Genomic DNA, 72,089 nt, shown 5'->3' on the forward strand with positions numbered 1-72,089 from the left:
TATATAATAAACCTACAATGAAGGCCAAGGGTGTTATGTATCAAATACCTTATGCAGGTCTCAAATCTCTTAAAACTATTGACAGTCTTTTAACTAAAAAGCAGCGCAAGAAAAAAAATTCTTGTATTGCAAAGGGGCATGGTATGAAATTATTACTTAGTACCCCCCAATTAAAAAAATTACAGCAATCAAGAAAAAAATCACATGTGGGGGGATTTATATTTACCATCCCTGCCATCTTAGCTGCTCTCGGGGCTGTTGGGAGCTTGGCTGGGGGTTCAGCTGCCATAGCAAAAACAGTAATAGATGCCAAGAAAAATAGGGCAGAATTAGATGAGCAGAAGCGCCATAACCTGGCAATGGAGAAACAGGGCAAAGGTGTTAAAAAAGCCATGAATAAGTTTAAAAAAAACAAGAGCCGCTTACAAACCAAGATATTGAAGCTTTAATCAAGCCACTGGGCATCAAACATTTTAGAGGTGTGTACATGTCTGATTCTTTACCAGAACAACCACTCAACAAGGAGTGTGGCATTGTTAATTTGGATAAGTACAAAAATCTGGGCACTCACTGGATCTGCTATCTTAAATATTTAAAAGATGAGGCATTTGTATTTGATTCATTTGGAGGTGTTCCACCTGAAAATTTAATAAAATATCTAAAATCAGCTAATCTTTATTACAATAATGCCCGTGTTCAAAATTTCAAAGATGTTAATTGCGGACATTTGTGTTTATCTGTTCTTAGATATATGTCTCAAATAAATAAACCATCAATTGAAGATTTTCAAAAAGCCTTGTGGTATCTGAAACATCATGGGGGTATTTCATCTCACCAGCCAAAATTCAATATTGAAACTCAAATTGCATGATGATATTGTATATCCCAAAACAATAGCTCTCAGGGCATTTTATGGCATGTACCTAATCCCCAATATTACACACCACAACAATACAATTGCAGTAGGGGATGAAAAAATTGTCATCACTCCAGGGCAGTATAATCTGTCCACTCTAAATGCTCAATTACCCAGAGGTATAGTGTTAAGTCAAAATTCTGTCACTCACAGAGTAGAGATTGTATCTGCTACAGAAACAGTGGATCTGGGTACTATAGGAGAGCTGTTAGGCTTTGAGAACAACACAAAACTTGAAGCAGGCATTAAACACACTGCTATGAATATACCTAAATTCTTAGCCATAGAGACTCTGAATATTCACTGTAATGTGGCTGAGGGTATGATCACCAAATCAAATGGCATAGGAACTCACAAACAAACAGGCATCATTGCAACATTCAAACCTAATTCTGAATTCATGGAGCCTATTATCTACAATCCATCCCCAACATTATATTTTCCTGTGTGCCATAATAGAATAGATTATATTGAATTGATGGTCACTAATGAAAAAGAAGAATTAGTTGATTTTGCTGGAGCCACAACAACTGCAATCATAGAGATTAACATTTAAATAAAAATACAAACAAGAAAAAAAAAAAGGAAAATATTGAGAGTTATGAGCTACAATCATTCCCCCCAAACAGGAGGACATTTGCAAATTTAAATCAACCCAACACAGAGATTGAGGTTGATCTTGATGTAGGGGATGGCTTTATACACCCCCACAGAGCAGATTTATACATCAAATTTGATGTTGTAAAGCTCGATGGTACAGATTACCCGGCAAATTCTAATATAAGATTGGTAGATAATTTTGTGCCGCATCTATTCTCTGAAATTGAGGTCAGAAAGCATGGCGTTGTTATAAACAGAGTGGATTATCCCGGCATTACCTCCACAGCTTTGGCCACATTAAAATTATCCAAAACCGAGGCTTCATACTACAAAATCGGTGGATTTGAGGCTGGTGAAAAAATTATATCCAAGAGCCACACAGTGCTGTTCCCTATGCGCCTGTTGCCAGGATTCTTTTCAGATTACAAAGATATTATGTGGAAGGGTGGGTTAAGAATCACATTTAGAAGAGCTGCAAATGATAACAATGCTTTGATGAGGTACAGTGCAATAAACCCCACAGGAGAAGCTCTGCCTGATACCCTACCTGATGAGGGCAAATGCATTATTCAGACTATGGAGTTAAGAATCCCTGTTGTTGAGTATGAGGCCAGTTATGCTCTTAAATACAAAGCTGATATAATAAAAAATCCACAGATTCCTCTACAATTTTATACATATCAATGTGTACAGAAGCCCGCATCTGGTTCTAATTATGAATTTGATGCCACAAATTCATTCTCCAGTATTCAATATGACATGCCTGATTTTGTGGTAGTATTGTTTCAGACTGGGAGACACAACAATCAGGAAAAAAATTCAAGTAAATTTGATAGCTGCAACATCAAGAACATATATCTTAAAAATGGCAGAAATGAGGTATTTCCTAGAGAAAATTACAATTTAGACATGTCCAAGGATGATTTCCTCAAATTATATGAGGCATTTACATCCTTCAAAAGAGTCACTACAGGCAATACTGACATGTATTACACACCAGATGAATTTAAAACACAGAGACCTATGTTTGTAATCAATGCTTCAAAAAGAAAACAGGTTGTGGAGAATGACAGAACAAATATTAAAATTATCTGTGAATTCCATGAGGCATTACCTGATGACACCATATGTAGTGTTATTCTCATAGGAGAAAAATCATATGTTTATGATGTAAGAAATGAGAGAGTCACGGAGCAATTCTAGAGGAGCTCTGCATATTGCATTGTTTTAATATTAGATTGAACCTGGGGTCCAATTGAACTTAAATTGGAAGTAAATATGTGTGTATATGGGTGTGTATGTGTGTGTGTATATGGCTTTTTGGCTTAATTTCTGGTGTGGCCAAAAAAATATCAATTTTTGACAAGTTTATGGACAAAAATTTGGCTGATGCAATTTTTGTAAGTATGAGCAAATCAATCTGAGGGGGCTCTTCCTTTCCGAGAAATTCCCGAGGGCATTTTTACAAAAATCTTGGATTAGAGGGGGTGCCACACTAGAGCAAAAAGCTCATATGGGCATGTTGAGCTTGTTTTAAGTATAGCCAAACCTGCTTGGGGGGGGCTCTTCCTTTCTACACTTGTAAGTGGTGCTCATCCTATCATCAATCCCACTACTTATATCATATGCTTCTCCCAGAGTCTGGCCCTCACAAAGCAAAAGCTCAAACTCCGCCCATGCTACCAAAAGTTTATCATCTTTAATTGTCTTCCTTGGACACTAGCATAAACATGTAATATCTCGTGTGAAAGAGCCCTTCAAGAACTTTCAAACACCACCTGAATCACTTCTACAGATACTCTGTTTGATGAGGTATTGCAATTTAAAGTTCACAAAAATTTGAAAAAACAATGGTCAAAATCGCACATTTTGCATCCCTGTAATTTCGGAAATACAAAAGACATGGATCTACAACTTGGCATATTTTCTTACCTCGGATTGCCCTCTCAGTATGCAAATTTCAAATTAATCAAAATATGTAAGGTTGAAAAGTGCCTTCTCATTAGTAGATTTCACATGGAATTGCCCTGTATTCATTGAAAAAATTAAAAACAAAGCAGAACTCATCAAGAGCAAAATGATAAACCAAGTCATGAAAACCAAGGTTTGGAAGATTTTTAACTCTTTCCCTGGCGACAAGATTACAAACTTGCTGTCTCTATCAAGGTGGGAAATTTAAACAAAATTAACCTAAAAGACATATTTATTCTTTTTGTTTGGCAACAGCAACAAAGATTAAATATTTTGTTATACAAAGTATAAATATCAGTAGAGTATCAATGAAAGCATATATTTATAATGAAATAGTTTTAGCATTTTAGCAATTTTAGTAGTTAGTAATTTTGCTTTGTGTGATAATCACAGAAACAAAATTTTACAAAGTGCTACACAACAACTTGAACACATAACACTTGTTTCTTCTTCTAATGCCGTGTTTCGAGCACACTCTACATTTTCTCATAGCTGCACCCTTTTTCTTCTCACTCTGTGGAACATGGACTATGTACTTGTCACTTACTGCACTCACTCGCTTGTCACTCCTCTATCTAATCTAAATGTGCCACGAACATATGTGTCTCTCTCCAACAGCTTTTCACAAAGTTCAATGCTATTGTAATAATTATCTTGATATAAATGGTGGGGCTCCTAAGAGATGTATAACAAGTTCTTTTATTGGTCGTGATTTTCCAAAATATATTTCCACATTCCAAATGTAACCACTTCCAGACTCGCACAAAATATATGACTTTATTCCATATTTGTCTGGTTTTGTCAGGAATGACAACTTTGAAAATTATACGCCCTTTCCACACAATCATGCCCTCATCTATTCAAATTTCCTTTGAGGTTATGTAGGTCTTACTAAATTTGTTTACAACCGCATCTAAAACTGGTCTCACTTTGTAAAGTCTATCTTGATAATCAGATGGCCTTGCAGAATTGTCCACAAAATGGATGAACTTTGATATTTGCTGGAAACGAAGGAGAGACATCTTTTGACTGTACCAAGGAGTATGAAAAAAAGGCTTAGTGGACCAATAATCTTTGATTTCGGGGCATTTGTCAATTCCTGTCATGAACAGAATTCCTAAAATAAGTCCACATTTCATTTGTTGTGACATTTTTGAAGTTGTGATCTCTTAAATTTGGAGATAATGTGTGTGTGTTCAAATATTGATGTGCATACAAATTTGTCTCAGTAGTTATGACACCAAATTTTCATGCAAAAATATTTGCAAAAAATCAAATGTTTATTTTACACTTGTCAAATTAATTTTGATTCCAGAATTTCCTGCAAAGGGGCAATTGTAGGCACAATGTCACTATTTGTTCATGCAATGTGTGTATTATGCACTGGGGGTAAGATCACAGTATCTTCACTATCACTTTCGTCTGATTCTTGGAAGATATTAAATCTTGAATTTCATCAAGTTTGGGAATATAGATTTCATTTTCATTTTCTTCATCAGCACAAATTTCATTCACTACTCTTTCAAAATCCAGCAACTTGACCATCTGATTTCCCTTTTGAGATGCCATTCTTCTTTCCTTTGACACAAACACACGGAGCTCTGGAACACAATAACAACAATGGGGATAAAAATAGACTTGCACCTCACAAAAAAATGACTCAAACGTTTCCAAGGCCAAGAGCGATCTTACCTCAATACTTGTGAAAGATTTCGCAATCACGTGTTTTGCTGCTAGGCAGCAGGATAGCTCAGTTGAAGCACATGTGTTTGGGCGTGAAAACATGCCCACGCCAGAGAAAGGTTGGATTCTCTTTGGTGTGAAAACATGCCCACGCCAGGCAAAGTGTTAACATGGTTTAATTTCTGGCTTCACACTGCAGCCTTGCCAATTACAAAATGCAACTGTAAAGATTTTCTCCATATTTCCAGGGAAGCTACTAGAGCTGAGCAGATACCACCATTTGCCGATATCAATACCGATACCGAAACTTGTATAATTCCTGTAGAAAATAACAAAGGCTAGTTAACAAGTCATACTAACTCTTCACATCACTAGGCACGTATTTAGAAATATATAATTTAGGGAGCCAGTCCGAACCTAGTGTCTCAGAAATATAATAATGAAAGTGTTTCTATTTAATATGTTAATACAATTATTGGTCGATTCGTAATAATATGTAAATTAATTAATTAGTACTTAATTCCTCCAATGCGAATGCAGTGTTGTTGTGCGTAACCTCAGACTAAGAAACGGAGGAAAGACACTGTTAATATCTATTTGTTCTTTCTATCTTGACTAAAAAATATTGTTATTACATAAATAGTAAAAAGATGCTATAAAATCAGAGAAAAAACAGCAAATATTCATCATCTAGCTTATGTGTAGTTAAGACCACTAAAATTTGTGTAAAAATAACTGTCCTGGCAAGGAAATTAATGTCAAAGAAATAAAAAATTGAATATTTATTGAAAAGTAAAGTTCCTGATAAATATTTTATGTACATTATTGTAAGTAGTGGTGTACATAAATCTTTAGAGGGTCCTCCCCGATGGTGTAGTGGTACTGCCGTCGACTTTTAATTAATAGTTCCTGGGTTTGATACTCAGTGGAGGCACATAGTAGCTCAGGTCTCACTTTAAGATGTAGGTCCAGTTCCAATTAGCTTATCTTCCTTAGTACTGTCATTCAAAGCCGTATGTCCCAATCTAATCTCGCTTTTTGTGCCACTTTTGGCTAATCTGCAAAGATGAGGAAGAGTGATGATGTGATAAAATTGATGAATGGACACTCACAAACATCCATACCCAGGCTGGGATTCAAACCCTGGCGTCATAGCGTGATGTGCTAATCACTCCGCCACGGGGGCTGGTTTTCAGCGGAAATAAATAACACTCATTGGCTGATACCGGCAGTCACATGAAAGACAGAAGTGAAGAGGATAAGTATAAATTGCTGATTCCCATTCCCGCTTGAACGTAAATAAAACAAAGCAAATTTCACAGAGACCTTCATCCCTCTTTTCCAAGAACTCCGCAACTATACCTGGCCGGGCGTTAGTGCTGCGACGGGTTTAAAAACATCCACCTATCTTACGACCACGATCTGCAAGCAATCAATGCTTTATTTCTCACAGTATTAACTAAGCAGTTACATGCCTTCATGCTCACGTTCGGGTTCAGCTTTCACTTTCCCATACCTTTGATTTTGCCATCTGCTTCCCAGGAGGGTGGGGGTTCATTCAGTCAGTGTTTCTAGGAAAGTCTATGGAACTTCTTGTGCTGGTCTCCCAATCTGTCACAAGGAAGGGTGAACGAACTTCTAAAAAGGACAAATGTTGAGACGAGCGTTGCCTTTGCCTGCTTATCTAGCCACTGAAAAGCTTTGTTATTGGATGGTATCGGTAAAAGAAAATGTACAGATACTCACCGATGCTGATACCGCCAGCCCTAGGATCTACATATTTCACATGAATCTAAATCTTCCAAGTACAGTTATATTCTTAATAAAACACAAAATATTGCTGTATAAATGGTTTTAATATAACAATTTATATACAAAAATATGATATTGAATGTTCAAATATGAAAATCTCTAAAATATGTTTCCAATTTTGTTTACACAATTCTTCTATTTAGATACAACTCAAAGAGCAAGTAATGTAATAAAAAATAATATATTCAACATTTTTCACCACATTTATGCATAAAGAAGTGTTTGCATCAAAAGCTTGAACAGTACAAAATTCTGTGCAAATAAATTTAGGTTCACAAAAATGATACATTAAAACACCAAATTGAAGCATTAATTATAAAAATGAAGAAACAGCACTGAGCCATTAACTAATGACCTCAATTATTCATACCTTTAAATAATAAAAGAAAGATTAATACATATCACGATGTTACATTTTTTACACTGATATTTGTTAAGCATATCAGAGCATACTTATTGCACATATTATGTAAAACTCTAAAAAAAAGAATGCAACTTAATTTACAAAGTTGGATTCCTTACAAGTGGTACAGAAAAGAAAATATTGGTTAAAAAGTAAAGTTAAGTAAAGTGATCCCCTGTGCTTAGCACCACGCCATGAAGGCGTATAGGGGGGGTAGGGGTAACGCCCCACACTTTCTTGATCCGGTCGTGAGTGGGGGTGATGTGATCAGCATCACGGCCCTGACCGCCTATTTTTCCCCAGGGTTTCCCCCAGGTACCCATGTCATTCGACGCTAGGTGCGCCGGGGCCACTGCCAACGTTAGAAAAGTTCCCGGATTTGAACCCACGGGGGATCGAACCCTGATCCTATAGCATGGTAGTTGTGTTTTCCTGACAGTTTGGAACCACTGTTATTTTATTTTTCCTATCTCTGATTTCAAGATGGGAGACATTTTCTTTATCATGGCACATGTTATTTTCTGCATTTGTAAGCATCAGCGACGACTATTTTATCTCAGCTATGGTAAGTCCTAGGACAATGAGACAAAATCTGTGATGTTAAGCACATTATAGGCTACAATTATTATATATAGACTACTATTACTGTTAATACAGACTACAATTTTCACATCAAAGCAAATCAAAAAACAAAGATTTTGTCACCCACCATCTCAGATTTTGATGAAATTTGGTGTACTCTTCAATTATCGGTGAAAGAAACCTCCTAAAATGTTTTCACTCTATCTTTCATTTTACAGTACTTCAAAATTTAATTAAATTAGTATTGTCTGCCGCTCTTGAGACACTCGACACAAGATAACATTGCTTACATTTTCTTTTCCCTCCTTTACCAATGATCAGATCTCTTTGAAATTTTACAAAACGTTCAATGAAATAATGAGGATTTCAGAAAAAAAATGCATCAGCAATAATTTTTTTTTATAAAAGCCTCAAAAAAGGCTAATAATTTACTTATAGCGTAATTTTTGTAGTGGACAACTAGGTTATGAAAACCTGAATTTTCAGCAAGTGGGCATGATGGAACCAAAACTTCTTGATGTTGAAAATCATTGCAAATACATGCTCTTTCCCCCAAAGATTTTTTTTTTTACTCCTTGTAAAGAAAATTTTACATTTTTTAGACATTGTGGAAAATTTCAAGGTCAATCCATACCCAATCGCCCAGCACTGGTCTCACGACCATTTTTAAAAATTTTCATTTTTTGTTGTGGTAAACCCTATGTAAAGATAGTTCAAAACAGACATATTTTTTCTAAAACTTGGCTTAGTTTCAAAATAGTGGCTATTTTTGCTTCATGACTTGCCACATTTTTGGCCCGTGCAGACAGTTCTGAAAATTATGATAACTCATCTACGAAAAATGACAGAAATATGTGATAAAAAGCATTGCTTTCATTACATTTCAAGCTACATTTTATGTTCTGTGCCTTTTTTCACCATCTCTAATGCAAATGGCTGGAATTTAGGACCAAACCTGATTCAATTTTCAAGGGTAATCAATGTTTAGCATTGTTTTTGTAGGGGAAGTAGTGTATTATCAGAGCTATACATATTCTTAGAGGAAGCATACACAATGTTTATACAAAGTATAAAACTTCTGAAGATTTAGCATACCTCGTACCTTGCAGCAATTTTCGCTTGCTCTTCTGTGCTAAGCGTTGGTGGCATGGTCAGTCACCAGTAATGTAAATGGTACTGAATCAATTTTCATTCCCTGATATAGTGGCCATCATACAATGGTTTCTACATTATGTATTACCAAATTCAAAATGGGTATTGAATTATCAGGTACCCTGCAGATTAAATAAAGCCAAAAATTGGTACAGCACCCAAAGTGCTTCTGGATTCATCTCTCTTAGTGGATTCATCTCTCTTAGAAATATACTTCAAAATGATGAAGCATTTAAAATATTCCACAAACAGGTTTAGCCAAGAAGGCACTCTCTTGCCTTCTACTTAAAGTGTTCCCCATTCATTATTGGTTGCTTGTCCATTTTTAATAAAGTTTATTTTGTGTTTTGTTGACACTTTCACATGTCAATAGTAATACATACTTATGTAAAAAAAAACTTCTTGATATCAATTACATGAAACTTCAAAAGGCATAAGTTTTTTTTAAAACTTTAATTACTAATATAAGTTTCATTTTGAGGTGTATTCTCCTCACATGTAGAGAAAGATTATCTTTATGGGCAAAATCATTGTTGCAAATTAGTCACTTAAAAGGTTTCTCTTTTTTTGTGTGTCTCCTCATATGTGTATTATTGGGCAAAATGTTTGTCAAAAATTTAACATCTAAAGAGTTTCTCTCCTGCATGTGTCCTCACATGTGCATTAAAGTAATTTTTACAGACAAAATCTTTGTAACAAATTGAACAATTGAAAGGTTTCTTTTTGCTTATGAAGCTCATATGTTTATTAAGGTTACCGCAATGGGCAAACATTTGGTTGCAAATTCAACAATGAAAAGACTTCTCTTTGCTGTAAAGCATAATATGCAAATTCAAAATCCAGTTCTGCTTAATATCTCTGCTGCAAATTGAACACTTAACAGGCCTCTCTTCAGAGTGAATTCTCAAATGCACATAAAGATCTCATTTAAGGGCAAAATCTTTATTCTTGCAAATTCAAAAATTGAAAGGTCTGTATTTGGTGTGAAGAACTTTCAGAAACATATTAACGCCTCCTAAACAGACAAAATCCTTGTCACAAATTCAACCTTTGAAAGATTTCACTTTGAAGTGAACCATGTCTATGAAAGCTACCTTTCTCGGCAGAAGCATTGTTGCAAATTCAACACTTAAAAAGTGTTCAACCTTAAAAAGGTTTCCCTTTGCTGTGAAGCCTCACATGGTCACTAAGAGCTCCTTTCTGGGCAAAATCTTTGTTGTGAAGTTTAATGTGCTTATAAATGTAACTTTTACAGGTAAAATATTTGTCACAAATTGAACAAATGAAAGCTTTCTCTTTGGTGTGAACCCTCATATGAATATTAAAGCTATCTTTCCGGGCAAAACCTTTGTTGCAAATTGTACACCTAAAAGGCCTCTCTTTGGTGTGAACTCTCATGTGTATATTAAGGTGATATTTACGAGTAAAATGTTTGCCACAAATTGAACACTTGGAAGGATTTCCTTTGTTGTGAACCTTCATATGAATATTAAAGTTATCTATCCAGGCAAAATCTTTGTTGCAAATTGAACATTTAAAAGGCCCCTCTTTGGTGTGAACTCTCATGTGCATATTAAGGTGATATTTACGAGTAAAATGTTTGTCACAAATTGAACACTTGAATGGTATCTCTTTGGTGTGAACCTTCATATGAATATTCAAGATATCTTTCCGAGCAAAATCTTTGTTGCAAATTGAACACTTAAAAGGCCTCTCTTTGGTGTGAGCTCTCATGTGCATATTAAGGTAATATTTTCGAGTAAAACGTTTGTCACAAATTGAACACTTGAAAGGTTTCCCTTGGGTGTGAACCGTCATATGAATATTAAAGTTATCTTTCCGGGCAAAATCTTTGTTGCAAATTGAACATTTAAAAGGCCTCTCTTTGGTGTGAACTCTCATGTGCATATTAAGGTGATATTTACGAGTAAAATGTTTGTCACAAATTGAACACTTGAAAGGTTTCTCTTTGGTGGGAACCATTTTATGCATATTTGCATTATCTTCATTAATCATTTCTTTCTTGGAAACTAAGTGATTACAAAGCTTCTCCTTTGCATGGAAATTTCCTTTGTCAGAAATAACTTTGTTGCACATGGAACATACACACTGATTTCTGCTGTTAACACACTTTGAATCCTCAATATATGCCTTGGTTTTGGAATATTTTAGTGAATGTTCAGGCTCAAAATTTCCTCCACTATTGACACATTCTGTATTGCCATTTGACTGCTCTTGTTCACTTAATTTTCGTGAAGATATTAGGAGACGAGGAACTGACCTTGGGATATCTTGGCTCTGCCTTTCCCCATAGTTTAAGTTCTGATATCTGGAAAAAAAAAATGAATATTTTACAAATGTAGTTTTGCTTCCTAATTACCAAGATGCGGAGATGACTGAAAAGAAAGGATAGTAGATTAGACTGTAGATAGATAGTAGATAGTAGATTTTTCTCCCAACTTCGACCAAACATATTAGGGTTAGTCAATAATTATACTCGTTGACATTTTGAGAAAACGTTCAGATGTTTTAAAATCAATAGCTGTTTCTGGAAGTATTTTGAATGCTGATCATGGAAATATACTACATTTTCCCGCATCATGTCAGAATTTTTAACAATTTTACCATCACAATTCTCACATTCACAATTATATGATATTCGTTACATCCCACAAGAAAAGGAAATTTTGGTTGTTTCTAGAGCTGACCCGATACCACCATTTGCTGATATCGATACTGATACCCACCGATGCCAATACCGATACTTGTATAATTCCAGTATAAAATAACAAAAGCTAGTTACTGAGTCATACTAACTCTTCACATCACTAGGCACATATCTAGAAATATAATTTGGCTAGCCAGTCTGAGGCAAGTGTCTCAGAAATATAATAATAAAAGTGCTTCTATTTAATATGTTAACATAATTATTGGTCGATTTGTAATAATATGTAAATTAATTAATTAGTACTTAATTTCTCCGATGTGAATGGAGTATTGTTGTATGTAACCACAGACTAAGAAACGGAGGAATGACAAAGTTAATACTTATTTTGTTCTTTCTACCTTGACTAAAAAATATTATTATTACATAAATAGTAAAAAGACGCTATAAAATCAGAGATAAAACAGCAAATATTCATCATCTAGCTTACATGTAGTTAAGACCGCTAAAATTTGTGTAAAAATAACTGTCCTGGCAAGGAAATTAATGTCAAAGAAGTAAAAAATTGAAAATTTATAGAATAACAAAACAAATAATGATATGTCCATTAGATGAAAAGTAAAGTTCCTGATAAATATTTTATGTACATTATTGTAAGTAGTGGAGTACATAAATCTTTGGAGGTGCTTCAACCCTCATTGGCCGATGCCGGCAGCAGTCACACGCTAGACAGAAGTGAAGAGGATAAGTAAAATTGCTGATTCCCCATCCCACTTAAACGTAGATAACACAAAGCTAATTTCACAGTGACCTTCATCCCTCTTTTCCAAGAACTCCGCTACCTGTCTTCTTGTCTCGGATCAAATTCATAAACTAGTGTAATTTGCGTAAACTACAATAATTGCTGACAATTCCGGCTTCGACTAACAAGACTGCCTGTCTTGTATTTTGAAAGAAGCCACTGAAGGAATGCAGTTACATGATTTCCCCAAGGTCTCTGCCAGGAAAATAATAATAATAAAAACATACACACACACAGCAAACCAAGATAAGCTTACAAACTGCCTGGTGAAACTTATCCCCGCTGGGAGGGACATGAGAGAATAAGCCACAAATGGACGTCCTACACGTAAGATGGTTGTATGTTGAGAAATGACAGCAGCACAAGCGGAAAATCCTACAGCTTTCAGAACTTGAGGGAACAGGTCTTTCAGCAAATCCTTGTCTATTTTGACACACAATTATGTGATTTCCAAACAAAATATTGGGAAACTGATTGGTATAATCTGTATAAATTCACAACACTAAGATCCACAATATTGAACGTAAATTATATAATATTTTAAAACTCTAGAAATGCCACATTTAAAACTGCTTAATGCAATTTTTACTTTTTTTGTGAATGCCAAACCAGAATCCCAGATTGAACATTTTCGTGCGATGATTTTTTACGATTTTTGACGTGGATTATCAAGACAAGAGTGCATCGATCAACTTACTTACACATTTGGCGATGAAGCCCCATCCTTTGCCACTGTGAAATGCTGGTATAACAAATTTAATCGTGACCGCCATTCGCTCACCGACGAGATTCACGAAGGTCGTCCAAAATCAGTTGTTGTTCAAGAAAACATTGATGCTGTGCAAAACCTAATACTGCAAGATCGTCATGTGACATTCTGTGAGATTGAGGCAACCATAGGCATTAGTTCCACCAGCATATATAAAATATTACATGATCATTTAGCTGTGAGAAAGGTATGTTCTCGTTGGATCCCACACAATTTGACAAAAACTCAGAAAGACGCTCACGTCAATTGGTGCAAACAAATGCTCAATAAATACAATCGTGGTGCTTCAAAAGACGCATATAAGATTGTAACAGGTGACGAATCATGGATATATGCATATGAGCCGGAACGTAAACAGCAGTCGACTGGATGGGTGTTTCAAGATGAACCCAATCCAACAAAAGTTGCTCGTGCTCGAAGCACATCGAAACAAATGGTCGCCTGTTTTTTTCGGGAAAACTGGTCATGTGGCAACTGTGCCTTTAGAGGAACGTAGAACGGTCAACTCTGAATGGTACACAACAATTTGTTTGCCAGAGGTCTTCGGTCAAATACGGAAAACAAACAAACGCCGTCGGATCATTCTTCATCAAGACAATGCCAGCTGTCACACATCTCGTCTAACAACCGACTTTATGAACAGTCAAAAAATCGAATTGATGGGTCATCCGCCATACAGTCCTGATTTGGCACCCAATGACTTCTTCTTGTTCCCGAATGTCAAGAATAAATTGCGTGGACAACGATTTTCGTCGGCGGAAGACGCCGTTGATGCGTTCAAAAACCATATTATGGAGGTGTCTCAAGAAGATTGGAAAAACTGCTTTCACAAATGGTTCGAACGAATGCAAAAGTGTATTGACCATAAAGGAGAATACTTCGAAAAACAATAAAGCAGTTTTCAATGCCAAATTCCTGTTTTTTCATTGTTAGGCTCAAAATATAAATAGTGACCCTCGTATTAGGCTAGGTGAGCCCACCTTTTGCATGGACATTGTTGGAAATATTTCTGGGAAAACTGAAGCAAGTCTCCCACATGGCAGTCAGATGCCCCTCTGCCCCAGACACCATGGGCTTTCTAACTACACATATATCTACCATAGTTCAATCGTACTATGTATTAAAAAAAAATTAATTTAATTTTTTTTTCATTCCACACCTTGATGGTGTATTGGCTTTCATTAAGCAAGCCAGATTTCCTGGGCTGAATATGTGATAGGTCATGGTGACGGATGAATATTGGTTTGAAGTTGTAGTCTTAAAGCCACTTTATTCACACACAGACTATCAGGAGTGGACATACCGTTCAAAGTGCATCTGAACTACTATGTGCCTCCACTGGGTATCAAACTCAAAACATCTTGGTTACAAGGCAATGATGTTATCACTATGCCATCAGGGAGGCCTGGAATGAATGAATGTTGGATAACTCAAAAAACCTATAGACACTGTACCACAGGTCTAGGTATGGTGCTACAGCACTTCAAAATATGATAAAGATTTTATATTGGACAATGGTATATTTTTATAATCAAAGAATAAAATTCACTGCATGAAAATAGTGCTTCTTCTATACAAATTGCATCTAATATTAGGTATTTCACAAAATTATTATTAATTAATAATTGTAGCTATTAATAGATGATAAGCACCTAACAGTCCTAAAATGGAGTTTATGAAGTCCTAAATCCCTATTTCTCAGAACCTAAAAATCTGCCCCTAGTTATTATGCATTACCTAACCTACTCTATACGAAGTTAAACATAACTCCAAATCCCACTTCTAAATTTGGTACAGCTTTGTGTTAATAGTGTATGTATGAAATATAATTGTTTTAATAGTTAAAAAGACCCATTTTTGAGAAAATGGCTACCAAAATTTTTACATCACCTGAATCACTTCTATAGGTACTCTGATGAACGAAATATTGGAATTTAAAGTTAACAAGATGTTGAAAAAAAATGATCTAAACTGCACATTTTGGACCCCTGTAATTTCGGTTAAACAAAAGATATGGATCTGCAACTTGGCATATTTTTCTACCTCAGATTAATTACATTATAAAAGTTCTTGTAATGGGTAAATCCAAAACATGAAATGGTTTTATTGCTCATCACATCACATTCCTTTAACGACATTAAATAACTCCCAATTAATATCATTTAGCATTGTAACACTTTAAAATGTCTTGTGACATTTGGTAATTTTTTAACATCTCTATAGAGCCAGAGGATGCAAAGAAAAAGATATGGATCTGCAACTTGGCATATTTTTCTACCTCAGATTAATTACATTATAAAAGTTCTTGTAATGGGTAAATCCAAAACATGAAATGGTTTTATTGCTCATCACATCACATTCCTTTAATAACATTAAATAACTCCCAATTAATATCATTTAGCATTGTAACACTTTAAAATGTCTTGAGACATTTGGTAATTTTTTAATATGAACATCTCTGTAGATTGATTGATTGATTTGGTGTTTTAAGTCCACTTTATGTGCAGTAAGGCTAATAGGGCTGGACCACTATGTGCCTCCACCGGGTATCGAACCTGGGACCCCTTGATTACAAGACGACGACGCAACCACTGTGCCATCGGGGGAACATCTCTGTAGACCAAGAGGATGCAAAGAAAGAGGTTTTTGAAATGTTGCAGTTGCATAAAAAAACAAAAAAAAAACAACAACATGAATTGTCTCCCCTCTTCAGTTTCATGTAAACACTATTCATTCTTCTTGTTTGGGTTGACCTGGAGAGGGAAAATAGCAATGTAAAAATATATTGAATTGAAATGTATTTATTTAAGTGTTGTTAACAGATTAACCTTAATACAACACTGTGCGTTTAACACATATGCATAAAATTATTTTACAAAATAAGGTTAGAATACATAAAAGAGGGTTGCAATAATATACAGTACATTCAATATATATACATCAGAAATTTAAAAAAAGAGGATATATAAAAGTTAAAACATAATTGGTCTTAATATAGCTTACATTTTTGTAGAATTTAATTTCCATAGATTGGGACATCACCTGCACTAATGATACCAATTTGTCCATCCAAGTGTTGGATTTGAAGACTGTAGTTGCAATTACATTATGATGTCTTCTGGTGTTATAATGACACACTTTCACGCATATTTTTTTTCAGATTTGTTTTACTATATGCTAATACAGTTATTAAAACGATACATGTTTATGCAATGCTGCCCATCATTCTCTGTCATTTGCAATAAAAACAAAACAAGTCTCTGAGGTATCGACCAATACCAACAGTCACATAAGTTGCCCCTCTTAAAAGACTTACACAAACGTGAAGAGTACAATAAGAAATTGTTGAATCTGTACTGCTTGAATGTAGATGAAACAAAATGAATTCCACAGTGACCTTTACCCATCTTTCAATTAAATATATAATCCAATATTCACTTTTACAACTATTTTTTTAGCAAATTATCATTCTACATGCACAAGAACAAGTGAAAATTCGAATAGTAAAATGTAAAATTACAATTGGCATAAAATACATTGGGTGCTACAATCACGTGCATCTAGAACCAGACACAATTTTTCATTTTCTGGTGGATTTATAATGTCATAGAAAATGCTGCCTTCTTGCTTACATTTATAAGTACACAGCATCTGGAGAAATTTTTGTTGCATATAGGAATTCTATCGGATATGCCAACAAGACTAAGATCTATAAAATGATAGATGATAACCTCATCTTCACCAACCTTTTCTGATAATTATGATCATATTGTCAATGTACTTTAGTTATCAATCAGATATCTGGACTGCAAGGTTTACTTAAAAATTCTTTCTAATATCTAGTATTATAAAAGTAAAAATTTATTACAGAAACTCAAAGGAACGATAATTTTGCACAATCCTGAGAATCACAAGAACGAAAGAAACAAGTTTCTAAACTGAATCTTTCTTGGGAGTGGAATCACAAGAACCGAATCCAGAAGTGTTCCAGAAGTGTAAGTGAACTGTTTGTTCATTTTGCAATTTTTTCTCTTGCAGACTACAAAATGCATGTGAATTCTAGACGGTCTGCAAAATTCCCTGATTTTTCCCTGACAAGCCAAATTCCATGACATTTCTCTGTTTTCCAGATGCGTAGCATGCCTGATTAATGGAGGAAAGAATCCAACTTGAATTTTCACTATTCACTTCTCTTCGGAAGTTTCATGTTGCATCTAAGGCTATGTGTACAGTGTTGTATCCATTACAAGCCGACAGTGTCCGTGACTGTACATGGTATCAAACTGGCAGTATGTGCAGTAATTAATCACAATGAACTGTCTACATAATCTAGGTTGACTGACGTGGTATTTTCCTTCCTTGTTTTGTATCTTGGCTCAGGAAAGGCGTAAAAAAAATCACTTGCTGTTAGAAAGCAAGCAGCATGCAATTTACGACTTCTATTTTACAACTACTTCTAATTTACAAAGTGCCATTTGAAAGGATAGGTGAGATCTCTGCAGGATAAAAAAAATATATAACTCAACTTGTAGATGGCAACAACTGATTTTTTTAACACACAGATCAGCATCCTACTGCAAGTGATATTTTTAAATCCTTCAAGACTGCATAGAGGGAGATCCAAAAATGTGGAACAAAGGGAAGATCCGAAATGCTGTTCGATTGATTTTGTTTATTTTCCGTTGATTTTCTGACATTTTTGGCAAATCACTACTATCAGGAAAAGTGATGATATGAAATTGATAAAAGATCCGTCACAAAGAACACCCATGTCCAGCCTGGGATTTGAACCCGGTGCCCATGGCATCGTAGCATGCAATGCTAACCACTCCATCACGGAGGTCGTAAAAATCCTGTTGAGTATTAGATGTGACCACCAATGTTATGGCAGTAATGCACCTAGTGCTAAGTGTACACACAATGGCAAAAGTAACATGTCCATTACAATTTTCATTCACTCTTATTCACTCTATTTTCCACAGTGTGGCATTAATGGGTTGAAATAAAACGGTCACTAAGCAGATGTCAACATCAGCTTCGCATCAACAGAATTTCATCTCTTATAACAACACAGAATTTAGAGTAAAACATAATGAAAATAGTGATGAACAATTTGCCTGCCATTTATTATCTGTGCGATTGGCTGTACAATTCTAGAGTTGCAATGTTAAGGTCCAAAGTAACCAAAAAATCAACTCACCGGTACCACTGAACAGTCACAATCAGTCATAATAATTATAGGTAGAGTTAGGAAACAATATATTTATAAATCTATAAATATTTATAAATAAATTAAATGATACATATTCGTAATGGTTATTAAAATGAAGAACATGTCTAATGTGAGTTAACCAAAAAAACTAAACATTTTCACAATACGACTGAAGTTTGAAAAAAGTTGGGGCAGGGATTAAAAAGAATGGACTGTCCTGACTAAATCGGGATGTCTTGTAAACTTCCATCAATGGTTATAAAACAAAAATTCCTCAATGTTGCAGACTGCAGACTTCTGGACCCTGCCTCACTCCCCAAAAACTCATTCATATATGAAAGGATGAAATCGAAATTCTGGCACAATCTGAAAAATCGTCAATGTTATTTTTGTGATTTTTATATTTTGGTAATTTATATATTTTCGTAATTTTCATAGTTCAAGGGGAATCATGGCTCCTCCCCTGGGTACGGGCCTGTCCTAAAGCTTCAGATTTCAAATCCCGGAAAACAGAGAAAGGCGTTTTTAGGGTGAGTGAAATTATTATAATAACTATAATAGTCAGTAATTTTATATTATTATTTAAACATGATAAATTGCTGTTGTATCACTGAAGATTTTGTATCATTCCACATCGAGATTTCAAATTTAAAGAACTTATGGGGCCTCACACTATAATCTCGCTCAGGGCCTCGCGATATGTTGCTACGCCACTGCTAACATGCACACTAAGATCTTGTTTCTGGGCAATACCTTTGTTGCAAATTGAACACTTAAAAAGGTTTCTCCTTGGTGTGAATCCTCACATGCATATGAAGATTTCCTTTCTGGGCAAAATCTTTGTTGCAAATGGAACACTTAAAAGGGCTCTCTTTAGTGTGGACTCTCATATGCATATTACGCGAAGATTTGCAGGTAAAATCTTTGTTACAAATTGAACAATTGAAATGTTTCTGTTTGGTGTGAAGTGTTATATGTGTAATAAGATAATCTTTCCGACCAAAATCTTTCTTGCAAATTGAACACTTAAAAGGTTTCTCTTTGGTGTGAACCCTCTTATGAATATTAAGGTTATCTTTCCGGGCAAATCCTCTGTTGCAAATTGAACACTTAAAGGGTTTCTCTTTTGTGTGAACTCTCACATGCACAGTAAGATCTCCTTTCTGGGCAAATTCTTTGTTACAAATTGAACACTTAAAATAGTTATCTTTTGTGTGATACCTCACATGCACACTAAGATATCCTTTACGGGTAAAATCTTTGTTGCAAATTGAACACTTAAAAGGCCTCTCTTTGTTGTGATTCCTTTCATGCACATTACAGTCTGCTTTACGGGCAAAATCTTTGTTGCAAATTGAACACTTAAAAGGCTTCTCTTCGCTGTGAACAAACACATGACGATTATAACTTCCTTTACTGACAAAATCTTTGCCACAGGTTGAACACTTAAAAGGCTTTTCTTCAGTGTGATGCCTCATATGTATATTAAGGTAAGATTTCCAGGCAAATTCTTTTTTGCAAATTTCGCAACTAAAAGGTTTCTCTTTGTTGTGGACCATCATATGCATATTAAGGTTAGATTTCCTGGTAAAATCTTTGTTGCAAATTGAACATTTAAAAGGCTTCTCTTTGGTGTGAAGAACCCTCAGATGCATATTAAGACTTGCATTACACACAAATTCTTTGTCACAAACAGAACACTTAAAAGGCTTCTCTTTACTGTGAACAAACACATGACGATTATAACTTCCTCTACAGGCAAAATCTTTGCCACAGGTAGAACACTGAAAAGGTTTTTCTTCAGTGTGATGCCTCATATGTATATTAAGGTAAGATTTCCAGGCAAATTCTTTCTTGCAAATTTCGCAACTAAAAGGTTTCTCTTTGTTGTGGACCATCATATGCATATTGTACATATATTTCCGGGTAAAATCTTTGTTGCAAATTGAACAATTAAAAGGTTTATTTTTGGTGTGAGCACTCATATGAATATTAAGGCTTGATTTCCGGGTAAAATCTTTGTTGCAAATTGAGCAATTAAAAGATTTATCTTTGGTGTGAACCTTTGTGTAAAGGTTTTCAACAGGAATATTTTCTTTCTTCCAAACTGAGTGATTAAAAAACTTCTCCTTTGGATGGACATTTGAATGAGTAATGAAATTTCCTTCCTTGCAGAAAACTTGGTTGAACATTGAAGATATATGTTGTTCTTTCCTGTTACAGTGCTTGGTATCTTCCATATCTGCCTTGGAATTAGAGTATTTTTGTGAAGGTTCAGGTACAAAGTTGCCTTCTCTATTGACACGTTCTGTATTGTCTCTTGCTTGCTCTTGTACAATTAATTTTCCTGAAGATAATAGCGTAACTGACATTGGATCATCCTGGTTATATCCTTCCATGTAGTTCTTGTTCAGATATCTAAAGGGGGAAAAAAAAAGAATTAGTTACAGAGATTTACAGATCACTGAGAAGAAAGGATAGAAGAACAGAATGTCATTAAGAACATACTTTGCAAAATGTAAATGTTATTGGTTCAGCAATATTTTTCTTCAGCTCTTGCCAAATCTATTAAGGTCGGTCAAATATTATTCACACTTTTGCAGTAATTCACTTTAGGCTGGCCTTACTGCATATCAACAGAGTGTACATTGTCAGTGCATTAGCCAGTGAAAATTCCTAGCTGATGGATGCTAGGTGAAGTTTCAGGATATGCATGTATGGATTGATATCACTTATTAAATGGTGCTACTTACATACTTGGTAGCACATACAGTATGTGTATGGAAGCATAGGTGCATCAAAGAGTGGAGGGGGGGGGGGGCGGTCAGATCACCCAGATCATCATGTTACACAGCAATATCTTTTTTCCACAATTTTATGATGGACATTTTCTCATTCTTGTATCATTTTTAAATAAGAGGATTCATTGTTTGGAATGGTTCAGTAGCATGCATAAATTGTTGAAATTTATGACAACCTAATTCACGATTGGCAAGTATACATATAATTTCAAGGTATGTACCCACTGAATGTTATAGTGTTATTCAATAAGTGCATCAAGAGTAGTGCAAAAAAGCAAAAAATGAATTAAAGTGATGATTTTGCATTTACTCATGCAAAAGTGCAAAAACTGACAAAATTAATGGATGGGATTTAACTGATATAAAACATGCCTTCCACCTAATCACAGTGAAGCCTTGTCTTTTGAAGTGAAAAGGGGGCATAACTAAATAAGTGAGTGTTTATCAATAATAATCGAGAATTGCTGAAGTTCTTGGATACTTTGAAAATATGTGACCTTTGCACAATACAATTTAGATACACGTGGCAAAAATTAAAGAATTTTTAGATATTCATGTTCTAAACTGAAAAATCTTGCAACTAAGAAAATAACTGTTTCCTAATTAGAATCTTACCTCCCTAAAAACATGAAGAACCAATAAGCATTCATTAATTAGGATGATTAAAATTGTTTTTATATTGTTCAATGTGCATTATTTAAAATTGATCTACTCAGGAGAAATTTACTGTGGTAATACATGGTTAAGAAGTAGTACTGGTTTACAGCATAAATGCACAGTGAATGAACTGTTGATTAATAACTGGCACCTAAAAGCAAAAACGTGAAGGAAATTTTGTAGTCTGTCCTGGCGGGTCATGGACTATTGTATGTGCCAGAAAATATATACATAATTGTAAGCATGTTATTGGGAATTAACCAAAAATGCACTAATGGTGCAGTGCTGTTATTAACTATTGGTGAAGTGAATTTTCAATTGTTGGTATGGCCATGAATTAATCTGATGAGTCATGTTGAAATCTTATTAGCCAAACCACATGATCCAAGAGTAGTTTAAGAAATGAGATTAAAGTTGAGTCTTCATGATGTTTTACGTTTTGTCGTTATTCTATTGATTAACATTTACTCATGCAAAAGTGCAAAAACTGACAAAATTAATGGATGGGATTTAACTGATATAAAACATGCCTTCCACCTAATCACAGTGAAGCCTTGTCTTTTGAAGTGAAAAGGGGGCATAACTAAATAAGTGAGTGTTTATCAATAATAATCGAGAATTGCTGAAGTTCTTGGATACTTTGAAAATATGTGACCTTTGCACAATACAATTTAGATACACGTGGCAAAAATTAAAGAATTTTTAGATATTCATGTTCTAAACTGAAAAATCTTGCAACTAAGAAAATAACTGTTTCCTAATTAGAATCTTACCTCCCTAAAAACATGAAGAACCAATAAGCATTCATTAATTAGGATGATTAAAATTGTTTTTATATTGTTCAATGTGCATTATTTAAAATTGATCTACTCAGGAGAAATTTACTGTGGTAATACATGGTTAAGAAGTAGTACTGGTTTACAGCATAAATGCACAGTGAATGAACTGTTGATTAATAACTGGCACCTAAAAGCAAAAACGTGAAGGAAATTTTGTAGTCTGTCCTGGCGGGTCATGGACTATTGTATGTGCCAGAAAATATATACATAATTGTAAGCATGTTATTGGGAATTAACCAAAAATGCACTAATGGTGCAGTGCTGTTATTAACTATTGGTGAAGTGAATTTTCAATTGTTGGTATGGCCATGAATTAATCTGATGAGTCATGTTGAAATCTTATTAGCCAAACCACATGATCCAAGAGTAGTTTAAGAAATGAGATTAAAGTTGAGTCTTCATGATGTTTTACGTTTTGTCGTTATTCTATTGATTAATAAAAATTATTGTTTGATCATTTACACAACCCTAAGGCACAGTAGATTTTGTAACTGGGTTATTCTGGTCTTCATCGGGATCATTCAGGGCCCAAACTATGATCAAAGTTATGTCGACCAGGAAACCCGTTACATGCTGGACCATTTCTTATGGATTGACCCATATTAGTTGATCACTAGACATTTAGTGCAAGCCATGTGGTTATTTGATGTACACTTCTGGGATGTAACAATCTCATTGTAAGTCAATGAAATTGTTACAACCCATAAGTGTCCTTGACTGTACTCTGGAGAAGTTCTGTTCTCCAGAACAGAAATCTGGTTACATTCATTGATTGAAAGGGTGAACATATCATTCAGGCTCTTCATGGAACATGTCAAAATTTCTTTCAGATTGATAAAATATTGATTTGTGTCAATGACCAAATGCATCCTGGTCCTGAACAACAGCTCATTCATCAAAAGCTGAGAGTATTAAATAAATATTTGTATTTTTGTTACATACTTTCTGGCACCTTTGGCCAATTGCACTGATGAGGATGAATGATCATTAGATAAAATCAATGTAGTAACGCCTACGACATATCACAATTTGAACCCAAAACCTTTTACATAAAATGTCTTAAGTTGCTCTCACATCATGTTTGTTCAACAAAGCAGAGAAAGTAATAAATAGTGGATATGAAGGAAACTAAACAAGAAAATGACATATTTCACTTAATTTAAATTAATATTATTCAACACTACAATATGTGCTTCGATGTATTATGAACTTAAAAGGAAATATAAGCATTTATTGTTGTATGAGGTTGCACACACATAATATTTCCTCAATTAACATTCTTCACCTTGTGACTAATTTTAGGCTCCTTAAATATTTGCCTTCAAAAATATGTTATATTCCGTCCATAAAATATGTCACAACTCAATACTTGCTTGAATTTGCAATTATCAACCTTCATTTGTTTGCATGTAGTTCTATAATCATAATCTTTATTCATCCGTTGACCCATTTTTTTATGGGTACGGATTTCGTCCAGATAGAAAATACAAGGTATGGTATAAAGGCAATTACAGTATAAGAACAAAAGATTTTTACATGCTGCACATATGTGATAAAAAAATTTAAAAAATAAATTGTACATTATATTCACAATATTAAAAACAATGATAAGCATATATACCTGTAATATATATATATATATATATATAGTACATGCATGACTTTAAAAAAAAATAGTTACACTGTTCCTTCTATGGCATTATTACATACTTTTGTCTACTTGATATTTATACCCAATCCAATTTATAGTTCATTTATGTCATACAGAACTCTGTCTGTGAGGTATTTTTTGATTAGCTGCAATATTTTCTTTAAGGGAGTGATACTTTTTAGCCAAGGGAGAAGGTTGTTGTGGAATTTTATACCTGTAGAATGTGGTGATCTGTCTGTCCGAGTTAATCTGTTAGTCTGGATATGGAAATTTTGTCCTTGTCTTGAATTATGTCCATGAATTTCTTCATTTCTTAATTGTATCTTGTCATTAAGTACATAGATAATAGATTTATAAACATAGAACGAATATACAGTCATAATTTTGTTTTCGCGAAAGGCAATTCTGCATGTGGCAGATGGTATTTTCCATATAAGTCTAACAGCCCTTTTCTGTAGTGTGAACACTCTTTTTGTATAGATAAAGATTTTTTGCGAGTTTGTCACAAATATAGTCAACATGACATGCCCAATTTCATTTATCATCGATGATCAATCCTAGGAATTTTACATGGTTAGCATACTGTATTTCATCTAAGTAAACAGTCAAGTTATGAAATGATTAAAATTATATTTGCTCGTATGTCAATTTAGTACACTTGTCCAAAAGTTACTTGCCCGCATTGGAAGTTTTCTAAGTCAAAAAATCGTTAACTTGGCAACATAGCTCTTGAGAATGAGCAGAGAGTAGCCAACTTTACTGCAGGTCCCTCTACTAGGCGAGAAAACCTGGTGAAAGATTTACATTCTTCTTAATAATATGAAGTCAGAAACTATAATTGCTCAACATATTAATAGAGACCAATTAGGAAACCTCAAGTATGAGGAATAATTTAAAAGAATACTTGCGATTCGGCATGTTAAAATAGGAATCAGAGAGACTGTTGCGTGGTTGGAAACACTGCACTTGCTCGTGGTACACTTGGAGGAAATCGCTGTCAAGTTTGAACACAAAATGGCATAATAGTTATGCAAATAAAATATAACAGCACCTTGCAAAGTACTGTGCAATGAGCGAAAATTAAAGAATCTCACAATTTGCAGCGAAAATGTGTTCATCGCATAGAAAGTGATAGCTTGAGCAATCATCAACACGTTTCAAAGCATTTGCTACAAGCGATGTTGTATAGTATTGGTAAAGTACTTGCCTCACAAATATCTTTTCCCTAAGAATTAAGGGTTGCTGGTTCAAATTCAAAGCTCTCCAATTTTTTCTTTTGTTTCTTTCATTTTCTTTGTAAGTATAGCATCAGATACATTGAGCATTGAGTTTAGTAATTAAGTTGAATAATTTTATTTCAGAATGTTCGCAAAAAATAATTTGGTGTTGATATCGACGAATGTTACCAGCAGCTCAATGTATTTGTTTCTTCTTTCTGGCACTAACATTCATCAATTTGGATCGAAAAATACCTACATTGTTGTCGTATTCCAACAGATAGTATTTGGTCAAACAAGGAATGTACTGACTATGACTCGGAAGTTGATGAAGAATCATAATCTTTTCTGAGCCTACAAAAAATGCTAAACCGAATATCAGTCTGTTTGCCTTCAGCTAGAACTAGAAAACATCAATTCTTTGCATTTGTCGGCTTTCTTTCGGCTTTTTTGGTCATTTTCAGTAGGGTTTTTTTTTGTTTTTTTTTAGGCTTACTTTTCTCCTTCCTTAACTTCCTAACTTGTAGATTTACATTTCTTGACATGGTCATTTTAGCAAGTTCGTCATTAAACGAATATTATAGTCAATGGAAAAACACAATTATCATTTTCAAGTTTGGCAATGCATTAAATAATTAATTGTGCTAAATTTATTTTTCCTACTCCAAACTTTTGCGTGAGATTCCCTTGCTAGCCTCTGTTATCGCATTAATCTGTGCTTTTAAAATAAAATTAGTCACAATATTATAGAAGATATAATCTTATGTACGCCAAACACAAATGTATTTCAGTTGCTGGACATCTACTGTATCGTGGAAGATTCATGCTCAAAGGAGGTGAATGATTTATACAAAAAATGTTGCAGTGCATGTTATGTAAGCTTGAAGTTAAAATAAAGGAAACCAAATTAGCACTATATTGCTTTTATCCATTTGCTTCAGTAGTTTAGTTGTTTAAACCACCAAATCACAACGACTCTCTTTTAATTTATTTAAAAAATATCAAGCTTTCATTTTCAGCACGAAAAGTATTTTAGACCATTTTTAAAAAATATTTTAAGGTTATTCTACAAGTCATCAAGTTCCCAGCCCTAGCAATGACTAATCTATGCCTCCTATCTGATTTCTGAGTCTGTCATGTGGTATCTGATTGTCTCCTTCACTTTTGATAGCTGTCTGGAATTTAACGTTTCCAAGTCTTGGAAGAGATCAATGTCATTTCCATGAATTAGAAAAAATATTTCGTGAAACGCTTTCTGCCTTCTGAAAAAGTATCTACCAGGGTTGGGCATCAATCTTACGCCCCCTGTCATACAAGTCGGGCACGTTACCACTAGTACTGAACATAAAGTTCAAATAATGACAATCCCACAGCATAGATCTTTTAATTTAACAAATTCTCCTATCCGTATTTCTCAAATCACGCAAGATAAAATTGTAAATACCTAGTTTGATTTGTGAGGTGTCATTCTCTCTCCTACTCGTGAGATTGAAAAGCCTTGTGCCTGTCCTATCTTCATTCTCCAACGTTTCTCAGGACTTCGAACTTGTGAACACACAAACACACTACTTGCACATTCATTAGTAATTCCCGGCACGTTTACGATTCGCAAAACTAATAGTGTTTATGAATATGAGATTTTGTTAAACAAAAAGATCTAAATAGTTGACTTTCATATTTTAAACTACATGTTGAGTACAAGTGGTTTCTGAGGTGTAGTGGTATTGTGTGTGACAGGGGTCGTAAGATCAATTCCCAACCTCAACAGAAACTGTATCAGATGGCGAAATGTATAAATAATTCACCTACTTTGAGAATGGATCTTCCACAGTACAGTAGACGGCCATCAACTTTAAATCTGAAAGTAGGGTTCACACAACATACCAAAGTTTGGTGTAGGAAAAATAAATTTATCACGATTAATTATTTAATGCATTCGCAAACTTGTAAATGATAGTTGTGCTCTTCCATTGACTAAATATTCGTTTAATGATGAACTTGCTAAAAGGACAATGTCAGGAAATTTAAATGTACAAGTTTTGCAAGCAAATACACTTCAATTCACGAAACAAGAAGGAAGGAGAAAAATAAGTCTCAATATTTTTGTCACTGATAGTAGGTGCAACTTCTTGTAGACAGGAGTCATCCAGGTTTCATGCAGGCCTCTGGTGATGAATCAATTCTGTTCATTTTTTATAATTAATTCTAAAATCCTTTGCATGAAAAGTTACATTTTTTCAGGTGGTAGCAGATTGAGTTTTATTACTTATATATTATTATATTTGAGAGAGTTTGAACATCCAAAGTCATAGATCTGAATTTAAATTTCAATATTTTACATTATAATAATTTAATGTAAATTCCTGTAGATAGCAGATAGGCACACCACACTTGTATTCCCCTACTACAACAGTTAGCGCTTGGAAATAGCAGACGACATGGACGGAGACGAACAGTTAACAACAGCGCACCTAGCGGCTGTCAGAGAACTACAAATAAAAGAAGCACGCCAAGCAAGAGTACAACAAGTTCCAATGAGGATGGTGGCAGTGGCCACTGAAATTAATAGAACATAGGAAAAACAGTTTTGCGAGTAAAGTGAATACTAGTTTCTCTGTATTTATCTACTACCGCGTCTCTCATTTCCCAATTATGAATAAAATAATTTAAATGACAATATTGTGAGTTTTGTTAAGGATAGTATTTCATGTCTGAATAATCAGATAATTGTGGAATGTGCACATTCTCTGGGAATGTACATAAAAAAATCTTTACAGTTGAGTTTTGTAATAAAGAAGATTGCTGTGTGAAGACAGAATTTAAGCCAGGTTTGAAATCTTTCGATGACATGTGTGGCTCTGATTGCATAATTTATTTTTACTAATTTATTTGTTCAACTTTCCTTTAATATTGTAAATTGGTATAGAAAGTTAATAAGCTATTATACGACGACATAAATTCACACACACAAACTTACAGTACGTAAAATTTTCTCCAGGGCCACGCTTTTGCACATTGGTCCAAGCGAATTCACCATTAACTAGAAGTTGTGAAAATAGATTCAGTACACTTGTGGTTCAAGAACAGAAAGCTATTGAAATATAAAAATCCTAGAATTGAAAACTACCTGTGGTTATAAGCTGAGAGTCATCTTCTGATGATGTGATCTATTTTAATTTGTAATAGTATAGACTTTTTCATCCAGTTAGCCGCATGTCTTTATGAACCTTTATTGATGACAATTATAGTTTGAAACTTAGTTTTTGTACTTCTAGGCTCTAATTCTAAAGTGATGTTTTCATAATCTGGTTTATCAAGTGTTGCATATTTAATATGCCATAACTCAAGTTTGTGAATAGAGTAACAAAACAACAAACAACCAGAAGTTAAGAATGAAAGCGTAATGTTTCAAGTTTCAAGATTCATTCATTCTTGCTCTTTTTAATAAAATGGAAAATGCTATTGAATACATGACATTTTTCCAAGAAAACTGCTTGTTCATATTTAACACCTTGATCAATCTTTCAGCAAAACATGCACTCTTCATATAAACAGGTTCTGGAAGCCAAGAAGAGGTGCTACCATGAAGGAGTTCATGAAAAATAAATCAGATATTGAAGTTACTCTTCAGTCTGTGCTAGACCATAGTAAGTATGACCTGAACATAAGCAGCGGACCAAGAAGAGAGATTACAAGACACAAGACATTTACTTCCTGTCCCTTGAGTCACTTCAGATATACTATGAATCTCAGAAACTATGAGAAGTTGCTCTTTGTCAACATTTTCAACCGTCACTGAAAGGATTTTTACAGAGGACCAAAGTAATAAAATTTCACACAACAACTAAAAATTAAAAATAATGAAGCTAAGTTACCTGAAATATTTAGACAAAGTTGAGCCTCTTGTGGAAAATGTCTTCAGATAGAAAAAAAATAGGAAACAAATCAGCATTCTCTTTTCAATTCAATGATTAGAGAACAAATGTAATGCTGGCAGCTGGCAAGTTGCTTCTCCCTGCTTCTGTTCTTTGGCATGCAGACGGAAGTGTCAAGGTAGACTCGTGCATGGGCTGAACAAAGAGCGATGCAATTCTTGGCATGGAAGTGTGAAGTTTATTAATACCAGATCATCAGGTTGTAGACAGTGCCAAAATTGGTTTCGGAAAAAGCGTAATGTTGCCGATAGGCAGGCCGGCTTTAGGTAACTAACCACAGAGGTGGTTGTGATGTTTTGAATTCAGAGTGAGGACACGAACTTGTCTGATAGTTCAAATTCTTTAAAGTTTGCAACCTACCTCCAGATCAGGGATGGCCACAGAATTCAGATAATGGAGATACATATTTCAAATAATCTAAGGTCTATTTTGGATGCAACAGATAATCTGGATATCCAAATATCCAGATTATTTGGATAGTACACATCTGATGAGCGATTTGTAGGAAATCCGTATAGTGACATATTACAAATAAAAAGAATTGGATAGCCCATAAAATTGATAAATGGTAATATCAGTATATCCAATACCTAAATATTTGATATCCAGAGAAAAAATTATCCAGATTTCGCTATCCCCATTCCAGATTGCACTAGTATGGTGTAGAAGGTGGAGCTATGAGTGCCATCTATGTGTATACATATTACATGCAAACAAATACATAATGTAAATGAGTATGTCTTGCTTTTAAGCAATGAAAAATACATGTGTGATGGGTAGAATTTCTAAATTCATTAAAATGAATTATGGCATAAGTTCATGATTGTTACTACTTACAGGGTCTTTTTTTCAAATGTTATAAAATGGAAATATGTGACTGTATCATGTGCAAAAATCCCAAGAAGAAGCATAAAAATTAAAACTGCAAATCTACAAAGGAATATAATATGTAGCCTACCTGATAAAAAATAAAACTCTGGAAGTAAATTTTCACATCCCATGTAGTGTTTGAGTGTCGAATAGTGTGAAGTTAAATCCTGTGCTTGCAAACCATTTACCCAATTTCGTCACTACAGTTAATACAGCATTACAGATGTATTTTCATAGTAAAGTGCATACACAAACAAAAGTCATATTGTCATGAAATTATAGACTAACATGGAAATCAAATTTGTCTTTTTCATCACATGACTTACCTTAAATGCAATGAAGCAATTTTTGTATAGAAGACTTCCTTCTGTATTTCAGATATTTTAATTTAATAATAAAATGAGTTTTAGATCAGGGTCAATGAATTTAGCAGAACTGCTACTCTTGTACAGAATAACACCTATTTGACAAAATCAGTGGTCAGAAGTAGCGAGCTACTTGTAGCGCCTTATTCCCACTCCTTGTGCATTGTAAGCTCTTACTGGTAGTCTTTCTGCATCCATCCTCTTCATGTGTCCGAACCATCTCATTTGTACCTGATCTATTCTGTCCTGAAGCTTCACTACACCCACTGTCTGTCGGATCTCCTCATTTCTTATTCTATCCCTTCTAGTCTTCCTCAAAGGACTCCTTAGAAATTTAATCTCCACTGCCTGCATCTTTTCTTTGTCTCTCTATGTCATTGTCCAAGTCTCTGCTCCATACGTAATTATTGGGCATTTCATAGGTACATCCCTATTCCATATTAATCTTCGAACGCTTTGATATAGTCCACCACCATTTATTTGTCCTCTTCTGTTTACCTCCTCATCTATTCTTCCAATTCTCTCAATGAGGATGAATATTTTATTTAATTATTCTCTTATCTATAGTCGCTTTCTGCCACTTTCGGCTAATTGTGAGAACGAGGAAGAATGATGGAGCAGGAGGATCTCATCCTCCCAACTTGGCGTCTTTCCTAGTTTTTGTTTTGAGTCCATTTCATGCATAGATAATCTGATCGAGACTGGATCCTAACCACTATGTGCCTCCGCTGGGTATCGAACCTGGGGTCCTTTTGTAGTCAAAGGGCTACAGGTACTTTTCATTCAAAATGATGACTTCATATCAGTCTATAAAAATGAAATATTTATTCTCAAGAAAAATATGTTGATGTGAACATAAATACGTAATCCTACCAAATTTTATTTGAGTATAGTTGTAATAATTAATTTGGGTAACACCCTAATTGCAATATTCATATATCAAATTTGTATTGATATGCCACTTGCATAGGTATGATATTCTCAAAAACTATAGTAAAAATAAGTAACTGCAGTAACATTGCTATCAAAATTATCGAATGACTGGAATCATGATAATAAATTATAGAATCTATTTACCAGCAGTAGGGTATTTTTTTAATAACCACATCGTTGTTTTAATTTTTTTATGCAGAAGTAGTGCAAAAAGTAGCGAAGTAGCGAGTAGCGAAAAGGAGTAGCGTAGAGAGCTACTTTTTCGTAAATGTAGCTGTAGATGTAGCGAAGCTACATTTTGGAAGAGTAGCTGTAGTTGTAGCAAAGCTACTTTTAAAATGTAGCGTTCTGATCACTGGACAAAATCATATAGAAAATATGACAAACCCATTGAATTCCATCCTACATAAGTACTTCGTATACAGCACAGTAAAAGTACTAGGGTTGAGATAATAACACTTTGAACCAATACAAATATTGCTCATACCAATTTCTGCTGATATTGAGACATACTTGGTAATTTGGATATTTAATGATGTTCAAAATACATGGTTATTACCGTAAATGTGGAAATAAAAGGATCACCTTGCAACTATACCATTTCAGATTACCCTATTTCTATATCCAAAAGTTCATGTGATATTAATGTTTTCACGTTTCTCTTTTAAGTCACAAAGTTATTACATGTGTATACCCTGTAGTATTAGATAATAATTTACTACAAACAAAATTGGTACCATTGACCCTGTACCCCTTACAGAAAGTGAAATATTTTGCATGGTATATGAATATTTTGTTGTTTGTGAACATTTTCAGTTGATTTTAGCTTGCAGAAATGTGTTATTGTGAAATAAAGTACGTTTGTTACCTTAGCGTGCTACTTTACCATGAAGAGGAAGAACTTGAAGGCTTCACGCAAGTGAATCTAGCACCTTAAACAACATTCCACAACAGCAACTATAATTTTACATAGTTAGGTTAGGATTGTTAGGTTTGGTACCAATAGTTATTATCGACCTGTTCTTTCGCTATTTGAGTGTCCATACAAAGGGTTTTAATAATGAAAAGAAGCGAAAGTACTCCGAAATGGTAGGTTTTTGCTTATGCAGGTCATATTTTGTGATCGAATATCTCCGTTATTTGTGTTTTCCGTGTGCTGGAACTAATTTTATATTACGCAAAACATCAAAATCTGTCAATTAATATAAATGTCAACATAATTCTCGAGGGGGTATGGTGGGTAAATGGCCAACAATATTCCCTACCTGTTACAAATGGGCATGATTGCTGCTGCTACGCAATGTTTGGTGGGTAGATCAATGTCACCGATTGCTTGATGACTTACTCCACCCACTACCCTAGATAAACCTGCACTGTGGCGACTGAGATCCTATTGGCCAGTCAGACACATCAAGCAAGAGACAAAGATCAACATTACAACACCTCAAATAACAGACTAGAAGTGAGCATGGCAGTATGAAAGTAAGTTTGCTTTTATATTTAAGGAAGCTCTTCTAGCATACGTGGACTGTTACAGTGTAAAATCTCACTAAATGCGGTCTTCCTGGTTTCTTTACGATGAAAAGAGGATACCAAAAGCTTCTCAGTAATTATAACTGAACTACCCTTGACAAAATTTGCTGAGTTTAAACAAGAAAGCCAGCAAGGAGAGGGGGGGGGAGTTGAGATTTGATGCACAATCCATGCAGATCACTCAAGAAAAGAATATCAACCTGGGACAATTGTTTAAAAAAAAAGCTATTTTCACATTTGACATATTAAGTTTGTAATGAAGGAAGGGTTGCGAATATCCTCAATTTTTTTCACATTTTTAGTAAATTGTATGCTCTTCCTCATGGATGTCAGAGTTGGCTGGGCCTTCTTGTTTTAAATGCTTTGAGGATAAATTATTGTCAATAGTTAGAGGGAGAGAAAAAAAAGACTTAGCAGAGATTGCAGCACTCCAAATAATTAATATAGTGAAAGTCAACAAGTCAGAAGGTTTTATCCATTAGGCAATTTTCTTCAAATCATGCTAAAATGGATAGTTCACAATAACAACAAAAAAGGTATATATTTCCAGAATAAGGTTGAACAGAGTTAAATTGATTGATTGATTGATTTAGTTTATTTTACTTCGCGTTTTGTGCCTCTTGGCTAATTTGCGAAGATGGGGATGAGTGATGAAATGATGAAATTGCTGAATGGACATTCACAAACAACCAAGCCCGACCGGGATTCGAACCCGGGACCCTTGGCGTCGCAGCGCGATGTGCTAACCACTCGGCCACAGGGTCGGGCGAACAGAGTTAAAATTTTGAAATAATTTGTGTGGTAGAAGTTTGGTTACCAGTCACTTCCTTATGTGGGAACTTTGGCTGCACATCATCTATTTAGTAACTACAATAACTACCATAAATTTAGAATCATTTAGATATTTTTTTATTCAACTAAAATACTTGCTGAACTGCAATGGTATTGCATGCAAGCAAAATTTGATGAGGCATGTCAAGATGGCATATAAAAAACAATTTTTCATAAGCTGCACATAAACTGTATTGTACAAAAATTTTAGTCAGCTGAAGTTGGCTCAACCACATGATACAACCCTTCTAAAAAAAAATGCCACAAAATAATGCATAATACGTGGGTTGGAAATTTAATAGTGGCAACTATTAATTTACAAATGATATGAAATATGATTATTACCTAACAATTGGTTTCGGCTTGTAAGCATATAGTTAGTTTTCTCTTTGCTAACTTCCAAACCTATCTCTTTAGCTGCTTTCAAAAATATTTTAGCATTATTCTTAATTGTATTTACATCATCCCCCAGTAAGTCTACATCATCTGAATATGATAACAGCTGAGTCACACAACTTAATTTTAGTCCTTCGTTAGTTTCTCTTACCTTCCTAACAGCGTATTCAAAGGCAAAATTAAAGAGCAATGGAGATAATGCATCTCCTTGTTTTAACCCATCATGAATTGTAATTCATAATTGGGAAAAGAGATATGCGGAACAGTTTTGCGGATAAAGTGAGTACTAGTTTCTCCATATCTATGAATTGTAAATTTGTCACACATATTTATACCCACACGAATTTTACTTTCTGTTTCACTGGTGCATACTTTTATCATATTAACAAGCTTCTTAGGTATTCAAATCTAGACTAATATACAAGGAGCATGTAAAAAAAAGAGTCGATTGGTTATTACAGAGAATAAAATCAAGCAAGATAATTTTTATTTTGATATTTTTCTACATAGTCGCCATGACGCTCCAAGCATTTTTGGTACCGTGGAACAAGTTTACGTAGACCCTCTGTGTTGAAATCTGCTGCCTGGGATCTCAGCCAGTCGAGAACTGATCTCTTGAGAACTTCACTATCATGAAACGTTGCGAAAAAGCCACTTTTTGACATGAAGGAACAGAAAGTAATCACTTGGGACAAGATTGGGACTATATGGTATGTACGTTCCCATCGGAATTTGTGAAATTTCGCAACAGTAAGGTCATCTGTGTGTGGCCGGGTGTTGTCATGAATGAGCAGAATTCCAGACCGTAACATTCCTCTTCGCAGGTTTTGGATGGCACATCGTAGATTAGATAGTGCTTGGCAATACACATCTGCTGTGATGGTTCGTCCCATTTCCAGGAGTTCCACGAGGATTACACCTTTTTGGTCCCAAAACACGGTTGCCATGATTTTGCGATGTGATGGTGTTTGCTTGAATTTCTTCGGTTTTGGTGAACCGGAGTGACACCATTGCATGGATTGCTGCTTTGACTCACCAGTGACATAAGATATCCAGGTTTAGTCTCCAGTCACCATGTGAGAAAACAAATCATCCCCATCCTTCTCCAGGGTTGCTACGATTTTTTGATTATGAAATTCCCTGACACTTCAAGGTTTTCCAGCCCAAAAATTATTTTTTTCCAGTCATGTACAAGGTGTACAACTTTGCTTTCGCCGTTTTTCCCCAAAAATATGACGCTGTAATGAAAAACATTGCTTACCCAGGCATTATTCAAAGTATTGTCCATCGCTGGCCACTACTTTCTCCCATCTTTCGGGCAGCGTACGAATGCCGCGTCTAAAAAATTGTTCATCTTTGGAGGCGATCCATGAATCGATCCACTTTTTGACTTCTTCATAAGATTGGAAATGTTGGTCAGCCAGTTCATGAACCATTGATCTAAATAGGTGATAATCAGAGGGAGCGATGTCTGGAGAATAAGGCGGGTGAGGTAGGACGTCCCATCTTAATGTTTCCAAGTACGTTTTCACCACTTTGGCAACGTGGGGTCGTGCGTTGTCATGCTGCAAAATCACTTTGTCGTGCCTCTCGCTGTATTGCGGCCATTTGTCCTTCAATGCTCGGCTCAAACGCATTAATTGCGTTCGATAATAAGCACCTGTGATTGTTTCACTTGGTTTTAACAGCTCATAGTACACGACGCCGAGCTGGTCCCACCAAATGCAGAGCATGATCTTGGAGCCATGAATATTCGGTTTGGCCGTCGACGTGGAAGCATGGCCGGAATATCCCCATGATTTTTTGCGTTTTGGAGAGCATTCGATGAGCCTCAGCTGCAGTTTTCTTCATATTGAAACAAAAAAGTAGAACCTCCCGCAAATGGCGAGAATTTGGCTCGTACACTGACATTTTCAATCGCGAACAACTTCACGATGCACAAACCACTCGACTAATGTTTGAATGGGGTTATCTTGACAGAGGTCCAAGCTAACTGCGTGACGTCTGCGATCTGCTTCTTTCGACTGCTACTTCCTGTTGTCGCCACCTGTCGGAAAACGGCGGAAGCAAAGTTGTACACCTTGTATATCATCATGATATTTTCTTTTGAACCTTGTGTTTTTCAATTAAATACATAATCCGTTAATTATTATGAATATTTACTTTCACAGCTTTCTTTTAGCAAATTTCATTCTACACACACAAGAACATGTGAAAATTCGAAGAGTAAAATGTAAAATTACAATTGGCATCAAATGTACTGGATGCTACAATCACATGTAACTAGGCTTCAGGCTAAAGTAACAGAGGTACATTTTTCAGTGAAATTTTTTACAGAAATTCAAAGGAGCCATAAACTTGCACAAGACCGAGAATGATAAGAATGAAAGAAACAAGTTTCTAAACTGATTTTTTTTTTTCCTGGAAGTGGAATCAGAAGAACCGAGTTTAGAAGTGGAAGTGAACTGCTTGTTCATTTTGCAGCTTTTTCTCTTGCAGACTCCAAAATGCACATAAATTCCAGATGTTCTGCAAAATTCCGTGACATTTCCCTGATTTTCCCCTGACAAACCAATTCCCTGACATTTCCCTGTTTTCTAGGTTTTCCAGACGTGTAGACGTTTTCCCAGCGGGCCAAAAAATCACATGGTGATTTCATTATTTTATCTTTGTGAGTGTTTGTCAACATTTCTGGCACCTACCTCGCACACAGTTTGCGATAACTCAGACTGTCTGTTACAATTCAGTGCAATGTTTTATCAGACACTTCAGGAAACTCTTTGCCTAGATCAGAAATGGTGAAACGGCAATTGGATCACACTTTCTCATCAACACATTGCATAAGATCGTCAGTCTGAACACTAGGCCTGCCGCTCTGCTCGTCATCATGAACATTTGAACTTCCTTCGCGAAAAGCACGGTACCATTGTCTTACCTTTCCTTCACTCATTACTGTTGGTCTGTAAATGGCACACAATTCCCGATGAATGTCAGCTGCACTCAGTCCTTTTGCTTTGAGAAATCTAATCACTAGAGCCCGGAAGTTCAGGCATTTATTTTCATTAAAATAGGCAGGCAAAAAGGCATTTATAATGTTGAAAATAGGCACTAAAAATGAAAAAAAAGGCAAAATAAACCGAAAAAAGGCACATTTGGAAGTCGCTTACTTTTATCTATAATTTCTGGCAAAATGTTAAAATCTACATTGGGAAGAGCATTTCATTTTTCTCCATCTTGATTGCACATAACTACAAGGTGTTTTTTTAAGTTCTCAACATTCATTGATAGCACTGGTCAACATGAAATTTGTTACAAGGACTGTGAATGGTGTTCTTTGGTAAGTCGATGGTGCTGAATTCGAAAATGAAATCAGTTTTTTCCTATCGGGCTCAGTTTTCTTGTTATACACTAACCTGTACCTAATACAATTCATGAAAATTCTGCCTATTGGGCTGTGGCTTAACCTATATTTACTCTACAGATATTGTTGAATAACAGTCATTATATGACCATAGAATGACCAGCACGTTCTTAAGGCCAGGGACCTTCCTCCAATTGCAACAAACCAAATTGTGAGTAAGAGAGAGGCATGGCAACACTGTCGATGAGTTATGCATGAAACACATTGATAACAAGGAACACTGTGCAGTACCCAAATTTACTATCAGTCATGAGACCTGTATGTCACAATGAATAATTGTCGGTACCAAAGCCTCCTGAGAATGTGACTGTGAGTGAAGATGATTGTCGTGACCAACACGGAGAATAAAGTGCAAGAGGTGAAGAAACTGCCAACCCAACATTTAAAGTGTCCTGTTCATCAATGGAGCCAAACATATTGTCACAAGGGTATCTGAACGATATTACGTGAGATTTAAATTTGTCTAAGCAACAGTCTGAACTTTTAGCTTCGCGACTGAAACGTTGGAATCTCCTCGCTTGCGATATGAAAGTGTTTTTTTTTGTTTTTTTTTGTGACCGCCATACTATTTTCTCAGAATATTTCTCCCACGAAGGAGACATGGTTTTTTGTAATGACATCTCATCTGTTATGGATTGTCTTGGCCATGAATACAGTTCACACGATTGGCGTCTTTTCAATGATTCCAGCAAGCAAAGTTAGTATGAAGGCTGTACTTCTCCATAATGGAAACAAATTCCAATCAGTACCAATTGCTAATGCTGTCAAAATGAAGGAGACGTATGAGAACTTGAAACAGCTTCTGACAAATATCCAATATGAGAAATACAAATGGAATATATGCGGAGATCTGAAGGTAATTGCAATTCTGCTTGGCATGCAGCTTGGGTACACAAAGCATTGCTGCTTATTATGCAAGTGGGACAGCAGAGACAGAAAAAAATCACTATTGTGGGAAAAGATGGCATCTTCGCAGTGAATTAGTGCCTGCACAGAAGAATGTGGTGAACACTCCTCTTGTTGACCCCAAAAAAGTGTATCTCCCTCCTCTGCACATAAAATTGGGACTAATTAAAAACTTTGTGAAAGCCATGGACAGAACTTCACGTGGATTCATGTACTTGCAACAGAAATTCCCAAGAATCAGCGATGCCAAAATTAAAGAAGGAATATTTGTAGGGCCTCAAATAAGGGAATTGATGAATGACGAGAATTTCATTCAACAATTAACAGATGTTGAAAAAATGGCATGGTTGTATTTTACAAGTGTATGTAAAAACTTTTTAGGCAACCATAAAGCAGAGAAGTATCGCGATATTGTAAATGGACTAATTAAATCATACCAACATATGGGATGCAACATGTCTCTAAAATTACATTTCTTGAATGATCACCTGGACTTCTTCCCAACTAACCTTGGTGCTGTTAGTGATGAACATGGTGAACGGTTTCACCAAGACATTGCTCTAATGGAAAAGTGGTATCAAGGCAAATGGAGTGCCGCAATGCTGTCCAACTACTGGACCTTACGAAGAGATGTTCCTGAGGCAAAGTTTCATACGAAATCGGGAAGGAAACATTTTTAGGTATGTTTTAGGTTTATACACTTTCATGTTACTCATTTACTTCATTCCTTTGTATACTGACACAGATTTATTACCTTTTACGTTTGTAGCACTTTTGTGAAAGCGAGTCCTTTCGACCAATACATATAGAACATAGGCTGAGGTAGGAAAATACAAAAAAACATTTTTACAGGAAATCTGAGCCCGATGGAGAAATTCTGAAATCAGATCTGCATTCAGGGGCTCAGCAACTTCTAGAAACAGCTTGTTTTGTTCTTGTAACATTCACAAATATTTTTTTTTGTAGACCAGTGTAGTCGTCTGTCAGAGAGAATGTTTTTCACAATAGAAAATGATCTTTCTACTTCGACAGAAGTTATTGGAGCATACATAAAACAAGCTAATGTAGCTGGACTCATTTTGGTAACAGCATTTTCACCTTTTAGAATATCACAAATTGTTTTCAATTCTTTCAAGTCATCATTTGCACTCACTACCCGTTTGCACTTTTCCGCAACAGCTGACCCCTTTTCTCCTGGCAATTCCATCATCTGCTGCATAGATTCCTCGTAGATTTTCACGGATGCCATAATTGTAATTGTCTCTGGCAATGCACCATAACGTGCAAAAATAAACTTGAATAGCACAGGAGTTTTTCCACTTGAAGAATTGAAGCCGCTTCATTTTCTGGAAGAGCATCTATCACCTCACTTATTTTTTCAAGGTTGTTAGCATAATGTATAGCTGCTGATATCCAGGTTCCCCATCTAGTCAAGACTGGTTGTGGAGGTAAACTAAGCTCAGATGCAACTTCCTTAAATTTTCGGGTTCGAGAGGGAGATTTTAGAAATAACTTCTTTGTGTTCGAAATCAACCTCTCCACTTCAGCAGTCAATCATGCACAAGAAATGTTAACCGAAAGGCAATATCCTAACTGAGCATGAAATACTTTTTTCTCACACTTTTCTCCTTCAGCAATGTTGAAACATGCATGAGTTCAATATTACTTAAATAAGGCGAAAATTATTCACATAATAAACGAAAGAAAAATAAATGCCAACAACGTTTTTAGGGAGAAAAATAATTTACATACACTTTTTTTTAAAAAAAAATTGTCAAATTTCATTGAAAAAGGCAAAAAAAGGCATTATCATTAAAAATAGACAAAATAGGCAAAATGAAATGGCTTCTAAAACATTCGAAACAACATAAAAAACATATATATCCGGAAAATTTTTATCAATATATGCAGTAGATAAAAAGAGGCATTTTGCCAAACTTCCGGGCTCTACTAATCACCGACCTCATCTCGCATATTGCGGGATTCTCTATTACAGCAGCCATTTCAACTTCCTGCTACTCGCACGTACGCACCTCCACACTGAGAAATATACCTCTGTTGCAGGGACGGAATATTAAAACATGCTTCCCTGAACGTGCAGCTTCGGTTGCCAGTCCCAAGTAAAAAAAATCGGCCCTTTTTTTTTTCAATGTGCCTCGTATTATGTAATTTATCTCTTTTGACTGAATCATATTCTTTTTTTAAATGAATGAATAGCTGATGACATTTTGATTATATTCCCACTTCTTCTCAAATGTCTGTCTAATGTGACAAATTTGATCTGTAGTTGATCTGTTACATTTAAATCCACATTGATAATCCCTTATAATTTCATTAGCATATGGGGTTAGTCTTGATAAAAGAATATATTTTATATGTTGTTCAGAGTAGAGAATTCCATGGTAATTATTGCAGTTCATGTTATCACTTTTTTTAAACACAGGAATAATTATAAATTATTTCAACTGTTGATGGATTTCTTCTTTATTCCATATTAGCTGATTGCCCGGGTATTTATTATTCCAAAATAATGAATTCTAACTATAGTGTAAAATGTAACTAATTTTATTTACAGGTAGGTATTTAAAAGTATAAGTACTGTATACAAATGTCATCATGAATATCACCAATTAGCTTAGCGACTCCGAAAACTATGGATTCGACACTAATGTAGATGTAGGTCATTTTTGACATTTAATTTTTCACCCCCTCTCACCCCCATGCCGATAGGTAATGAACTTGGAGTTGAGAGGCATGAGAATGTCACTATTCATCTTAGCGACCCAGAAAACTATGGATTCCACACTAATATTGGTCATTTTATGTCACCCCTTCCCACCCTCACCCCTAGGGGTGCCAGGGGTGCCTTGGAGTCGAACAGCATTCTGAGTGTCACTATTCATCTTAGCGACTCCGAAAACTATGGATTCCACACTAATATCGGTCGTTTTATATGTCACCCGCTTCCCACCTCCAGCCTTAGGGGTGCCAGGGGTGTCTTGGAGTTGAGCGGCATAGGGAGTGTCACTAATCATCTTAGTGACTCCGAAAACTATGGATTCCACATTAATATAGGTTGTTTTATATGTCACCCCTCTTTCCACCTCCAGCCGTAGAGGTGCCAGGGGTGTCTTGGAGTTGAGTGGCATAGGGAGTGTCACTATGCATCTTAGCGACTCCAACAACTATGGATTCCACACTAATATCGGTTGTTTTTTATTATTTTTACATGTCACCCCCTTCCCACCCACACCCCCACGGATGTTTTACCCCTACAGTATTTCTTTCCAAATTGCAAGTGATATGTGTACCAAGTTTGTTTGAAATCGCTCCAGACATTCGAGAGTTATGCCGGAACAAAAATACACACACATACATCCATTTTTTATATACCAGGTGTTTCTAAAATAACTCATTTCATGGAAAACCTGACATCTGCTTTTGGTTTTAGGTCTAACTGAAAGATGCTCACCATAGAAGAAAGAACCAGTATTGTATACTGGAGACTGGCTGGCCAAACCTTTGCAGCCGTCCAGGACAGGTTTCAGCAACGATAAATCAAGGAGGCACCAACGAGGGAGAATATCCATCTTCTGATTAACAAATTCAAGACGATGGGGAGCGTCCACGATGTGCAACATCCAGGTCGTCTGCCAAACACACAGGAACATATCCTGACCATTCGTGAGGCTATTGAAAGGAGCCCTACTGCATCTACCCGTCGGCTAAGTCTGGAGCATCCAGAGATGTCCTACACCAGTGTGTGGTGCATACTGCATTATACCCTTAAAAAAAGGGCCTATCATGTGCAGGTACTGCACCACATGGAACCCGAGGACTATGCCACAAGGCAGGAGATGTGCGCGGATCTCCTTGACAGTGTTGCGAATGAAAACCTAATGGACAACACACTCTTTAGCGATGAGTCAACATTCCACACCTGTGGGATGGTGAACCGACATAACACCTGTATCTGGCCAGATGAGCCGCCACATGAAATAATAGAGTGGAAAAGAGCAATGTCAAAAGTTAACGTGTGGTTAGGGATCATGAAAGGGAGGGTGTACAGCCCGTTCTTCTTTGCAGAGGACACAATTCAATCCAATGCATACCTGAACATTAGGGTTATGACTAAAAAAAAAATTGCAAAATTTTGTATCTCCTGTGGTTGCAAATGATGAGCTTTTGTTACCTGATTACTAAAAAATAATTATTACAGGTGGCTCTAAAAAAAACTTCCCGCACCAACCCGTTTAAGTTTCAGTGTGTGTCACAAGAACTGTATGTACGGTACTGTAGCCTGTAGCTACAAAAAAAGTAGATCTTTATAATATCGCTCACGATAAAATGACTAATAAAATGTGTTTATATTTTTAGTAAAACATTATTTAAAATGATACGTGTATTTGTGTCTGTATGTAGTTACAGATTATGCTAATTATACAGTGTGTGTGACTGTTGGTGGGTTCAAAGAGCGAGGATTCTTCGGAAAGAGCTTCACAATAAATTTAATATTTTTATAACGCTACATTATCAACAACAACTATTTTTGGGACTCTTTCTAAAAATACCACAAACATTTGAAAAGGGCATTATTAATGTAATAATTAGTAAATTAATGTAGGAATTATTAAATGATTATTTATTACGTGACTAATTGTGTATATTTTCTCTATTTTGAGGTTTGGTAGTTCAATATTAGTATTATAATAGCATATTATAAATCAAGTAAAGCGATTAAGAAAATTGCGGAATTGTTGACGCAGAATGTAGCTATTGATGCAATGGTAGAGCGTAAATAACAGAAATGTAGAGTTTAGGCTTGATACTCGTGATTTGCAATTCGCTTACCGTTGAATTCTACTTTAAGCTGTAGGTACAGTCCTGATTAGTCTTACTGTGCATAAAGTGGACTTACAACACCAAATCAATCAATTTAATTAGATATGTAACAAGCACATTTGATCCACAATCGTCCATCCATCCCTCTAAGCGAGTGCGAAAATCGGCTTCACAATCTCAACCAAACGCTGTCTTTGCCACTGATGTAGACGACGCATCATCAGCAGAAGTAAGTAGTGATGAAAATGACAAAAGAAAACGAGTTGTGCGTTTTTCAACATCACATGCAGCTGAGTTGGTGACAAAAAATCTCTTTCAATTAATAAAGCTGCTGTAGTGTGCTTCAGTCTGGCCGAAGATGGAATTAGTGTTCCAACACCATCACAGTCAGGTGTTTCGCGAGCTGTTAGAAGTGGCGAAGATGCGAAGCGCAAAATAAAATCTATTTTGCAAGAAGAGAAACGAACCCGGGACCCCTTGATTACAAGGCTACGATGCTACCATTGCGCCATCGGGGAGGCCTAACAATTTTAATTCAACTCTTCTGATACATATGCTGAATCATCACAGGATATTTTTAATGCACTGCAAAGCAGAACTTCAAAATGATCGTATGTGACACAACAGCAGTAAATACTGGACGAGTGAATGGAATTGTTCAAAAATTAGAAAGTAAAATGATCACAAGAGGATTAGATGAGCCACACTACATTGGCTGCCATCACCATTTTCTTCATAGAATCATAAAGCATGTGTTAGACTTCTTTAATCTGATTTCTTCTACCAAACCAACTCTCAACTATGAATTCGTGGACGAAGTGATAAAACAATACGATGTCTTGCAGCACTCCTACAAGCCAGAAAGTGAAATGATAACTGTTCAAAATCCAGGTTGGCGAGATGATTTTAGATTTCTGTATGAGTTATGTAGAGCATTCCGTTTCCTTAAAGAAACTGGAGCATACCCAGCAATTAAATGGAGAAAATTACCGTCTCTTCACAATGCCAGATGGAATTCACGTGCTATACTGTATATGCTCTTATCTCGTACTTCCTCATTCCTAAATGGAGAATATCACTGGAAAAACCATGCTCTTTCATCTCAAATATGTGGCAGGAAGCCTGGTTTTCTAACCAAATGTTCAACGCAGAGATTCACGAGAAACTGATGGATGGAATTTCCGAATTAATTTGCTCTGCAGCCATGAAGTGCTTTGTATCTCACTGGAATGTTGAAAGATCCGTTGTAGATATACCACGGACGAATATTTGTGCCGAACGAGGGGTTAAAATAATGGAAGAACTGTACCAGAAATGCAAAACAGATAAATATTTGAATCTGAAGCTTATTTCAACTAATACATTTTGACTGTGCTGAATGTACTTAAATTTGAGAATTTTCATTGTCATTGGTGCGGAACATTTTTTATGAATTGAAAGAAATAATTGTCATTTTCTGATTCTGTATTAAAAAGTTCATTGATTTCTACTACAGGCTAAAAAAATATTTTTTTGTCACAACCCTACTGGACATGCTTAGCTCTTCTTGGAACCTCAGTTGCTAGTGGGTACTGTGTTCTACCAACAGGATGGTGCCCCTCCCACTTTGCTCACATTGTGAGAGATTATCTGGACGAGACATTTTCCGACCGCTGGATTGGACGAGGTTCACAACGGATATGGGCACCAAGATCACCAGATCTCACACCCTTGGACTTTTTTTGCCTGAGGTTTTATGAAATTGCAAGTGTACAAAGTCAAGATCAACTCCGTTGAACAACTCAACGGACGAATTATTCAGGCTGTGAATAACATTGCAGCACAAATGCTGGAAAGGGTTTTTAAGGACTGTGTCGACATGCAGGGTGGCCATGTTGAACTGAGGTGAACGTAGATTTAGTGGGACTGTGTATTCCGTCTGTGATTGTCTTTCTTTCATTAAATGGGTTGTTATTTTAGAAACATCCTGTATACAGATTAAACAAATTAATTTATGAATTTGACATATTAATGAATTCCCACCATATTTAATTAACTCAGCTGGTATTAAATCAATGCCAGGTGCATTGTTATTCTTTAGCCTTGTAATAGCATCTTTAAATTCAGTCAAGTTAGGTTCTGGAACTAAAGGTTCTGCTGTGTGTACTTACAGTCGGGACACGCTAGCAACCAGCGTGGAACCACCCGCTCTGGTAGTGATGCAACGTTGCCGGATTGGCCGACTTCAGGATTTTCCAGGAGTCCACAGAGACACGTATAGGATTAAACATCTGGTTAAACAGTCAACAATGGGACCCTTCCATTGTTCTCATTCCGACTCTTTTCCTACTTAAAGGAACAACGTTAACTACTTCTGTTCTTTCATTCATTTTTTATGTTTTTACATACAGGTAGCTCGAAGCATTAATAACACATGTACCAAATGTATCATTAATGTTTAGGAAATCGAGCAATTGCCAAGCATTTCGTTGTAATTTATTGAACTCTGTATTGCCAGAACCTGTATTGTCATGTAGCTTCCAAAATTAACTCACTTCACACACCCACATGTGCCTCCCCGATGGTACAGTGGTAGGGTAAGTGTCGTCGCCTTGTAAGTGCCCTGTCAAGGCACACAGTGGTTCGGATCCCACTTCCAACTGTAGGTCCATTCCAGATTAGCCGTAGTGTGCATAAAGTGGACTTTAAAACACCAACTCAATCAATCAATTCACACACAATTGATTGTTCTTGATAAATTCTTCTCTTAATACAGTAACTCAGATCTGTGAAATTCTGTTTTAGAGGTGAATTTTTGTACGTTCCGCAAAATATATTTTAAGAACGTGTTAACGAAATGAAGTTGTATGTAATTCGCCCTAATTTTCAAGAAATATATTTCATTTGTATGTTCTGAAGCTTCAACAATGTTACAGAAGTATAAATTCCATGTCTTTACAAAAGGGCGAGTTTCGTATACAAAAACAATAGGCCGGCATAGCTGTGGTCGGTATCGAGTTGCGAAAAAGACAAACGCCGCAGCGTGACAAAGAAGGCAAATGAAAGGAGAACGATTTGCCACAGTGTTGTTCATAACACAAGACACATTTTCTTTTGTTGGTAATTGTGATACGATACAACACATGTAAAAAGATGCCAGTAGCTGATGCTTGAAATGTACCATAATAAAAACACAACAAAGGTTCTTTCAGTGAAGGTTTTCGGTTGCTGTGTAGAGCAGGAAGTGAAAATGTTTCATGCTTGCCAGAAAGTAAAATTCACACAGGAAGGTTAAGAAACTTCAGATTCAAACTTCTAGATTTGTTAATGTATCACTTTACGAAGGAAATAACATATATTAGCATACTTATACATACGTGCTTAATTTAACGTGACGTTTTATTTTTTCCCAGAGCTTGCCAACAGCTGATTAGTCTGTCCGCCTGTTTGTGAGAACGTGGCAACGCAGAAAACCCCCAGCCACATGGCAGCCAACGAGGAGACAGAATTTGGTCACGTTCTGCCGTTCTGCGTTCTGATTGCACACCGCTTCTTATTGCGGCCCTACTTTAATTTACTTCTGATTTATCTCCTACATGAACATTTAAAAGCTCATTAAAGTAGTTCTTCCATCTATTTAAAATATTGCTTGAGTCGGACAAAAAATTGCCGTATTTATCTTTTATCAAGTTTACTTTAGGTTGCCACCCCTATCTAAATTCATTTACACCTTTATATAAATCTCTGATATTTTTATTTTTGCTGTTTGTTTCAATTTCGTTAATTTTGCATCTCAAGTAACTTCTCGCTCTATTCTATTATAATTGCTTAGATTTTTATCATCAGAGTTATTTAACCACCTAAGTCTAGCCTGATTTCTTATTTCTATTAGGTTATGACATTCATTATCACACCATGGCTTACTTTTTCTCAGTTTATGGTATCCTATACTTTCTTTAGCTGCTGATTCTATTGAATTACATATGTGCTCCCAATTCTTATTTACGTCTGTTTCATTTATATTTTCATCATCATTTAAATCCTGGAAAATATCGGATCTCCGGGCGGGGACTACTTTGGGAGGTCCCTGGACTAAGGATAAGATCTACATTAGGAATAAGGATATTAAATTAGGCACCTGGAACGTTCTGAGCCTTTACCGGCCTGGGGCATTTCAGTGTACAGTTAATGAGATAGTTAAGTATAAATTAGATGTAGTAGCTGTCCAGGAAGTTAGGTGGCCAGGAGAAGGGAATTGTAAAACTAAAAATTATACTTTTTTCTATGGTGGTACTGAAAATCATAATTTTGGAACAGGCTTTTTCATAAATAATAGAATTATCTCGGCTCTTAAAACAGTAGAATTTATTAATGATAGGATATCATATTCAGTTTTACAGGGTAGGTGGTGTAAAATTATTTTAATAAACATACATGCATCAACGGAAGATAAAGATGATAATACTAAATATGATCTTTACAGAGTTAGAACAGGTCTTTCATAAATTTTCTCAGCATGATATGAAAATTCTGTTAGGTCACTGTAATGCACGGATTAGCAAAGAAGAGACATTTAAACCCACGATTGGTAAAGAAAGTCTTCATGAATTAAGTAATGATAATGGTATAAGATTGATTACTTTTGCAACTTCAAAGAATTTAATTGTGAAAAGTACCACTTTTAAACATAAAGATATCCGTAAATATACCTGGTCTTCTCCAGATGGTAAAACTCATAATCAGATAGATCATATTCTCATTGATAAGAGAAGACATACTAGTATAATTGACGATCGTACACATAGAGGTGCTGACTGTGCCAGTGACCATTATTTAGTAATTCCTAATTTAAGAGAAAGACTCGCAGTGATAAATCATAAGCAACAAAATCTAAAAGTTCTAAAATTTAATACAGGAAAATTTGCTGATGAAAGAATTAAGGAAGATTACCAAATTAAACTGTCAAATAGATTTGATGTTTTGCAGGATTTAAATGATGATGAAAATATAAATGAAACAGACGTAAATAAGAATTGGGAGCACATATGCAATGCAATAGAATCAGCAGCTAAAGAAAGTATAGGATACCATAAACCGAGAAAAAGTAAGCCATGGTTTGATAATGAATGTCATAATCTAATACTAATAAGAAATCAGGCTAGACTTAGGTGGTTAAATAACTCTGATGATAAAAATCTAAGCAATTATAATAGAATAAAGTGAGAAGTTAACCGCACGTTTAGAAGTAAAAAAAGAGATTACTTGAAAAGCAAAATTAACGAAATTGAAACAAACAGCAAAAACAAAAATATCAGAGATTTTTATAAAGGTGTAAATGAATTTAGAAAGGGGTGGCAACCTAAAGTAAACTTGATAAAATATAAAGACGGTGATTTTCTAGCTGACACAAGCGATATCCTAAATAGATGGAAGAACTACTTTGATGACCTTTTAAATGTTCATGTAGGAGATAAATCAGAAGTAAATGAAGTGCACACAACAGGACCTTTAGTTCCAGAACCTAACTTGACTGAAGTTAAAGATGCTATTAAAAGGCTAAAGAATAACAAAGCACCTGGCATTGATTTAATATCAGCTGAGTTAATTAAATATGGTGGAAATTCATTAATATGTCAAATTCATAAATTAATTTGTTTAATATGGAATAAAGAAGAAATCCCTCAACAGTGGAAAGAATACATAATTGTTCCTGTGTTTAAAAAAAGTGATAAAATGAACTGCAATAATTACCGTGGAATTTCTCTACTCTCAACAACATATAAAATATTATCTAACATTCTTTTAACAAGACTAACCCCATATGCTAATGAAATTATAGGTGATTATCAATGTGGATTTAAACGTAACAGATCAACTACAGATCAATTTTTTCACATCAGACAGACACTTGAAAAAAAGTGGGAATATAATCAAAATGTCCATCAGCTATTGATTGATTTCAAAAAAGCATATGATTCAGTCAAAAGAGATAAATTATATAATATATTAGTCGAGTTTGGAATACCTAAGAAGCTTGTTAGTATGATACAAGTATGCACCAGTGAAACAGAAAGTAAAATTCATGTGGTTATTAATGTGTCTGACAAATTTACAATTCATGATGGGTTAAAACAAGGAGATGCATTATCTCCATTGCTCTTTAATTTTGCCTTAGAATATGCTGCTAGGAAGGTAAAAGAAACTAAAGAAGGACTAAAATTAAATGGTGTGACTCAGTTGTTAGCATATGCAGATGATGTAGACTTACTGGGGGATGATGTGAATACAATTAAGAATAATGCTAAAATATTTTTCAAAACTGCTAAAGAGATAGGTTTGGAAGTTAACCAAGAGAAAACTAAATATATGCTTACAGGCCGAAACAAAGTGTTAGGTAATAATCAAAATCTAATTACTGATAACAACTCGTTTGAACCAGTTCCCAATTCAAATACTTAGGAGTAATATTAACAAGTGAAAATTATATTAAAGAGGAAATAAAAACTAGGCTTAATTCAGGAAATGCATGTTACTTCTCTCTTCATAAACTTTTGTCTTATCGTTTATTATCTAAGAAACTAAAAGTTAAAATATACAAAACAGTAATTTTGCCTGTAGTATTATATGAGCGTGAAACTTGGTTCCTTACATTGAAAGAGGAACATAAATTGAGAGTATTTGAAAATAAGATCCTTAGGAAAATCTTTGGACCTAAAAGGGATGAGGAGACAGGTGAGTGGAGAAGGTTACATAATTTAGAACTACATAATTTGTATTCATTTCCAGATATTATTAGAAAAATTAAATCAAGAAGACTTAGGTGAGCAGGCCAAGTGGCACGAATGGGAGAGGAAAGAGGAGTTCACAGGATTCTTGTTGGGAAACCTGATGGTAAGAGACCTGTAGGAAGGCCAAGACGAAGATGGAGGGACAACGTTGAGATGGACCTAAGGGAAAACGGTAGGGATGGAAAAGAATATATAGATCTTGCTCAAGATAGGGACAGATGGAAGGCCTGTGTTGCTGCAGCCATGAACCTTCGGGTTTAAGAAGGCTAGAGAGTTAGTTAGTTAGTTTAATTTGGTAATCTTTCTTAATTCTATCATCAGCAAATTTTCCTGTATTAAATTTTAGAACTTTTAGATTTTGTTGCTGATGATTTATCACAGAGAGTCATTCTCTTAATTTAAGAATTACTAAATAATGGTCACTGGCACAGTCAGCACCTCTATGTGAATGAACGTCAATTATACTAGTATGCCTTCTTTTATCAATGAGAATATAGTATGTAGGACCACATAAATTTATTCACTCAATGAAAGCATACATGATTAGTTTAATGACTTAAGTGGGACAATCAATGGCCAAACTATACATTTTGAAAAAGGAACTCATAGAGATTAAAATGAATATCAGTCTTGACAAAATAGAAGTCTACTTTCTGTATTTATGACTAGCTCTTGGAATATCAAACAAGCTGCGTCGGCTGGCATGTAGCAACAGCATTGCCAGGTATGTAGAATTTTACACTTTGAAGTCAAATTTCAGTGAGAAATTATAATTTATGATTTTCCATGTAAATATATGTTACCGTACCTTGGCTGTGCACTTTAAGGGCATGTGGAACAGTCTCCACGGGATCTTCCCAAGCTCTTCCCCCATGGCAGTGTTGACAACTTAGCTCTCTTGGTGCCAGATCTGGCCCTTTCTTGCACTCATTTGGCTGTGAACTAGGGTACCTGCCCCTGTTCACCACTATGATGCCATCTCCGGTTCCGGCCCACATGGACCAACTTTTGCATTGATTATACATTTTAACAATACATAGGAATAAATGTCTACAAAATGAAACTTGCGAGAATGCACAAGACTACACCAGCAACACCATTTCTGTGTTAAAAAGTACGCACGTAATGCCACAATGTGGTATCTCATCTCGAGTGTGCACAGTTTTGCTTAAAACCGTGATATTAACATTTCTGTTGTTTGGCATGGAGATAGGAATGCTGCGTCAAACTTATCTTTTTAATTATTTGAAATAGTATAAGGGGAAACGCCACGTCACATCTCATCATGCAAGTGTATAACTCCACAGTCAGGCAACCAGAATATTTACATATGCTGTGTAATCTCAAGGAGAAAAGGGGGAGGGGTTGGCAGGGGTCACAACCCACCATTTGGTCCAGTATTCCTACAGAAAAACAATCAAAGGCAGGAAAAGATGACAATATGAGGGCTGACTACCGAAAGAGCATACATAACCCCCTGTTTTTTCGTCGAAAATCCTGGACATGCCTCTCTATACATCGCTTGATTTCACACACACACACACACAAAAAGGCATCTAATGGCAGGAAATTTCGAAGTACTATAAATTCCATACTAGAGTTGATATTCCAAAGCAAAAATAAATATATGGGTTCTTATATTTCTCCAAAGATGTCATGTAACAAATTTCATCCAATCTGACCTGTTGGGGTGGATACTCCTGGACAACCTTGTACGAAATGACCAATAACCCTGCAGCACTGGTGACACAATACAGTAAATTATAAGCATCATAACCTACACGAAGTAAGGTCCAATAGTACTGTCATGCTCATTTTAAATCCTTATACTAAAATTTCCTTCACCTACCTTTCTCCACAATCTGCCACACTGCCACCTTCCACTTCATCAGGATTCTCTCCACTATACTTCATGTCTTCATCTTCACTTAAAATTAATTCACTATTGTCACCGTACTCAGCTGCCATTTCATTAACAAATTGTCCACGGTCACATGGATAATATCCTGCACTTTTAAGAATATTTTCTCCAATAAAAACTTCCTGAGTTTTGTCTTCGAAATGAATCCAACTATCACCACTCACACTTTCCACTTTACAAACTGAAGTTTCATTCATTTTCTCAGTAGATAGTTTGATGTCAACAGAAGCATCCTGTATGTACTCATTAGATGGTTTGATGTCAACAGAGATATCAACATCGGGAGGTTCCTCGAATGATCCTGTTTCAGTCTTGATACACGACTCATCCGGAAGCCACACATTCTCCACAGATGTCTGTTCACAAACTAATGGATCAGCACTTTCTGTTTCAGATTTTATGAGTACTTCCACTGGAGAGAAACACGTATCAGACATTGGAGCAGCCAAATTTTCTTGACTATCATCAGACCAGTATGCAGAAGCCTTCTGAAATACAATCACACGCAGTGTGGATTAAAATCCTGATCTCTAATTTTTTTTTTTTTATTTTACTTTTTTAAAAGAAAAAAAACACCCCACAAACATCTGCACACTGTAAGCCTTAGACTTTCTAAAAAAAAAAAAAGGGAGGGATGAGAGGGTTGATACACCCTATTGGATACAGGGACAAAGAAAATTGGCTATAACCAGATCTAGCACCTCGGCAGAATACTTGAAGTAATACAGAAGACAGTCAGCATGTTCCAATGAAGCAATCTAATATAACAGTGATAAATATTTTTTTGGTTCATTTTGTCCATGCTGCATCTGAATATTTCATGGTGCTCCAAGACAGAAAATACATAACAATAATTGCACTTACAGTACAACTTAGAATAAATATTAGTTTAGTTTAGTTTATTTGCGTCCAAGGACTACCGGTGTGTACAAATTACAGTACATGGTAACAGTAGTGTACGCAGGATTTTATCAAGGGGGGGAGGTTATTTCTAAAAGTTTCTCCAAATTCACACTACCATTGTTTTATTATACTTTAATTAAATAATAATACTCATAATTAATTAATAATACTTATAATTAATTAATTAATTAATTAGCTAAATTAATACTACTAATACTATTAAATAGTAGAGATCTATATAAATATAGTATTTATGAAAGCAATAGAATGAAATTACTTTCTAGTTATTCTATTTTTATCAAATTCAGGGAGCATTTTTTTTGTTTCTTTGTTACGAAATAATTGTCTGGTCAACGAGGTGAGACATTTTAAGTGTGAAGAAAATCCATGAAAACAAGAAAATAAATTGAAATACTCAAAGTATGGAACTCATCCAAGGAGCTGTGGTGGTCTGGTTGCTAGAGCGTCTGACAACCACGTGGGAGATCCCGGTTCGATTCCCGGAATTGGTTAGAATTTTTCCGGCTTCCTCCCCTCATAAATGTCACCGATAATTCATATCTGGATTGTCTCGCTGTTCTTACTAACAAAACATTTTTTGCAACAGTTATGCTTATGTCGTTTGAATAATTGTCTAGTTAACAAGGTTAGACATTTTAAAGACACATTCAAACGTGTGACTGTAAACAAAGGTGGTTGCATTCTTGTCTGCCTAGCCTTTGTCTATACATTAGCCGCTTACAATGAACCAAGAACTTTCTTTACTTAATTCTCATTGTTCACACAAAAAAATACATGTTCATTGAACACTAGCATACATAGAGGGGTGGCCGATGGGGTTACAGCCCCTACCGAAGTTTTGAGAAACAGAATTTTCAAATAAAAGTCCATAAAGAACATTAAAAAATCAAAATGTGTAAATGCGAAACCTCTTTTAAAGTGAGTCCCGATTACCATTTTTGTCTTTAAATACAATTTTAATAGACTGAAAAGCTCCAAAAATACGAAATATTTTATTATGCATCCTGCCCTCCATAATGAAGTCATGTAGGCCTACTATCCACATTTACAATTCCAGCCTCTCCCGAAAAAAAAATCCTGCATACGCCAGTGTATTCAACATCGTTGCAACTGAGATATAAAACAACTTTTTTCTCTTTTAAAGCATAGTTGCCCTCATATTTTATTTTCAAGGAATTCACTCCGAAGGATGCGTGTGTTTGGAATGCTGAGCTTTTCTCCGTGCTGCATGGAAATTATAATTCAAATTATTTTTATTATTATTATTAGTAGTAGTAGTAGCAGCAGCACTAGTAGTAGTAGTTATAGTAATACTGTTATCGCAGATCATTAACTGTGATAAATTGGCCATTCTGATTTTTTTCCACAGCATTTTTCATAATATTTCACAAGCTCAAGGGAGGGGTAAACCCCATAACCCCCCCCCTTGCGTATGCCACTGCATGGTAATATAGGACATGTCAATACTTACATTACAATACAATACTACATTAATAGATTTTACAAATACAAAATACATAGTCAAAATTGTAAAAAATTGGGTCTTACTCTGATATTATATCAAAATCACAAAAAAAATATAACATGAGAAGATATAGAACATTACAGCCTACTTCTAGGTGATACTAATTACCCACCTTCATTTGACATTTAAATTTACAAGAATAATATGTTATTATACTACATTATATACATTGTCTTATGTAAAAGTTGCTTTAATTCATTCAGCTATAGAATAAAAAACAGGCTTCAGAAGCATTGATTTCATCTTGTGCTTGAATATCATCAATTTTGGTTCTTTCCTCACATCTTGTGGTAGTTTATTGTAGAGATCAATGGAAGAGTTTAAGAGACCTTTCTTACATAAGTTAAGACGGCAGTGTTTTATGTGAAGTTTGTCTATATTTCTTGTGTTTAGGCCATGTATTTCATCATTTGTGGCAAAGTTGGAAATATTTTGCTTAACATAAATTAAGCATTCATAAATGTATATGCAGGGGAGAGTTAACACATTAAGTTTACGGAAAAGAGTTCTACATGAATAAGTTTCCTTTACTCCAGCAATGATTCTTATAGCTCTTTTTTGAAGCATAAAAAGGACATTGGAGTGGCCCTTGTTACCCCAAACCATAATCCCATATCTTATTACTTGACATGTTTAAAAACAAGATGCTGCAAATAGCTGTTGCGCAGCTCACACCACATTTCCCCACTCCACTCTTCGGAGCGACGTTGGTTCGCAGTGTTGCAACCTGGAGGGATTTTCAACGAAATTTGTATTCGCTTTCTCCTGGGCTGTTTTCTACCTGTTAAGAGTACAGAACTTCAGCTCACCTTTCGCCAACGACTCTTTTCCTTCTTTTAAAACTTGAACTCCCCGATGGCGCAGTGGTAGTGTCGTTGCCTTGTAATCATGGGATCCCGGGTTCGATTCCCGGTGGAGGCACATAGTGGTTCGGATCCCACTTTAAACTGTATGCCCAGTATCGATTAGCCTTACTGTGCATAAAGTGGACTTAAAACATCAATCTAATCAAATTCTTTTAATTATTTTCCTGTAGTTTACGGTTATTACAAGCATAAGAAAAACAGTTTTTTCCTTTGTGACGTTTCAGGAGAACACACGCTCCTTTCATCAGACATTTATTTTCATTTTGACTAAAGATACAGTTATAACAATGGTTAGTAATTTTTAAACAAAAAGAATCTGTTATATAATGGATGTTGTCAATGTTACATTGTTGTAATATAGCAACTTAACTGTGAAAAAAACCAGTCTATTTTATTTTTATTTTAGATTTTTTAAAATTATGAATCCCAAATATCATCAGGTAATTCAAATTCATCATTGTTTTCACAAAGTCTCTTGATGTTTTCTGTCACAAAGGAAAAAACTGTTTTTCTTATGCTTGTAATAACCGTAAACTACAGGAAAATAATTTTATCATGCAAGCAATGCGTACATACAAGAAAAATTCTTTTAAAACTTGAGAAACCATCCATTTAGACAGTTCCGTGGTGCCGCTTGTGGACTCGACAACTTTATACTTAAGTTTATGTGTTCTTTTTTAAAGCACTGAAATGTTCTTGCTCTTTACTCTTGGTTGCATATTTTTGAAATGCAAAATTTCGCAAATATGTTGCAACATTGTAAATAATTTCTCTGGCCTGTCCTCTAAGAGGCTTCCAGAGCAGATTGTGAATTTCGTTGGACCAGGCATGATTTGATTTTTGCATTTCAAAAATATGCAACCAAGAGTAAAGAGCAAGAACATTTCAGTGCTTTAAAAAAGAACACATGCAAGCATGTTATCAGATTGCCTTCTCGAAGTGATTGTTGTACGATAAACAAAATAACCCCCACCCCATTCAGCTTTAAAAAAAAAACAGGCCACTGCTCGATGTCGCATTCAGAAAATGAAGTCATTCACCCAGTAGTTTATCTTTGTTATAAACGTTAACGCGCGTGCGTAATACTACAGTTTACGATCCACGCACTGCTCGCATTTTCAAAGACCGGATTAAATCAAATGAACCACTGATAAACTGATATGAGCCGGCACCGACAATCTACACAGTAAAAATAGTTTGTCATATTTGTTTTAGCTTAATTTTGCTGAGTTTGCACCACTCGTCTCAAAGCCAGACTAGTACGTAGAAGAGTGATGGGGAGGATGATGTAATAGGAAGTGCTCCGCAGCGATCTGCGCATATCGGGACTTAACTTGTCAGGCTATAGTAAAGCATCAAAGCTTGCCATATAAAGGCACTTTACAGTTTGGGTGCTTGAGATGTCTACCATTTCTCGAAGGGCATAGCACACACTACTTCATTTTGATTATAGCATGTTTATGTGTTCTGTATAGCTAAGGTGTTCATCCAGAATGATACCCAGAAATTTTGATTTTTTTTAGGCTCTAGTTGTGTATTCCTAGATAATAGATTGAGGCTTATTTGGTTTCTGGTTTGGATTGTAGCAAATGTAATGGAATTTGTTTTTTTTCTGTTGAGGAGTAGATTATTATTTAAAAACCAGCCGTCTAATTTGTTTAATACGTTATTAGCCTTAGATTGTAGAGCATCTTTGGAAGTGTCTGTTACTATAATATTTGTATCATCAGCATATAATATTGCATTTGCCTCAGGTATAACATTTGGTAAATCATTTATGTACATAAGAAACAAAAGAGGGCCAAGAATACTTCCCTGAGGCACCCCACATGTTACACTTTTCATGGTGGAGTGTTGATGTGTTACGTATCTTTTGCTGTGGTGTGAACGATTTCTACAATTTGCTTTCTATTGGAAAGATAAGATCGAAACCACTTATGTGGTAGTCCACGGATACCAAGTTTTTGAAGTTTCCACAGCAGTATCTCGTGATTTACAGAATCAAAAGCTTTTGATATGCCACAAAAGACTCCTACCATGTGATTACAATTACTCAGTGATTGTGTGACACATTCTACTAAGTCTGCTAATGCTGTTTTCGTGCTTCATTCGGAACTAAAACTATGCTGTGACAAGCTTCAGATTGAGTATTTACTACAGAAATTTTCTACTCTCATGATTATTGCATGTTCAATAAATTTTGAGAAGACTGAGAGTTGCAAAATGGGCCTGTAATTTGATAATTCCTTTGGGTCATTTTTCATCAGTAATAGTTTAACAACAGCTACCTTTAGCCTGTCTGGGAAAATACCCTGTTCAATGGAATTGTTTATTATATGTAGTAATGGTTGACATAGGGAACTATAACATTTCTTAATTAGGAAGTCTGGTATTTCATCAATGCCAAAAGATCGTTTGTTTTTTATATGCCTCAAGATTATCTTTAATTCCTGTGCAGTAATGGGGGAAATGAACAAAGATTTGTCATTTACTGTTATGTGTGTAGAACATTCTTCTGGAGCAGACATAAACCCATTCCTTCTATTTGGAACTGCATTTACAAAATAGTCATTGGAAGCATTCGCAACATTAGAGGGATGTTGGACTTCTATTCCATTAATGCATATCACCATATTATTACGTAAAGATTGGTGTTTTGTTGATGCATTTCTTATAATTTACCACATTATTTTACATTTATTGTTTGAATTATTGACTTTACGGTCATTATGATTAATTTTTGATTGGTGGAGTACATTTTTATATATTTGCTTATACCTCTTGTAATATTTCAGAAAAGATGGACTGGGGTTCACCCTACTTTCAGAATGGAGAATTTTTAGTTTTCTACTTGAGATTCTGATTCCGTTTGTGACCCATGGTTTACACTCTGGATATATTTTCTTGTTTAGGTGGAAAACATTCATTGTGTAACAAGATAATTTTGTTTAGAAACAGATTAAATTTTTCGTTTGTGGAAGGTAAATTATAAATATCTTCCCAATTTTCCCTGTTTAGTTTTCCAATAAACATGAGTAAAGAACCTTCATCATATTTATGTTTTTTGCATTTTTAGTGGTTTTCTATGATATTCAGTAGCTTCTCTTTTACATGTGAGACATAAAAATTGTGCTTCATGGTCGGAGAAGTGGACTGATATGTTTTCACAATGAAACTCTTTTCAGTGTACACTTATTAACATGTGGTCTATGAGGGAGAGTGTGTCTTTCATTATGCACGTGCGTGTAGTTACATGTTGCTTTAGGCCAAAAGTGTTTATTGTCAGTTTCCGTCCTGTATTTTTTAGAAAATCAATGTTTAGGTCACCACATACCACAATTTCACATGTATAATTTTTAATTCATCTAACAATACTGACAGATTTTTTATGAATATTGTATAGTCTGCATCATGTGTTCTGTAGCAACATACTATTATTAAATTATATTGTGCAAGACGTAGAACACTAACTTCAAAATGTTTTTCTATAGGTTTCACAGTTTTGGGGACAATTTGATTGGCAATTATATCATTTTTTGTAAATATGCCTGTTCCCCCTCATTTTATTAGAGACCTTGATGAGAAACTAGCTAGGTTGAAATTTGGAATTTGAAGGTAAGTAATTTCATCTTTGGACAGTCAGTGCTCAGTAACACACAGTACATGTGCATCTAAACATTCATCGGTTAGGAGCATCTCTAAATCCAACACTTTGCCTGTAATACCTTGAATGTTTAGATGCACAATATTGCATTGTATAACTCTCTTCTTCATTTGAGAGAAACTATTGCGTTTAAGACCTTGTTCCTTAGGTTTAGCATTTACAATATTTGTTGCATTTTTACATTTTATAATAAAAAAATCATCTTTAAGTTTGCCCGGAACACTCCTTATTCTATTGGATGTTCGTGTAGATGGATCTTTTTGTTTTTCATTAACTCTTTTATCATTTTCCACTTGCTTGTCTTTTTCATCTTTTCTCACTTCACTGCAATGTTCATTTTCTGCTTCACTACCTTTTTCATCACTTACCATTTTACTGCATTTTTCACCATTCATCACAAGACAGACTTTTCCGCTATTTACCACATCACGCAGGGGGCAGTAGCTACAGAGCTAAACTAAAGTTGAGGGAAAAAAACCAGAGGAACTTAAAATTGGGGTTCCAGTGTGTGTGTGTGATCTGATGTTATGTAAAATATAAAATAGCTATGAAAGACCTTCTAGGACTTTTATTAAAAGATAAAATGCAGACAAAGGTTTCCATCAGGAATGTTGTTATTGTTGTTTTATATAAAAAAAACTACATTTGTCCTACAAAGTAGCCTTTCAACCTCCTCATTTTACAAAGTTCCTGATGAACACTCATGTTATAAGACTGAAAAGTTGAATGTGGTGTTTTTTATTACCCACTCTAGGTATGGCTTTTATTACTATTTCATTATGATGAGTGCATTAACACACACTTTTATCAAGAAGGTAAGGTAAAATATAATGAACACACGCAACACATTATGTAACTCAACTGAATTTCAAATATTTCTTTAAACATGGCAATATCTTGTTCTGATGATTACATATACTCCATTCCTTATGTATTTTAAAATAGTTTTACAATGAAGTCCATGCCACACAAAAAATTGATTTGCTGTGCAAAACAGGAGAGAATATTGTAATATGAAACACAATTTTATTCACAAGAACCCTGATACTTACATATCCCTGTCATAGTAGATCTTCAAGAAAGTATACAGGATTCCATTATTAGTAACAGCAGGTGTGAAAATAATACTTTTTATTCTTTAGAAATACATCTATTATCACCCCAAGAACAAATAAGATTTGACTGCATATTTTAGTACGTCACAACTTCAAGCAAAAAAAATAACTTTACCTCAAAGCCCATCTCCCCTCCCTGCTTCTCTTCTGCAGATAATGGGATTTCCTTCAGAAGGTTTTCCGATTCAGAAGACATGTTATGGAAGTCCTGCCAAGATTCTCTAGCTTGCATATGAACAAAGAGCACACGAACTTTGGCACAATGTCATCCTCTAAAACCTAGAATGAAGAAAACTGAAGTCATAAGTAGGGTAGGGTTGGGACATGGGTATTTGGACACTGAGTAGCTAAATAAAATTTGGTTAAATACTGGGTATTTATTAAACATTTAGTTATCTACCAAGAGCCGCCATAGCTAAGTTCGTAGAGCATCTGGTTATTACTCGGAAGATCTAGGCTCATCTCATGGCAGGTGATCTGCACAAGGAAATTTTCCAGTCATTTCCCTGTTTCTGCATGGCTCTAAGGTTCACCCAGCCTCGTATAAATCGGTACCTGGAAGGCAACCCTGGAGAGTAAAGGCAGTCAGGCAATCACAACTATGGCCACGATCAAGAATATGTGGAGCTCTATAACTCCACATCACACCATGTGCCTTCACAGCATGTGTGCACAATACACAGGGATAACTTTGTCTTTCTTTCATTTTTAGTTATCTACCTCAAAAGTAGATATTTATTACAAATTAAATGTTCCCCTTTATATTTTGTCTTGAGATAAAAATATAAACATTCCTCTTTGCAATTGTTACAGTTGAACATCTGGAATCCATACCAGAATTGTAAAATTTACTGTAAACTGTATTCTTAAATTATACAAAGCTTTGTATATTTCCATTCCTATTATATTTTGGTGATTCCAGTATTACATATTGCACGTCCTCACTTCCCTAGCTACATTCACATATCTTATTCAGGGTGGCCACTCTTGGACCAGGATAAAATTCAAGTATAATTTCTGGTTTAAGGCAAACTTTCCAAAAATTCAACGTATCAGCAGATGTTTTCTCTATTTCAACATTACATATTACCACCTCTCATCCCCCCCCCACACACACACACACAAATACATGGACCATTTCATAAATAATGCACAGTGTGGCAACACTGCAGAGTGGATGATGCAACCGAAGTAAGACTGGCGTCATTTTACATTGAGGGCATGACGCAGCCAGCCGTATGTTTGTGAGCTCTAGACTTTACATAGAGTGACTGTGAGACGGAGTGGAAATGGAGGCTGCAGATGTCTCGGGTACTATTACAATTGACGATCAGAGGTCGTACATTAAAATTGAAACTCTACAGTGGCAAAAAACAGACAGAAATCTACAGAGCGTTACTGGAAGTGTGTGGTGAGTCAACACTGAACAGTAGTACAGTGTCTTGTTGGTCAACCAAGTTACGGCTAATCAAATGGGAGTTTCGACTTTTTCTTCTACTATGACATAGTTCAACGTGTCCTTTTGTGTTCATGTACTTTTCTACGTCATTGGATGTTTGATATTCCCAAGAGAAGGAACAAAATAATGGCCCCATAAAAATAATGCATTTCTCCTTGCCTCCTACAGTCATCCTGGCAGTGTTGCCAAACCTGATGTGCATAAAAAGAGCTAAATTTCACCATTATAGAGCTAAAGATGACTTTCAAGGAGCTAGATTAACGAAGGCTGCATAAAGTGCCCACTAGAGTAATTTTAGGTGTCAGAGGGATGGGGGCTCTGCTATTACCGTTAGTTTTAAAGTGATGACAATTTATTCATAATTTTCACCACCTAGATTTGGCGGCATCATCCATCGCAATAATCCAATAATGCTCATATGAAATCGAAAATAAAGGGTTCCCAGATAACAATATTGTCATCTTCATCTTATGTACAGCACAATATATAAAAATAGCTGGGGAGGAAAGAGGGGTTCGGTGATGCAGCCTATATATGTATATCACGTGACATGCAAAATGTACGCTCATGGCAAAAATTGGTCTTTATGGGCCGGAGCCAGTAGTGGCATCATAGGGGAGCAAAGGGTCAGTGCCACAGCTCACAGCCAAACGAGTGCATGAAAGAGCCAGATCTGGTTCCAAAAGAGCAAAGTTGGCAAACAGTAATCGGCAGCTGCCCCAGCGAGAAAGACCTAGGGGAAATTGTCCCTCTCCCCCTTAAATGGCAATATGTACACACACACACATACGTAGCTGGCTTTTTCCTCCTCCTCACCAGTTCCATGTAGAAACAGCCAACGGAAGGGAAAGGGAATATCTACCTCTACCTTCCTTGCCCCCCTTTCCGTAGTGGTTGAAAGGTCGTCGTTTCAAGTGCTCCAGTTTATCTCCTATATGAACAGATAGGGGATTGGTTTCTCCTTGATTCCATTGTAAATCCTCTAAAGAACTCGGGCAGGGTGAAATTTGTGCAGTACTTACGTTATCTGTATTTACACCACAACTTTTGACACATTGTACAATGTGTATGTATAATATGGGATGCATTTTTAATATTTATGAAATGGGAACTTATTATGTGCAGACAAAAATGGTATGCTTTCTTTCTTTTTTTTCAAATATGGAATATATAATGATTAAATAACAAACATTTGCTCACACACTCCCTCTCTCACTCTCGTTTTAGTAGTGTTTAATTTAAATATACTAATCTCTTGGCCTCCTATGAAAACAATTGGGTAAGCTAAACAGTCATAACTACAGACATATTTATTTAGGCAAGAGAACATCCATTCTTGTTGTTGTTTAGGTTTATTTTACTTCCCTTTTCTGCCACATTTGGTTATCACGAAAATGGGGATGAGAGTGATATATGATGGAATGCATGAAGGCTGGGATTCAAACACGTGAACCTTGTTCCTGTGTGTTGTAATGGGACACTGCCAGTTTGTCATGACTACCTTGACTTTCAATGGAATCGTTACAAGCCGGCAGTGTCCGTGACTGACTCTGCAGTGAATAATGAAATCATTTGGAATGAAAAATTTATTCCAGAATTGCCAAATGAATATTATTGAAGAAACTACAAAAAGGTGTGTATTGTTACCTGTTTATCCCTTTAATATATTGAATTTTTGCCACCTCCCATCACTTTTTCTAGCTGTATAGATTTCATTGCGACAATGTTAGCATTGCTCTTCCATCACTTTACCTAACTTATGTCATGATGATGAACGTTGATTACATTAAAAGGGTGAAGAGTGGATACAAAGAAACACTTATGCATAGACTAGGGCTTGAACTCGAACCCTTCAGTAATGAGATCGTAAGATGGAGAAATTAGGGAAATCAAGAAATGCAAAATTTTTGAAAAAACTTTAATCATACACAAAGATGGTGTTTCAAAAATCCAATTGAAAATTACCACTGAGGGAAAATCAGTTTACCAATACCCACATATCCGAATGGTTACCCCTTTCATCTCGTCTCTGTTGCGTCTTGTCTCGTCATCTTTGCGATTACCCAAATGTGACCAAAAAATTGACGGTAAGTAACAAAAATTAAATCAATGTTTGTTTTATGGTTTGATTTGGTTTATTTTACATCGTTTACTTGCCACTTTTGGCTGATCGCAAAGATGATGAAGGGACACACACACAAATATGACACCCATGGAAAGCCGGGATTCGAAACCGGAATCCCTGGCTTAGTGGTCAAATCAAACCATTTTTTATTTTTGAAAGCGGATGGGAGTTACGTGTACTTTTTTAGTAGTCATACCTCATTTTGCAATCTTTTCATGTTGTTGATGCTCTTTTTTAGGAATACTGGGTGTTAAAGTGTGTGCGTGCATGTGTGTGTTTGGGTGGGTGGCAGTTTATGACCCACACCAAGCCCCCTTCGGCACCCCTCTGATTGCTACCCTAAGTGTCGAGGTCACCGCACGTCACTGATGTTAACAGACGTAAATCGAAATCGAACAGTTTCATATGGGCACAACGTATTTTGGTAATTATGCGATATTGCTCGAACACCTCTCACTCCTGTATTTCGTTAATTTTAGCATTGATACTTACCTATTCTGCATTGCGAAAGATTCTTTAAGGTGAACTTATGCCTTTTTCCATAAAATAGTGTCAACTTTTCATATTACGGGTCATTATTTGTCTTCCTTGTTCCGCTTGGGTAACAGACAATATGGCGTGCACTCGTTATGGATCATCACGCGTCGTGCTTGTGTTTTGTCGATTTGGAGTGGGTATGCAGTGTTTCAAAATTCTTCACCGAAAAATACCTACTTTCATGTTCATTATATCATCACAAACCATTGACGGATAACGCCAAAAAAACCATTCACTGTAGCTCCACAAACCAATGACGGATAGCCCCAAAAATTATTCATGATAGCACCACAAACCATTGACGGATAGCCCCATGAACCATGGATGGATAGATCAACGAACCATTGACGGATAGCCCCAAAAACCATTCACGATAGCCCCAAAAACCATTCATGGATAGCCCCAAAAACCATTCACAATAGCCCCAAAAACCATTCACAATAGCCCCAAAAACCATTCACGATAGCCTCACGGACCATTTCCGGCAAGGTTATGTTAGGTAAGCATAGTTAAAAAAAAAAGAAAAAAATTCTCGTAAAAAAAAAGGGCACATTTGGAAACACTGGGGAGACTGAGGGACTTTCGACGCTTGCGCCATCTGCAGGTACATATTGGAAACAACGGCATAATGTTGTCGCTTTACAGAAAATGCAAGTTCCTTACATAAAAAGTGATTATTTCTTTTTTCTGCAGCATTCTATGGTGAAGTTTTCAGTTTCCGCGAAAGAAAATACCTCGAAGAACTTCGACAATGCTACAGAAACTGATTTCAGTAAGTAGTTCCTGTAAATTTGAAGAAATCCGTTCGGGCGATATCGCATATTTACCAGTGGCGTAGAATGGACATTTCGGGTGGGAACGCAAAGTCCGAAGGAAGGGTCGGCCCTTTCTTGCTTAATAATTTACTTATGGTATTAGTCGCCACAGGTATTGTTTATTTGCCTGAAGTCAGCTGGGTTTTCAGACAGACCTACTATAATGGCTGGGGATACGTCGGGCTGACCCCCCGACTATTCCAATACTTGTTGAAGATCTCTACGCTTAGAGGTGACGAAGGAAAGCGTGGGAGGGAGACCGGCAGTCGGTAGGTATGCCTAGGCCCTTCATGGGCTGTTCTGCGACGGATTTTTTTAATGCATGTTTTAGCATAGAAAACCTAACTTTTCTATGGTTTTAGCTAGAAAATTAGATGCCTCACTATGCCACAAATGTTTTGAACTCTGGTGTTTTATACTTTTTTTAATACCTATCTGCATGACGCAAGTCATTAAAAACCTACCTGAATCGTAAGTGCCTCTGCACAACAGTAGACGTCATTGTTGTGGATGATCCAACTACTGATTGATTTGGTTTATTTTATTTCGCTTTTCTACCACTTTTGGTTAATTGCGAATATCAATATGAGTGATGATATTGATGAAGGGACACTGACAAAGAACACCCGTGCTCACGCCGGGATTCGAACAAGGGACCTTTGTCGTCTTGGCGCACTGTGCAAAGCAGAGTGGATGATCCAAATATCGTACACTCTACTGACGTAACAGTGCCGCTTAGTAACTCAGACCACTGTTTATTACATCTTGAGAATGCTGATAAACATTTTAAATTTTCGATGTTAAGAGTTTTCAAATGAATGCTCAACATTTCCATTGACACAATATTAAGTAGTTAGATAATAATGAAAAAATACAATAAAAAAAATTAATAGTTTTGCGGGTTAAGTGGTAGAGCAGTCACAGGCTGAATTTCCACCACGAGGACTTCACCAACTTACTTGACAAAAACTGTGTTGATCTTTTAGTTTCTAATGCACATCGGTGTTCGTGCGATAAATTATACAATGCAGTGGCCATTAAGAAACAGTATATTTGAGATTGGTAAAGTTACGTCAGTCAATATTGCGTATTATAGCATCACATAGCACGAGTTGCATGAGCGCGAAGAGCAAAGAACCGGGTAGGAATTCTACCGCTGTCATCTTCTTCAGAAGGCAGGAAGGGTCACATGAACCAATCACGGTAGACCTCTCTGCTCCGTACCGTACGCTGGCGTATGAGAGAGCATTTACGCCCGTGCTGTAGCAATTGAAGCTTTCCCTCCAGAAAGGCAGCAAGGAATATAGAATCCTGTACGCCGAACCTGTTCGGCGTCAGGCCTGGAAAGGCATTGAAAAGAGATGCTAGAACGAGTGTTGAGAGAGGAGCGTTGCAAAGCGGATCGCGAAAAATAGCTATTATAATGCCATGAAGGTCAAACATTTATGAAATTAGTCACGTTTTACTTTATAATCACAGTATTTAAGCATTTTTGAAATTTTAAATCTGGGAACGCCGGGCGTATGGGCATACTATAACGCTACGCCACTGATATTTACCCGTATTTCTTCATTTTTACTGAAGAAACTACTTACGGAAATGAGTTTATGCAGCATTTTGAAAGTTCATGGAGGTATTTTCTTTCGTCGTGGGATCTATTTGACTGGGAATTCATGGGTTTTTGAAGTACGTTGTTGCATACGTTAGACGACGTAACCCCCTGTCAGTGTTTTCAACCACGCTGTTGTTTTGCAAGAAGATGAAAAAACGAAATATACATTCCTGATATTACTACGACCCCAAATTTTAACTATGTTTGCCTAACCTTACCATGAATGGCTTGTAGGGCTATGCATGAATGGTTTTTGGGGCTATGCGTTAATGGTTTGTGGGGCATATTTCGGTTAAGAAGGTTGGAAACACTGCATACCCAATGATGATCCACGACGCTACTGAAGCTGTGCCCGCCATATTGTGTGTTACGGAAGCGGAAAAAGGAAGAACAATAATTTCTCTTAATGTGAAAAATTGAAATTATTTTCGTGAAAAAACCAACATACCACCTTGAAGAATGTTTCGCAATAGAGAATAGACAAGTACGAATGTTAAAAATGACGAAATAAACGAGTACAAGGTGTTGTGCCCATATGGAACTGGTACCAAAAGTTTCATTCGTAGCATGATGAAATCGCAATCAAAACTAAAGGAACTTGGGCCCCTTTGGTTTTAGGCTCCGCTCTCTTCCAACTTGAATTCAATGCTAATTTCACCCCTCTAAACAACACACACAGATGAAAAATTCTGCACAAACACCTGGAACTGATACGCGGTGGAATTGTATTACGCTGAATGTACTAATTTTCTTACACACGGGAACAAAGTAACCAGCCTGATACAACTCCATGTGTTCCAAGGAGAGGTAAACAATTTATTTATTTATTTACATTTTACTTCGGATTACTGCAAAGAAGTTTTTCCCATATCTATTAGAGAGGTAAACAAGAAACAAAACACTTACCTCTTTTTCTTCTTCTTTGTTTGGCACACACCGCCTATTAGCGATTTCTTGCCAGGGGTCCTATTTGGTAGGAGTCAGGGTTGGCAAAATTTGTGTTTTTTTTAAAAAGAACAAAACAAACTGGTTTTTTTGTTTAAAACATGTTTTTTTGTTTTAAACATAGTTTTAAACATGAGTTAAAAAAACATGTTTTAAACAAAACAAATTCAACCTTTTCCCAGTAAATTATACGTAAAGTCGTTAAAGAGAAAAAAATACTCATTTTTATGAGTACAATGGCGACAAGGACAGTTTATTTACCTTTGGAGATAAGGTTTACCATACTGCAGGGAAGGGGTGTGCGGGACAGAATTTTTTGGGTCGAGACGGGAAATGCTTTAAATCCCGACATTCGGGACGGGTAAAATTCTCAATTTCCCGAAAAAGTCGGAAAATTTTCGGGACGGGATGTGTTCGAAATTTCGCCAAAGCTCTTGAAATCTCGAATTCTACCCGTAATTTCCATCTTAAGTGCTTGTTTTTGCACTTCTGGTACAAAACCACAATGCAGAGAACGTCTAGAATTGACGACGTTTTAAAATGACCATTCGGAATTTCCAGACTGCTTGGGATCCCAAAAAGTTGGGAAGTCATTTCCGGAAGTCGGGATCGGGACGGAAATTTTCTTTCCCGATCCCGGTCCCGACTTTTCGGGATCCCGCACACCTCTACTGCAGGCATAGGCGCCGACTCCATGGGACTTGGGGGGGGGCTCTAGCCCCCCAATATTAACAATGTGGGGGCAGATCCCCCCAAATAATTTTGCTTAAGAGGATCTAATGTATTATTTTGCTTCTCTTGTAAAGTTTACTGTGAATTGTGCCACATGAACTTAACTTTTAATACACATTTAAAATTTTCTAGACCATCAACTTTGGGGGCTGAAACAGCTAAACCATCAACTTTGGGGAGGCTACCACCAGAGACAGCAAAACGCATGATTTATTACTAGTATATACTAAGTATGTAATTATGAGTATTGTTAAAATTTTTACTAAAAAAGAGTTTCAAAAGACGATGTGCATGAACTAGGGTAGTGGATGGGACGTTCGGGGTACAAATGGCTCTCGCATGACATTCAGAACGAGATCATTGATATATTAGGGAGATCTCACGCTCCGTGGTAGCAGATAATAAAAGTCGGGAATATTTTGCAATTATGGTTGACGGTTGACGAAACTTGTGACATATCCATCCGTGGACAATTAATATTCTGCATTCGAACTGTGAATAAAAAAATGATATTTTTGAGGAATTCATGGGCTTTTATTAAGGGTGTGCGGGACGGGAAAAATTTTCAATTTCCCTACTGAGTCGGGAAATGTTCAAAATTTCCCGAAGCTCTGAAAATCTCGAATTATACACGTCATTTTCACTTTAAGTGATCTCTGGATTAAAAACTAACCATTTACGGTAAGTTCCAGAAATTGACAATGCAGAAAACGTCGAGAAATAACGACATTTTCAAATGAGCATTCGGTATTTCCCGACTGCACGGGATCCCGAAAATTCAGGAAATCATCTCCCGAAGTCCGGATCGGAACGGGAATTTTTTTTTTTCCCGATCCCAGTCCTGACTTTTCGGGATCCCGCACACCCCTAGCTTTTATGAGATTCCGAACACTGAGGCCAAAACTTAAAAAAGGGAGAGAGTGAGTCATTCATTAATTTATTTCAGTGATCAGAGCCCCCCAATAATTTTGATAAGTCGGCGCCCGTGTCTGCAGGGACAAAAGTTGTGGGTAATAGCCCTCCTTTTTCCGCCACTACTGAAGTACGTTAGGATTTATATTCATCTAAATTTCAAGAAACTAAATATTATAGAATTACTATCCTCGTCCTGAAAAAATCACGGTGAAATATTTACTGCTGCCTGAACAGTTTATATAGCAGAAAACAACCTGCAGTGTCATAATAGATTCTCCAGATGAATTTATCTTTCAAAGTACAAAATTATGTTACCAAAAGTAAACATCTGCGCTTCATTCAGTTATACAGACCAATGAATCGTATCGCAAAAGAAAAAAAATCACGTCATGATCAAAATCACGCATTGTGTATTTAGATAATTAGTTTCCATTTCAAGCTTCCACCAGTCTCAAACTTACAGGACGATACGAAACAAGGAACTGAGAGGTTTCGATTTCTACAGTAAAGAACGGGTCTTTCTTGTCGCACAACAATTTTGCTACCTTGTGCATACATAGCTAGCCTGCCTAACCTAACAACATAGGCATTTAGACTAAAATTAGAAAGCTTTCTCCCGTGACGTCAGAACAAAAGGTTGCTCAAGTGTTGTGCGATAAGTGAGACCTGCAAAGCACGGATTAATTGACACAGATTAAATGATAAATAGGGTTGCTAAACAAAAAAAATATCACAGACTATAAAATATCTACCACCAAAATGTGTTTTAAACACTTGTAAAAAAACATGTTCAAAACACATTGTTTTAAACGTTTAAAACATTTGTAAAAAAAACAAAGCCGTGTGTTTTAAACGTTTAAAACAAAGTGTTTTAAACACTTTTGTTTTAAACATGCCAACCCTGGTAGGAGTACACTTCTCTCAAGAACTCCTATAGTTATACATGAATAAAACTTTTTCTTCGTCGTCGTATTGCCTATTAACGATTTCCACTCCTCTTCCTCTGATACCATGTCCCAAAAATGTAAACAAGGGCGTGGTTTGTTATGAGAAAGTTTGTTTACAGTCAGTCTCTGTTTGTTTATGTTACAATGTTGTGTTTCCTTGCAAAGCTTTACAAGATCCTCATGACGTCAGTCCGTGGTTCGTAGCGTAGAGTCGAAAGGGACATCGGAAATGGGATATCCACACGTTGTAATTGTTTATAAAGAGTATTGCGGCGATGTTGTTGTCGAAATGGGTATTGCAAAAACAAATGTGTGGTTGATTGTATAGGTTCTCCACATTGACAGGAAGTTGCAGGCACGGTATATGAACTGGGATGTATGACGACGTGACCTGTACGCATTCGCATGGTGTAGCGTGACGTGTGTGGTTAAACGCAATCGCACAAATTGATTAATTGGAAACGACTGGGCTGCGATCGCGTGCAAGGTAAAAATAATCTTAAGGTCCACACTTCACGCCACAAGCTTTTATCTTCTTGTGTCGTACTTCCTGCGCCGTACTGCGAGAGTTTACGGCAGCAAGCACAAGAAGCACGAGACAAAAAAGGGACCCTGAAATAAAGAAACTTAAGAATTATGCACACTTATGCAATAGTTCCGAAGGGATTCGCCAGTGGATAGCAATGCTTGCCTTCTCCGCTGTAATCTAGATTTTATGGTTACGTTCTCCTGACGTAATATCCTTTCTCCTTTTCCAACGTTGCCAAACGCGTAATCCAATAGTTGTTCTTTAAGGTTAACTTCAAATCGGGCTTTCAACCAGTCCCACCTTTTTGTAAGTCTTACTATTTAGTGCATGTAACCAAGATAAATTAAATGATCTTCACAATTCAATTTAACAAATAAATGTATATTCAAAGTTCCAAAACAATACACTTTGCGAGTATACACAATCTCCAAAAAGACTAGAGTTGGGAGCAATTTTAACAATCAATGTGACATTAACAATAACCTGCGCGTCCTGCGCGCTATTTTAATCTTCTCGCGTAACTTTCTATATATATTTTTTTTGTTAACAAACCACGAGTATGCACTTAAAATACAGTTTAAATCGCAACCTTATTCTGGATGGGGCGAGACACCATGAACAGTTGGCGTGTACCGGTTTGTGTCTCTAAATTACCTTGAAGGTACAATTTGCAAATATATAGCGCACCGCTATTTTTTTTTGTTTAAACCCAAAAATGCCTCTCTTTTATGCTTAATCAAAATGCCTCTCTTTTTATGCTTAATCAAAATGCCTCTCTTTTGTGCTTAATCAAAATGCCTCTCTTTTGTGCTTAATCAAATGCCTCTCTTTTATACTTAATCAAATGCTTCTCTTTTATACTTAATCAAATGCCTCTCTTTTATATTTAATCAAATGCCTCTCTTTTATACTTAATCAAACGCCTCT

General features: G+C 35.9%; 1 protein-coding gene across 1 annotated transcript; it reads right to left on the reverse strand.

The window, feature by feature from the left end:
• Positions 1-9,773: 9,773 nt before the first annotated feature.
• Positions 9,774-52,901, reverse strand: LOC145999452 (uncharacterized). Its single transcript, XM_083136411.1, has 2 exons — positions 52,381-52,901; positions 9,774-11,448 (listed from the first exon to the last, which is right to left on the reverse strand). The coding sequence occupies exons 1-2, from the start codon at positions 52,887-52,889 to the stop codon at positions 10,266-10,268; spliced, it is 1,692 nt and encodes a 563-aa protein (XP_082992537.1). The 5' UTR covers positions 52,890-52,901; the 3' UTR covers positions 9,774-10,265.
• Positions 52,902-72,089: the final 19,188 nt, after the last annotated feature.

This window comes from Lepisma saccharinum, chromosome 15 (assembly GCF_977018435.1).
Source record: "Lepisma saccharinum chromosome 15, izLepSacc3.1, whole genome shotgun sequence".
In the NCBI taxonomy this organism is placed as follows: Eukaryota; Metazoa; Arthropoda; class Insecta; order Zygentoma; family Lepismatidae; genus Lepisma; species Lepisma saccharinum.

What these genes read in the sequence shown, in the direction of transcription:
- LOC145999452 (XM_083136411.1), bottom strand. Translation starts at nt 52,889, where the DNA reads ATGTCTGATACGTGTTTCTCTCCAGTGGAAGTACTCATAAAATCTGAA. An exon ending in GTGGCAGATTGTGGAGAAAG is followed by an intron (nt 11,449 to 52,380) that starts GTAGGTGAAGGA and finishes TTTTTTTTCCAG; the next exon opens with ATATCAGAACTTAAACTATG.